General features: G+C 33.7%; 3 protein-coding genes across 4 annotated transcripts; 1 reads left to right on the top strand and 2 right to left on the bottom strand.

Annotated features, from left to right (window-relative positions):
• Positions 1-4,191: 4,191 nt before the first annotated feature.
• Positions 4,192-5,519, bottom strand: LOC125056230 (transcription factor sox-3-like). The gene has a single exon (XM_047659262.1). It carries the CDS (start codon positions 5,427-5,429, stop codon positions 4,698-4,700), a length of 732 nt encoding a protein of 243 aa, XP_047515218.1. The 5' UTR covers positions 5,430-5,519; the 3' UTR covers positions 4,192-4,697.
• A 25,283-nt stretch (positions 5,520-30,802) lies between these two features.
• Positions 30,803-31,627, bottom strand: LOC125056283 (transcription factor sox-2-like). The gene has a single exon (XM_047659311.1). The coding sequence runs from the start codon at positions 31,528-31,530 to the stop codon at positions 30,919-30,921; it is 612 nt and encodes a 203-aa protein (XP_047515267.1). The 5' UTR covers positions 31,531-31,627; the 3' UTR covers positions 30,803-30,918.
• A 12,854-nt stretch (positions 31,628-44,481) lies between these two features.
• On the top strand, positions 44,482-56,894 carry LOC125056023 (transcription factor SOX-14-like). 2 transcript variants are annotated; one of them, XM_047658835.1, is made up of 3 exons: positions 44,482-44,795; positions 55,107-55,392; positions 56,238-56,894. In XM_047658835.1, exons 1-3 carry the CDS (start codon positions 44,587-44,589, stop codon positions 56,415-56,417), a joined length of 675 nt encoding a protein of 224 aa, XP_047514791.1. In that variant the 5' UTR covers positions 44,482-44,586; the 3' UTR covers positions 56,418-56,894. The 2 variants fall into 2 exon arrangements, with proteins under 2 accessions (XP_047514791.1, XP_047514792.1); XM_047658836.1 differs by having other exon boundaries at positions 56,253-56,894.
• The last annotated feature ends 15,195 nt before the right edge of the window (positions 56,895-72,089 follow it).

The following is a 72,089-nucleotide window of genomic DNA, read 5'->3' on the forward strand; positions in this document are numbered from 1 at the left end:
TCATGTCAACTGTATTAAATAGTAACTGTAGTACATGCAGCGAAATTTTGATAAATAAATAAATATATTTGTTTTATCGTCTTTAGTCTACCAACTTTTGCTAACTAGCTAGCTAGGGTAGCATTTACTAGCTAGGGTAGAAAGTCGATATTATAATTTCTTTTTCCATTACAAAATATGTACAAAATACTGTGATATCAATAGAGGAATCGTACAAATTGTTTACCGTCTATGGTTATTTAGAGTTATATTTATAAGACCTAAAGAACATGTATCTATTTTACACACATACACATCAATTATATTAGAACATAAAAATTTCAACTAGCAAGGAAATAATTCGGAATAACTACACAGCAAACCAAAACTAAATAGAAACTTAAACCTCATTACGCGTAACATATAATTACTGTAAGTAGAAGATTATTGTAACATTATCATTAATGTTAATTAAGTTGTAAGAGCGAGATAGCGTTTTATCTATTGGACAATTTAGAAAAAAAAACTTTTTAAGAACATTTTTAGAAAATAAGATTTTATAATTACAGGAAGAATAATTTACTGGCACGCTACAAGAAGAGAGAATTTTTAACATATAACTCAACACACAACGCATAATACCTAAATACATGTAGTTTGCGACGAATATATAAGAATATTCTTTAATATCGATTAATTGGTGACTTGTGCTTTACCACTAATAGTTTAACAAAGCCAGTGCTGGAATTTTTTATTAAATAAAATCTTAAAAAGTTTATCTAAAAATTTTGTATCCAAAGCTATCCCCAACATCCGATCCAGTCAGGGTTGTCGATTAGTTGATAATGGCGTCGCCAGCGGGGGCGTCTCAACATGGGATTCAATTTAATAATTACGCACCCCTTGTTCCGGTGGGGATCACCTTTGTTTTATTTTATTTCACCGCCGGGCCACTAAAATGTCTTCATTTATCTATTATTTATCACTTTTTTAAAGGACTTTTTAACGTCGACGTTTCAATTAAACGAGAAACGGCTAGTTAATATTATTATGTAGTCGGCTCGAATTAATTAAAAATTATTTAAATTTACATTTTAATAACTTATCTTTTAGTAATAGACAAAGGGATAAAACACCCTATTACCGAATCAAGGTAGAACATATATACATAGTTTTATTATTTTACTTTTATTTGATTATTGTATGTTAGCAGTATGTACAAACGTCAATATCTCAAGGTTGTATTGTTGTTTTACGAGGATACACAACGCGATTTTCTACAACACGGTCCGCGTTATATATATTGCTCGCCCGAAAGTCATAAAGCACTACTACGACTGTTTGAATGTTTTCTCATATTTGTCTTCTTTGGGTGATTTACTATAACTGTAAGATTTTCAAAACATTTTATAATTAAAACCACGACAAAATCTTTATTTTACGAAAATTATTTTGTGCACAATGGTAGTAATACTCGTTTACCTAATTTTACTTTCCTGAAATTGATAGCAACAACATAAAGATAGTTTTAGTTTAGATTGTGATTCTACCTAATATTATATTCTAGGGGTAATATATCTCTGTTCCACCAAGGTCATAATATTTCCGCGAAAGGAGTGGTAATACGTTATTACGTACTGTACATTCGTCAAAATTACCGTCGTAATGTGTGGTTAATGTGTCGTTTGTATTTAAGTTTAAACAGAGAAACAGTCGTAAAACGCTTTTGTTCTTAAGTTTGATTAGATAAATTACTGTAATGTACATTTAGTTATATTTTTAATACATAAAAAACAATGTTCAAACGTCGAATAAGAAATTAGCTTTCATTTGATATCTCTATCTATCTTCTTTTATTATTCCTGATAAAAATTGATTTGTTCTTACGACTTGGTACAAGCGATGTATACCGCGGATATACTTTCGTGGCTCTACAGGAGATTCAACTTTTGCATTATTAATCATTAGTTCGTTAGGTCATTGTTTGAAATTGTTTGAAAGGATTTCGGCGATTTCTTCAATTCGCCAAGTGGATTTGTCTGTTTGAGAGTAATCTATTCATGACGTCTTTGTTTTAACTTCGCAGGGAATTAAGAAACTTTTCACTGAAATACCAATAATTTATTTAAGGCATAATTTATACAATTTTGTAGCTTTAAGCATTACTAAACAGATCATTGTCGTTACATTGACAGAGACATAAACAGTCCTGGGTTCGGATTTCGGATAAATACGGAAATCAGATTGATAGAGCTGTTTGCTTACTACTCAGAAAAGTGATCAATAATTTCATGCTAAAATGTGTGACATGTTATTTAAAAAATACGAAACCACCCAATTTGGTGAGGTAATAGATTGCTGCTAGTAGGTAACCTAGATTTTGTTTCTTTAAGGCCGGCAACGCACTCGCGACCAATCCTATAATCTCTAGGGTACAATTATTATTCTAAAAAGAATACCTAAAACATAAAAACTAGTATAATAAAAATATAAACATAGATACATATACAAATCTCTGGTTGATAATTAGTCTAAATGTATATTTGTTCAATAAATGTTATTTAAACATTAAAGTTAGTGTAATCAAGAAGGGGTAGAAGATAGAAAGAAGATATAGTTAGCAGGAAGCGAATGGAAAAATAAAGCCGTGGACAGAGCGGTTCCGATCAATAGTTATGAAAGAAGTTAGGTTAGATTAAATTTAAACTGTAAAGATAATTAAAAATTAATAAAAATAAAATTTAAAACAATTTAAAAGTTTGGTCCCTGTGGCAGCCCCGTTGGTCAGCATTTCCTCGCTGTATTGTCCTGTATACTGTATAGCTCTGGTACTATCTACCAGGTGCCAATTTCAATCTTTAATCAGCGCCTGTGCACTTGAACCTCACGGCCCAAGTCTCTACTCCAAATGGAAATCTCTCTCCTTCTTAATTTAATATTTCTTGAAATATATTTCTAGTGTTTTATATTTTTGTCTATAACAGCGTGCTTTAAGTTAAATTGTACCTCGGTGTTATATTGTTAAATAAATACCTAATTAAACGAATATTGACTTTAAATTTTCCAAACATTTAAAATGATGAATGATCACCCAGAAGACGTCAAGATTAATTAATAGCTAAGTGTAAATGGAATCAAAACCTTCGATTTCTATCGCTCTTTAACCTTACTAAGTCCATTGTATGATATTGTACATCTGATGAGTGCATTCTTTGAATTCGTTGAAAGAAGTTTTCGTAATAAACAAATAGTTTATATCTTACTATAAGAAATCACACCGCACAATACTTTCATTCAACAATGCTAATTGCGAACATAGTACGTTAACATTTCAACCAAAATGCTAACACTGCCGATATATTTCTTAAAATCATTCCACAATATATAACTACTTATCTATGTATTCTTAAAACTGAAATTTAGTAACTCAAAACACAGTTAATCTCATTATAAATAATAGTCACTCTAAAGTACAATTTTAATAATTTCTGGCAAGAGCCAAAAGCACGTTCCATTTCCTGAATCATAACTTCGCGTGCTGCCATCTAGTGGTGAAGTTTGTAACCTGTATTTGCCTTCTTGAAAAATGAAACTGTACCTATACATATTATAATATTATGTATATATGTAGTTGAATCTATTAATAAATGTTTTCTTTGCACAATAAACAATTCAAACTCTGTGTGATAGAAAAATATAGTCAAGTCTTTCTTTAACTGACTAAGCGGTTTTAAAAATTTACTAATCTTGATAATTTATATATAATTTAATTATTTTCAATTGCATTTAGTTATTTAGTTATGTATGTAGTTATTACTTACGTGGACTTCAAAATAGGAAATAGTCATATCTTTAATTATAAATTTATTCTCTATTTTATCAGTTTTTTTAAACAGATAAAGTCAGCATCAATTTATCAAGATATTATAAACTAACATTGAAGCGCTAAGTGATTTCTTTAATGGTTTTAGAATTAATTGTTTTCCTAGTTTTTTCTTAAATTCAGTCAGGCAAAAATATCTAGTTTATTTAAAATTACTAATTTATTAATTAGATAAATATCTAGTTTATTAATTAGAGAAGACGAAAAGTCTTGTCTCTTAAGTTTTAAGATATAAATAAGAAAAATAGAATGTTTAGCCATCGTTTAGTAAACGTGGAATATTTATCTATTTTTCTATTAGTTTGATAAAGGAAAGAAAACGAAATATATAAAATAAAAACAATTTTGTTTATTTATGGCGTTAACAAAGTTCTTTACTCTATAATACATCGTTGGTAATGACATCGATTCAGATTTAACACTAGTATTTACAAAGAAACATGCTAACCTTACAGTACGATCAACTATTTTACAAATAAATTCTTCACAATAACTGGTCGTAATAAATAATTTACAACTTACAGACAAACTTCGCGGTCTAAACGATAAAACTTAACAAAGGGAAGCTAGTGACAAGAAGTATCTCGACAGTCTTACTCCTATCTACAAGATAATCTCTTTTTGGTACAAATCTCACTTTGCTGACGGCGGCTAGTCTACAGAATGCGTCGAAACAAAATCACAGTTAACTTAAACCGCTCACTAACTACTCCAACATATTTACAGAACACTTGATATGACGCACTTTAAGCTTTAATCTAAAACAATAAATAATCACGTCTTAATTGTCTATAACACTCCACTGATGTTCACTTCAGGGAAGAGACAGCGGTCTTCAATAGATTACGGAGACCGGCCGCCTTAGCTGGTCATCATGCGGGCTGTGTTGTGTCGGAGGAGACACGGGGGACGATGGAGCAACTCCGTACTGGTGGAACAGAGGTGATGAAAACGGCTTAGGTGGTCCCGTCGGAGTGGTATACAGAGACGAATAGAACGATGAAACGACCGCCGCCGCTGATGATGCCGTCGGCAACTTTTCCGCCGTTGGAGCCATTAGTTTTGAAAACTGCAGATGGTCCAATTGATGAGGGAAGTAAGGTGACACTGCTGGGTATGATAACGGGTCAAATTGTCCAACATTTGGGGCCGGGCCAGCGAAATAGGGCAGCGGGAAGCTTGGAAAACCGCCAGCGCCGGGCGCGCTGCCGGGTGTCGAGGGCTTGGGCTTCCTGCGCGGCCTGTATTTGTAGTCTGGGTGCTCCTTCATATGCAATGCACGGAGCCTCTTCGCTTCATCAATAAACGGTCTCTTCTGCATTTCAGACAGCAACTTCCACTCAGCTCCGAGTCGCTTTGATATCTCTGAATTGTGCATCTTCGGGTTGTCCTTAGCAATTTGTCGTCGTTGTAGTCTGGACCACACCATGAATGCGTTCATGGGTCTTTTGATGTGTCCTTCTGACTGAGGCGAAGAAGCCGGCAAGGGCTGTGGAGCGCTCGGGTATTCCGGGAGCATACCGGGATGCATGGAAAACGCGTACGGGTGATGACTAAGTGTCGACATTGTCGAAGACAATTATAGCATTAGCTGTATGGCACAAAGGTAAATGGGCACTGAGAAGGCGATTGTTTCGCTTCGAAGTCGGGCGATAGACTGAGGAGCCTGTGTGGTGCTCGCGTGGGTATCGGGTCGGCGCGGGACGGGAAAGGGGCGGGGTGGGACCCGCCAATGGGGGCCGTTCAGTTCGGCCCACCTTGCGCTTATCGCTCTCTCTGTCTGTCGTGTGACGGGCCGTATATCCGGCTCCCTCGCAACAATACCCCATGCTGTACAAGCGAGGCATATCGCCTCAACACGACTTCATGCATGATATAACCGCTGGAATAGAAGCGAGCTTTGCTTCACACTTCTATTTCGAAGTTTCTTTAGTGCTTCAATCAAAGACCTTTTTATTGCTACTTATTGAAGTTTATGAAATATGCAATTGATGTTTTTAATGTTATACTTTTTGATATGAGTTCTGTGAGTTTGAATCGTGACAATCTGACTTTAATATTTATTTAACGAATTATGCCACTTATGCGTTCAAGACGTTTTTCCTAAAAAATCTGCTTTTAAGTAAATTCAGAGTGGATATTCAAATATGAGAGGTGCTCAGTTCTGTATATTGGGACCTAGTGTAAACATTATCGTGAATTTGTATGGATAGACGTTTTATTTGTATTAGGATTAATCTTTTGATACCCCGACTTCGGTATCTGCTCGAACATTATTTATATAAATACTTTTTAGAAGACCAGTACTTTTATTACATATAATATTAAAGATACACACGCGTGACGAACGCGTAATTTGATTTCAGATTTTATCAGTTCTATCTTTTTACAGTCCAGTTAATTGTTTAATTAAATGTTGCGTAAAATTAGTTATTTATTTCCAACACACAAATATACAGTATTTAACATATTCCTCACCCATATACTATAATAATAAATAATGAAAATTAATAAATAGAAGAATAAAACAAATTTAAAAAGTTTGGTCCCTGTGGCAGTGTACCTTTAACGCTGGCAGTATTTCCTCGTTGTATTGCGATACTTATTCGTTGAGCGAGGAAAGCACCAGCTCTGGGGTGCAACCAGGCGCCAACTTAAGTCTTTATTCAAGTAACTTTATAATAATATAACTTTTTCTATATATGCAGGTATGATTAAATATGTAGCGTTTCTAATAAGACGCAATACCTACCGGAATACAAAATCATATAAGAAGGTGTGACCAATATCTATATAATATGATATCGCATATCTGTTTAAACTGTCATTTATAGACAAAAGATGAGCAGCCTTTTGTTCCTGACACACTCTCGAATATTGGGTGTATCTCACAATGATTTTCCGAGCCCATGTTAATTGAGCAGGTGGAAAAATCACGCCGGAGTTCAAACACCGAACTCAGGTTGAATAGTTTAACACATTTATTAATGAGTTTAATTTTACTATTGTTAATTTCATGTTTAACATAAAAATTATAAGACAATTAAAAAAATACAAATGTTCAAAACATTTTTTTTATGTAGGTATTAACTAGAACAATGACGCATAGTATATTGTGATTATCGATTAAATAAATGCTAATAATAACATTTAAAAAATAGAGTTTTTATTTGAATTTCGATTTATAATACACACAATATTTTTTTAACAGTAGTCTTGGGTTCGATGTAAAGCAATTGTTTACAATTCAAAGTAATTTATAGTAAATACTGCTTTTTGATAAGTATAAAAGTAAAATTCTATGATTACTCCATAATCTTAAATCTCTCTTAGATCTTAGATCTTAAAAGTATAAGCGCCGAAGCATCAAATGAATAGCAAAAAATACATAACTTGTTCTGTTTCAAACAATTAATCTCATTTAGTAAACTTATATATTTTATTTAAGCATAAGGGACTCGTATCTCTTAATATTATGGTTGAATTTACATTGCAGTATTTTTCAACAGCCTAGAGTATTGCCGTTTTTAGAATTGTTAGTGCAATAAAATAATTATAGATTTTTTGTTTTAAAATAATTATAGCGTTTTCAAAAATATTATTTTTACTACAAATACTTATGGTTCGTATTATTAGATATGTACTTATTTATTGTAAATATTATTACCTTCCTTAGGAACGGCAGGATCATACCTAATTTAATGAAACAAATAGGTACTTCTAGATACTTCTGTTGAACCAGTGACGTTTCCTAGATTAACATAACTAGATATGTTTTTGTAACCATTTAGATTTGTGCGGCATGGTTGTAAAGCCTGTATGCTAATTTATGTATCTAATTACAAACAATTGTTCATGATCCATATAGAAATATACAAAATATGTTGCTAAGCGCCAAACTCGAAGACAGCTGGACCAATTCAAGTGTTTTTTTATCTATCCTGGAGGAACGTTTTTATGGAGAGAGAAACAGGAAATATATAAAAATATAGTTTTATTTAGTACTTAGGGGTAGCATAGCAAAATGTTCCATATGTATGCAGCTACTAAAAAGGTAGGCTTACAAATGATTTTAAGCGACACGAAGTTCGCAGGGGCATTCTTTAATAAAATCTACGAATTGTTGCTATAACGACTGGCACCGAAAATACCTCGGGCTTGATACACTTAACCACGAACGTCGCGGTCAGCATTTCACTAATATAGGTTTCTTAAATAATTATTAATTATTTAAACTAGGGGAAAAGCCGGATAGTTGCCCCACTTTTCGAAAAAGCTTTATATTTTTTAAATATGAACTTGCTGAAAATTATTTAGTATGTATCTCGCTACATTGGTCTTTTATCTTCTATAAAAGCCTATTTTTGTATACATAATTAACAATGGTTTTGAATAAATACTGTTTTATTTCACCTCTCAGAAAAGGGATAGTTGCCTACTATGGCGGATAGTAGCCTAGCGTAGAAAATGCTTCGGGGGATACTTGCCTCGTGCGTTTTTATTTTGGATAGAAATAAATTTATATCAATTAGAGTAATCTTTATTGTTTATTTAACAGTCTTTATAATTTACTGAGATATTTTATTAAGTATAATTTGAAATATTAAGAAACAACAGTAATTTTTCTCCTTTTTCACCGGAAGTAACTGATTTAACTGCTTTAGCACCTTTCTTAGCTAATACTTTACCAATTTTATTATTGAGTTGGACACCGCTTTCATCCATGTTAAATATTTTATCTGGCTTATCCAGAAAATTATTCTCAGTTAAAATAGTTGTCAAGAGTTTGAAAAAAATTTGCAACTTCTGTTCTGTTGAGACCCTTCGCTCTTTCAATTGATAAACCCTCAGCTTGTCTCAAAGTTATATCAGGATTTTAGCCATTGAGGTCCAGCCATTTTACTCTCATTAATAAAGTTGTGCTTTAATCCCAACTTTGTCTCAATTTTTCGAAGGCAAGTGTTAAGCTATCTTCTGTCCAGTTGATGTTGATGAGGCATTTTACTTATCTATAATAAATATATAAAACTGTGAAGTAGATATATATTTAATTTACAACAAGTTAGAGACAAAGTAAATTCGAATAAACACCAAAAAAACAGCAAAAAAATAAAATCCGTCTTTGCTTGTTAAGAAATGTTTAGTCACTCTAGGGGCAACTATCCGCGACAGTAAGCAGGGCGACTATCCTTTTTGATGCGGATACTTGCCCTTTTTATTTGCGTAATTAATAAAAATTATTTAGCAATAAAACATGATAAACAGTGTAATTTAAACTCTAATGCATGCAAAGAAACAAAAAGTTGACTGAAACCACGATCAGTAATAAAAATATTCAATAGAAATTACTTACCAATATAAATATAACGCCCGTCAAAGTTTCGGCGCGGAAGATTTTTGCTTACACGTACAAAACACTTGGGCCTATTCCGATGGCTTATGTGGCATTTAGGCCTGAAGGGCAGTCACTACTTATTGTAGTAAAGCGCCAATACAAATTATAATCTTAACATAGTTTTTTAAACACCGGGGCATGTATCCCACCGAGGCAACTATCCGGCTTTTACCCTATTCACTGTTAGTATTTATAATAGTTTAGGTTATATTATTAGGGTTTGTTAAATTTAATTGACATACATCCAAATTTTTAAAAATTCAAGTACATAAACAAATTATGTAAGTTTAGTATTCTAAGACCAGTGGCGCCATCTAGGTGACGTAAAGTAAAACTGAATGTTACACTTACATGACATGCCTCTCAGACGAATAAACGGTTAAAGTTTGTAACAGTGAAATTAACGATTGATTTAACTTGACAAAGACAGTATATGGAATAAAATAAATACCAAAACCTTTTAGGGTTGGACCTCAGAATTATGTATCTGTTCCGTAATAATTTCTTATAGACAAGTAGGTGATCAATCTTACTGTGGCTGACACACACCGTAATTTTTTTGGGTCTAAGGCATGCCGGTTTCCTCAGGTTGTGTTAAATGCATTCTTAGGAGTCCATTGGTGCAAAGCCGGGGTTCGAACCAACGACCCCAGAGATGACAGTCGCACGTTAAAACTATTAGGTGTTATGGAACTATTATAAACTATGAATATATTGGGAGTCCACAGACTGTCATAGGTACCGCCTTTGTTGGTTGATACAATGAAAGCTTTTTATTAAACAAATTAATAACAAACATTAAAATGTAATTATTAACATTTCATAGAATTTGGGTAATTTTTTGCATATAATTAAAATGAATGTTCAAATCTTAAAAAAAGGTAAAAAGCGCGTGCCGCTTTAGTATTTAGACTTCATTTTTATTATAATTACTTAATAGATCTATTGTTCAAAATGTTCGCGTGTCCTTTTTAAGTTTTTATGGCAGATTATAAAATTGTTTTTGTATTTTTTACCGGCATTGAACCGGGTTTTTGCTCTGTAACAGGCCAAAAGAGAATCAAGAGAGCGGCGTTTAGTTTGAGGAAAAGCTGTTTACCAACTTCTCCTTCTAAACTATGAGACTAAACTATCTCCTAGAACAATTTTTTTCATCAAAAATGTATAGAATAATGTTCTAGAACTATAATGCATATTATGTCATAAGACGAACTCCATAACCTGTACCCCAGGGGCATGGGGTGAGGGGTAGGTGGGGTCAGCCTGTGTATGGAGTACGAAAGTTATTTCCTTTCAAGAATTGGTACGCTCTTTTCTTGAAGGACCCTAAGTCGAATTGGTTCGGAAATACTTCAGTGGGCAGCTGGTTCCACATACCTAGTGGTGGTGCGCGGCAAAAACTGCCTTAGAAAACGTTCAGTAAAATAATTATTTTAATATATTATTCCTGTAATAAAATCACATGTTTCTCTGTCATACGAAACTTCAACCGGTTTTATGGAAAAAATATTTTTCTGGAACATCGTTTTATACGTAACCACGCTCTCCTTATTAATTAAAAATTTAATTTGCAATTTTTGAAAATTCCCTTAGTTGCATTAAGTTAATTGGATAATATAAAAAATGTATAGACAATACGTACATTATTGAGATTGCCCTCCGCGAGACGACCTGTATTATCATTTAGCCGTTAACCGGGTGCATTCTTGCTGAAAAATAATAGCCCTGCGTAGACGTAGAGATGGTTGCACTGACAGGTTAAACGGGATGTCAAAAGTGACATTTGACATATGCGATCTTTTTTATGCAAAATTTCACGATTTTATAGTCTGTGGCTCTCGCAAAAACTAAACATAACTGATTAAGTTAGATAATAGATAGATTGATTTGTGTTTTTAGGTTTTTTATATCGTAGCTCACACCAATAAGGCCACTTAAAAATTGAATTTAAAATTATTTATTTATAAGTAACATTACAGCTTATAATAGAAAAAAAAATAAACAAAGCCAAAACAGATCACATTATTAAACAAATATACGAATCAGAAAACATAAGTAGATAAATAGACAAAATAAACTGAAATTAAACATACTACAACTTAATGTTTTAAAGAAAAAAGAAATTGTTACTACTGCTAAATAAAGATAAATTCTTAACGGTTAGTTATAATCTAACTCCAATAAAATATAATTTTCCAGTTAATACATGATACAAGCCTCAGTTAAAAGCCTCCATCAGCTGTCAAGTTAACCCCAAGTTAACATAACCACAACCCTCCTGCCTGCGGCTCAAAAAACTATAATGATATGTCGAGTGAGGTGTCAAGGGAAATTTGAGTAAATTAAAATAGGAAGATATAGCGAATAACGCTGCAACTCGCATTGTTCCCGACGCGAACTGAGCGAAAAACTAACTAGCTTTTCATTCCACCTCTCGCTCTGTTTACATGCATTTTGTGAGGGACAGAAATATATAATTGTGGCTTATAGACGCCCTCTCGCATTGTGGTGGAGTAAGTAATTAGGTGTGGTGCTCATTTATATGAGATATAATGTTATTTTATGCTACGTAATGCTCTTACTATATTACTTGGGGGACATTGTTTTGTGCGGCGTGAAAAAACATTGGCTGATAATTAATATCTAAATGGAAATGTCTGATTTTAAGATAAAAACTAAGCCTGTATGGTCACGTCATAGCATAAAGTACACATTTAGATTTTAAACCCAACACCCTACTTTATATATTTAAACAGATAAATATGTAGGAATACAAATATGTAATTATATTAAGTTGTTGTATTTATATCTGTCGAGAACAAAGTATTACAACAATGATTATAAAAGATATATGTTATATGATATAATATCGTTTATTATAACCTAAACATATACTGTTCAAATATAAATTAGTCTTTGCTCCAACTTCGATTTTGTTCCCTTTGGAGTATAGACTCTTGGGCCGTGAGGTTCAAGTGCACAGGCGCTAATTACTTATTTAAGTTGGCGTCTGGTAAATAGTACCGGTGTCCTCAGAGCTGGTGCGTTTCTTGTACAACGAATAAGTACCGCAATACAGCGAGGAAATGCTCCCATTAATGGCAGCCGTGGCTACAGGGACCAAACTTTGTAAATTTGTTTTAATTGTCTATTTATCAATTTCTAATTATTACTATTACTATGTTAAGAATATTGTAAATACTGCATATTTGTGTTGGAAACATTTATTATAGGTAAAAAATATTTATTTATTAAAGCATGTATTAATAAATAACCTTGTCACATAAGTCTAACGCCACAAACTTTCGTATAAAACCAAGAATCGGTTTCGGATAAAAATACAATGGTATTCTTTCTTGGCTATCGATACGATATAATCGTTCTCCTATCGAAAAAGTTGGACATTAAAAGATGCAACTGGCACCAAAACGATATTAGGTACGTATCAATAGGTTTTATTTGTAGTCTCTATATATCTAGCCATCGAGGAATATGCTTTAAAGGAGTATTAAGAATATCCATAGCGCTAAAACCCTACATCATAAGCACACCCCACATATACACTTTGACACCATCACACAACACAGCCGAATTTATTACTTAGTACATATTTAATAATTGTTGAATCCATTTTTGGCTATATCTTTATTATAACTGCTTTTCGGTATATATAATTTATGATAGCTTACTTATTACGAAATAAATAAATATGTGATCCTATTACTATAATAAGTAAACTCCCATAGGTACCTACTGGGACATACACTCTCTACTTGATATTACAGTAAACTCGAAACAATTATAGTTACGCTGTGAAAACACCTCAGCACTGCCTTAACAGTAACCACTAAACAGCGGGGGTGTAAGTAATTCCTTAGGAGATAAATCGTAAATTGTAACTAAGTAGAAACACTTGTTAGCTACGGCAAAATTGTACCTCAATAAAACTATTGTTTAAAACAAATACTTCTATAAAGAGACAAACGAAATGTAGCTTTTGAGAAATCTTGTACACAATGGTAAGCTTACAACCGCAATAAAAATAACGGTCGTTTAACGATAGTTTCAAAAACAATTGCTTATTACGACTATAATGTCCGAATATTGTTTGAAAATAATATTTTTATAGATATTATTGTTCTTGTTCTTTGAGCAGAAGCCGAGCCTAAAATGGTATTAACTATATAAAAAAAGCCTTGGCACAATCCACAGTTTTCTCGTTCTTAGAGTAACGTTATGTTAACAAATTATGCCCAGGTATTGTAAATTCCCTTTATTAAATGCGTAAAACAATGCGGTACAGTTAAAAGATCTTCCTTGTAAAACACGTGAAACCTAGACGCGATTAAATCTACAGTTAAAATTAACTTTTAACCTTTGCTTAAAAGTTATGCCCTCAATTCTATTCACTCATGTATTTCTTGTAATACATATAACGATTATAAAACTCAATACTTTAACAATCGCCAGATGACTTTCCAAACTTCTCTTTTGCCTATTACACATCATTCAAGTGCAAAATCGCATACATAACAGCGGAGTCCAGTGCCAGAAGATTTATATTATTAATCTTATTAAATTACTAGCAGACCGGCCAAGCGTTGCTGTGGCTAAGGTTTTAGTTATACTACATACCACCATGCTTTTTGGTGGTAATGCCATTAAATTGTAGCTTATGTAAAAACGTCGGTACTTTCAACACAGCGCCATCTGTTAGAATTGTGACTATCAAATAATAAACAAATATTTTGCAATAAAATAATATTGCGGGTATAAATTGAGATGTAAGCTATCCTATCTTTTAAGTTAGATCAAACTGCACACGGTGTGCAAATTTGATTGAAATCGGTTCGGTAGTTTAGGAGTCCATAGCAGACAAACAACGTGACACATAATTTATATATATTAAGATGTAATACTCATCAAATGCAACTCTGCAAAACCCAGAGACTGAGATCTTGATGAGATGAGAGGCAAGCCACTTGAAGCAAATGCCGGAGACGAAGTCACGAAATACCAAGACTCAGAAGAGAAAGTTTACTAACTAGAAGGAGGTTGCTAAGAGTAGAGAACGGAGCAGGATTTGTAGAAGACAGGACCCATAAAGGGGAGAGTCACTGGATGTATTACCAATGTAGGTTAAGGCTACAACAGATAGCAGTCTATTAATTCAAAAAAGTTTCCTCATTTCTAGTTTTAAATAGACATTTGCAAAGACGAAACCAACAGTGCTCATTACCAATTATAAAAACTTACCAACATTACACTAACTTTCTAATTAACTCGACTTAACAAAAGTGCATATGAGGGTGGCAAGAATTGCTACTTTAACAATTATATGTGTAAACAAAATTGGACTTTAAAACTCACCAGTTACAACCCTAATTTCGAACGAGAACTTCATGTAGACCATAACGAGTAGATGTTTTAAAGAAAAATTAACTTTGTTCGGTGGTTTTAAGGTCAATTTTAGAGTTCGGGTATAAGATAGGGTTGTCTCAAACAAGTTCATTATGCACTTAGACAATTAGTGTACGCCCGCGGCCAGTGCAGTCATTGTCAGCCCTGAGCCCTTCCGTTTCGCGCCTTCCTTCTTTGATTATGCTCATTAGACGGTAAGATTTTGTATACTTTCAAGTTCCTAGTTGACGATACATTTCAGCGCATTGAATTTTCTCGCTATTATTTCGAATTATTTAAATGAAAATTACATTTAACTAGAGCGAGGGACTAAAGATTTTCAATGGCCTGACAATATAACATTCAGTAGTATCTCTATCTTCTATTCTATCTTTAAAGGAGAAGAAGACGTGTGTTATAGACATACTCGTATTTGATGGTTCACAAACGAAATTTTTTATCGACATTGAAAATAATTCGTCTCAATCTTTTTTTTACGTCACAGGAGGCAGTCTTGATTCGGAAATACTTCAGTGGGTAGCTAGTTCCACATAGTGGTAGTGGAACAACGGACATCGGTAATCATCATCATCTTAAAACTTCTAAACATTTATTTCATTCCGTGTTACAGTTTAATCTTAGCTCCGAGTTATATTAATTAGTTCAAAAATAATGAACGAATGCAGGCATATCTTATAATATATCTAAAAATGTGCCTGAAAAAATTGCAAAGCAAAACATGTTTTGTCTCTAAAATAATAATCTATTAATTACTAACATTTAACACTAATTCGGCTTCTAAATTGAACGTAATTATATAAAAAAGAGTATACTCCTTCCTCAAAGGCCGGTAACACATCCACTAAAATGGGCGTCCTGGCTCGTTTGCCTGTATTATTATTATATTTAAAAAAATGAAGTTAAGATAAGAAATAATGCTTGAACATACAAAACAAGTTATTTATTTAACGAAATACATACGGACTGAGAAAACACAACATACAAGAAACACATGATGTATAAAAACACGAAATCATTATATATAAAAGAAAAGATGAATCAAAATGACAATAAACTAGATTAATAAATACAAATATTAAATCAAATATGCAATTTAAAAATTTAATAAATTTCTTTTTTGTAATTGTTATCAGTTGAGAACAGTGTCGTTAGAAGCTTCAGCCTTCTAGCTCCCTCCTTATCAGAATGCCAAATCGTAAAATCACTGCTTCACGACTGATTTGAGCGCGACCGCCGCTGCGAAAACCGCTGTGAGAGTTCGAAAAGTGAATTACAGAATCGCAAGGCAGTTCTCATCCGTGAGGACGTAGGTTCGATCCCCTTCTGTGCACCAACGGACTTTCTATGTGCGCATTTAACATTCACTCGGGGACGAAAAACGTGAGCAAACCGGCTTGCCTTGACCTAAAAAGTCGACGGCGTGTCAGGCACAGGAGGCTGATCACTTGCCTACTAGATTGACAAACGATTATGAAACAGATACAGAAATCTGAGGCCCAAACTTAAAAAGGTTGTAGCGCCACTGATTTATTTTTAATTGTTATTAATAACGGAACCATGGCTGCAGCATCTTACGCCTGAAGACATGTAAAATAGATCAGCCTTGCATGTCCTCTAAGAGTTGTTAACAATAAGAGGACAATTATTTATAAAACCGAAGACACATAATACAAATGAGTATTAAACACCATTAATATATACAAAACATTGTGGTTAAACCAAAAACTGTTTTCGACATAATAGCTGTTAAAACCAGTAATTATGGAGTGATGTGTGTTGCTAAACATCGTCACACCCACCGCGCTAATCAGCCTCATTATACGCGCAAATCGATTACACCCATCGAAATTGGATGTTTTCACACGGACTGATTACACGTTGTGTCGGTCCTGTTATATGGAGTTTTATCATATTTTCCGGGGAAAATATAACCATGTTTAAAATTGGTATTTCGTATTCTGTCTTGACGTCCGATGAAGAACCCTTTAAAGCATATTCATAAATACATATAAAAAACTTATCTATGGAGTTTTAGTAAACAATTTTGTTATTACGGCAACATAAAATATTATTTTCTTTTTTACTGACTAAAGAACTTGTACCTATCTATGGCCATGTAATAAATTAAAAAAGAAATTTCTTGATCTTTATGTATGTACTCTTAAATTTGTTTGTCTATGTCTTTAGCCATCTAAAATACCTATCACACAAAAATCTATAGGAAAACAATGTCAGTTTATTACAAAACTTTATTAACTACGTTTTTTCAACAGAGAGAATAGAAACGTAGCTGCTTTGTAGATATAATTACGAGTTTTCCTTACGCCATTATTGGTTTGGAATCTATATCATCATATATATGTTTGGTATGAAAAATTTCAAGTCGATATTTTGTCTTCACCAAATACGTTCGAAATATATTTCGAATTTCTCATACGAATCGCCAACCGCAAATCGTATCCGCGGCGTTGATCCGTTAACCGGATTTGCCCGGCTCTGCCCGGTTTTGACTCGCATCGCCGGATATACCGCGGTCACATGCACTAGCCGTGAATTTCGCTGGCTAAATCTAATTCTAGAATATCGCTTATTCTTCCAGAACTAGAAATAGAATTAGAATGTCAGTTCATTTTCATGAAATTCATATAAATATATTAATTATTTGTGTCACCTTACCCAAATTTCAAATATCCTTTTAAGGGTTTAACGTCACAATGTTAGTCACAATTAGTCACCCGCAGTCCACGAAAACTTAGGTATATGGTATTGGTTCGAAAAAAATTCAGTGGGCAGCTGGATGGCAGCAAATAGTGGTGGTGCGTGGCAAAAAGTGCCTTAAGAATCGTTCAGTTGTGGAACGATGGACGTTGAGGTGATACGAGTGGTATTTTGTATTCTGCCTTAACGTCCGATGATAAAACTCAGCTGCAGGTCCGAACAATTCCCTAAACACTCTCCGTGGTAAATGCGGTAGAAGATGCAGAGAGACCCCACATGTCTACGCAACGCCAAGGGTTCAAGCCGCTCGGAAAGTGACTGGTCGTCGACGATCCGAATTGCTCTTCGTTGAATACGGTCAAGCGGTGAGAACTCAGAGGTGAGATATTTTATGTAAGCTAAACAACATTAAAGGTTCTACCAAATTTGATAGCCTAATCATTAATTAATAATAGGCTATATATATAGTATAAAAGTCTCAATATATGATAATTATAACAAACAAAACAAATTTCGCTTAATCACATTAGGTAAACGACGCTTTGAGTGCTTATCAGAAATTGTGATCTTAATGTAATACATTAAAAAAGGGTAAGTTTTTATTAAATAGAATCTTGGTAAATAGCAAAATGCCAAAAGAGAGAATCTGAAATTCAATACACAATTCCCTACTACCTATTACCATCCAAAACGTAACGTCTGTGTAAGTCGTATAGTTTTTATAAATTTAATTTAACAGTCAAACTTCAAAGGAATAATCTTGAAATCAGATCTCAATTTACCACAGCGTATAAATGTTATCACGAAATACACAATAGGTGTTAAACAATACCCCGCCGAGAACTCTTGACTCGAGTGAGCTCGAATAATCGTGTAATCGATATTTATTATTTTCGATTATGACGTTTCACTACGAACTTGTAGCGGGTCTACGGCGTAGCATATGCGTAATCTGAAACAAAAGAAAAATGGCCAAACTCTATATATATTTTAAGAACGGTGCTACGAAAGTTAACATTAATGCGTAACAAACTAATGGTGAAGCATAGGTATTTATTTGTTTATTTCGTAATCCTACAGCTAACATAAATTATTTATAAACAATTATACTAAAGATGTAGCCGAAGATGGAATACATAATATTTGTACAAAGATCCAAGACTTACAAAAGGAAACTATAAAAATTATTCAATATGTATAGTTAACTGAGTAAAACCAAACTTTTTAAACATGTTATAACTTTCTATTTTTTTAATTTTTAATTATTTTTATTATTACTATGTACATATGTAGGTTAAGGAAATTATAAATACTGTATTAATATTTGGTTGTTATGATTACTAATAAACATTATTTTTTATATAAGCGACTTTATTATTGAATAAAAGATTTACTTAAGACGTTTGCAGCTACGATCGTTCTAGGTTCAATTCCTGCTAAAACATTTCTGGTTGGTAGGTGAGAAAAAATTCTACAAAATAAACAACATACCTATCCTACATGGGATCAAACGACAAACGCGCTGTTCAGCAGTAACACGCGAAACGGAATAATACAATATTGTGTAAAATATTTAAAATTAAAGCTATTGCCTTGGAGACAATGGAAATAAATGGAATACCTAATCTTACACCTACTTAGCTCACATTAAGTGGTCAGTTCGCACCAGATCGAAGGGCACAAATCGAATTATTTCGCGTAATTGAGTGCTAATCCTTAGGGCAGCCGGCGCCCGTGGGAGCCAACGCCACGGGCTGCAGTATACTCGTAGGGTGACAAGCTTTTGTGTATAATATTAACATGGTAAAGGCGAGGTTATAATTCACGCACGCTATAGTATAGACTATGTAACGTACCTCAGAGCCATTAATGTGGTAGGTTTATATATAAAAACAAAAACGCTTTCAGTTCACTCCGATGATTTAATCAGATACGATAAAAATCAGTGGCGCTACAACCTTTTTAGGTCTGGGTCTCAGATTTATGTATGTGTTTAATGATCATTTTTGGCAAGTAAGGTAAGGTGATCAGCCTAATGTGCTTGACACACGCCGTTGACTTCCTCGCGATGTTTTGGTTGTTGTTAAATGCGCACATAGAAAGAAAGTGTTGCTGCATAGCTGGGGATCGAAGATACGACCTCAGGAATGAGAGCACGCTGAAGCCACTAGGCCAACTATGCTCTTTTCTTTCTTTATTTATAGATTTACACACAATAAAATCTCGCCATATTGCGGAAAACTTATTAAATAAAATATTATTTAAAAAAACTTAATCTAAATAATTTTATTGAATTAACCTTTAAATAAACCTTATAATGAACCTAAATTGAATAACAAATTAATAAACTGAAATGAATGTATTCAGTTATATATCATATCTTTTCAGTCTAAGAACACATTATTGTATCTAGCCATCACTATAGAACAAGTATTTTATATCAAAATAAATTTGAAAAATTCCATAAAAAGGGTCACCCCACACCCAGGCTCCCTTTAGCGTTGCGACCAAAACAACGCCCCATGAGAAACCACGGCCACTCCACACTTCAAGATGTAATCGCACCTTTTTTGTTTTCTCCATACAAATTTCATTTCCAATTGTTTCTATACAAGTTTGCCCTGTTAGGGTCGTCAAGTGTTTTTGTGCAATTGAGACACTTGAAAATGTAATGAAACTCATTATTAACGCGACTTTAGAGTCGTGTGAGTTCCTTCGGCTCTCGACGATTTAATTCTTAGAAAGTTTATATATTATACCCACTTATGCTACCGATATTAATAACGAGTATTAAAGTTATTGAATGAATTCTTAAAGAATACTTTTAAAACTTTTGTTTATCCCTACATACCATAACATACCTATATACTGTTATATAGTCACATAAGTTATATCTAGACATTTTTATGTAGGAGGCCGTGTTAAGGACACTCACATTGCCAGAATTCTCGCAAGTGCGTTGCCGGCCTTTTGAGAATTGTTACGCTCTTTTCTTGAAGGACCCTAAGTCGAATTCGTTCTGAAATACTTCAGTAGGCAGCTGGTTCTACATAGCGGTGTTGCGCGGCAAAAACTTAAAAACGCTCAGTTGTGGAATCGAAGTGATACGGATGGTATTTTGTATTCTATGCAGACTGTGCTTGGGTGATGGGTCTTTGTTGATTCTTTAAATTTTACTATTTTAAAAATATATATAGATGGTCCAAGATTTCCAGAATGTGTTACGAGGTGGCAGACAGCTGTATATTTCACTGTCTATAAAACAGTGAACCGGCTGCTGTGAAATAATAGCGCCTTACATATTTCATCGAGCAATTTCTTTAAAATGTAATTTTGACCAGAATGAATGAGTATATTGAAACTATTTAGTCCACTTTGTTATAAGTTTTATAGTTCTAACTATTAGTTATCTATATTGTGTAAACCTAAGCTAATAGTTGTTTTGGAGCCAACAGGCATTGCAAGAGACGATGGCAAGCGGCCAGATGGGATGTCGTTGATCCCTTGGAAGATGGGACAGGCATTATGGGATGCTACTTGTGTGGACACGTTTGTCCCGTCTTACCTCCCTTGGGAAAGCAAAAAGTTGGGGCGGAGCAGCGGGAAGCTCTGCGGGCAGAGCAGCTCGGGCCGTGGGGTTCAAGAGCAAGGCGCTAATTAAAGATTTAAGTTGGCGCCTGGTATATAGTACCGGTTACCCCAGATCTGGCGCTTTCTTCGCTCAACGAATAAGTATCGCAATACAGCGAAGAAATGCCAGCTGCCAGCGTTAAAAGTACACTGCCACAGGGACCCAACTTTTTAGATTTGTTTTTATTAACTTTTAAACATTTTTATTATTAGGTACTATGTAAGTTAAGAAAATTGTAAATATTTGATTGTTATATTATTATTATAACATAAATTTACTAACTTAAAGGCACGCAATCTAGGACACTTTTAACTATAAGTACTTTCATAGAATGAGAAATACATATATTATGTGATATTGACTTTTCCTTAACAAAGAACACGGGTATCCACATTTTAGCAACAAAACTTAAAAAGCTTTATCCCATTCATCCATTATCGTCGACAATATTAATTTGCTGTCTTTTTGTCAATTGTCACTCGTATTCCATACTATTAGGGGCTTTAAGAAATGTTTTGACATTAGCCATATTCAGTAACGGATGCAGGTTTTTTGACAAATGACCAGCTATGATTTGTCTCGCGAAGGGCGGATTTGGCAAAGAATAAAATGTTAGATATTTATTATATCATAGCTCTCTAAATATACTAAACTAAACTCTCTCGTATGAGAGATAAGATATTTTTTTATTTTTAGTATAGAACTTATGTTATGCGGATAGAATTATAGTTATTATGAACAGACTATATCTTATATTAGACTCTTTTAAGATGAACAAAATGGTTTTAAAATTAAATGTAAATGGAAATTGATATGAAATGCGGATTATAATGTAACTGTATAAAGTACCCTTATTTATAGAAACTAATCAGAATAAATTCAACGTTTTTAGTAAACACGATTTAACAGAATGACACGAAACATCGTGTTGATTGTTTATGTATTCAATATTTATCTGATGTATCCAATGCTTAAATATTTTGAGTTCGCGCAATCATAATTCATAATTAATATAATTTAATTCAAAAAATCCACGAACAGTATACATAAAGATACTTTGCGCATCTTAGTACCTAGTATTAGTGTTAATTCTTAAGAGATACATAAATTTTACTTACATTAAATGTAATGTAAACTAAATTTGTTGACTACCAAAGTTAATATAAGACTAAAGGTATATCCCCAATATTAATAAAAACTAAATCAGTTCTTCTGTCAAATAATGTTTACGCTGTGATCAAAAGTGACAGATGTTACTTTACTTAAGTTAAAACGGTGTAATTATACTACTTAAGTTGTTATACTAGAGATAATATTTAATTAAGACATAATTTTAAAGATATATCCAAATAAACTCGTTTATACATTGATAAATAGCATTTAAATGTTGAATGTTACACAAATAATTACGCCACGATCGTTGGCACAGATAACGAATTTGTTACTCTATGGCAGGGGTGGGCTAGCGTGGTCATAAAGGATGTTATGATATTATGTCATTTTTCCCGCCACAATGCCACGCGTACCATTTCCTGTCTCTAATGCCTTGCTCCTTCCATTACTTTCATTGCCATTATTTTTCTACCGTTTTTCACTGGCCTTGTGTTACTTTAATATGTTGTGATGACTAGTGTCAAATAAAGATGTGATTTATTGTATCAAGAATGTGTATCTATGACTTGATTATTCGTAATATATCTTATGTCCATAGACAACACATGGATGTAGACGTATAGTGCTTTTCATGAAAGAAGTCCCGCGGTGATTTTTGGAACTAAATTTGACAGGTCGGCAATGTTGTCATTAGTCGATGTTATCGAGTTCGTTTGTTGTGGTAGATTTTTGTGAATTTTTAACTAGCTTAGTGCATTTTGAAGATTGATTACAATGCCAAAAGTTGTAAAAAGTTCGCCTCGAGAAATTATATTAAAGGTGAAAGAGTTCTGTGAAGCTTAACATAAGAATCAAGATGTTTTAATACCAATAAACAATGTTCGGAAGAGAGTTGCCTCCATAACAGGTGCTTTTTAGAGTTGCCATTTAATTTTTTTTGCTGTATTGATGGGACTTTTATGATATAAATTCGTTTTTGCGACAAAATTGAACAAATACATATCGTGATGAAACTAGGTAACTGAAATTAAAACATATATTACATAAGCATTATAAACTTAAAGTTACTATTATTTTTAAATGTTCATAATTTAATTGCAGGTGTGTCAGAGAAAACTGTAACAAGAATTACAAACGAATACAGCGGCGTGTATTTCGAAAAAAATTGTAACCCAACAATTATTAAAAACAAAAAAAAACAAAAAATTTCTTTATTAAGTAAATAGTCTTAAATCTATATTTTAGTACATCCCTTTTAAGTTCAAGAACCTGTGTTAGGGATGAACGCTCTTTCCTATATGTTAATACTTAATCTACTTAACAAATAAAACAGTAAAGGTACTTAAATAGTTAATTAATTATATTACATAATTATGCATTAAAACTCTGAATAAAAAATTGTATTGTTTTTCTTTACCCTATTTTCTCATCTTTTCCCTGTAAGTAGGTAGAACACCGCTAAAATAAGTAAATAAAAACATACTTTTTACATAACAGAAATATTGTTTCATCGAAGTATGCAGAAAATAGTATTATTTGATAAATTACATCAGCTAAATGTAAATAAAATAGGTAAATTTTTTACTCATAAATGGCAACATTACGTAATGCGATTGCAGCGCCGCGTCTGGGGGACTTCTTTCATGAAAAGGACTATAAAATAAAAACTGCTAAACGTCATAGAGAATAATTAGTTTGGTAGATTAGTCTCACTATCATATACAGAATATGGGATTTGAGAACTGAAATAAAAAAATAAAAATGGGTAAAGCCTTTATATTTTTTTAATAATATGTACTTCTTTGATTGAAATAAACGCGCATCGATCACATTACTTACAGAACGGTGTTAATATAGCAATAACTCACTAGAGACTAGACTAATCGTAAGATTCAGAAACAAAACCTATGACTCTCGTCAAAATACAATAAACCTTTGACGTATGGGAATATCAAATATACAACTGTCAACTTGACAGTGTACTCTGCTGACCTTGGTGAATCGCGCTCGAAACGTCAGTTATTTAAATATAATTAATTTGCGTACTTATAATAAGCAGTGCTCGTACTCGACAATATTATGGGTGATGTATTTTGACTATTAAATACGATTGAACCAAGTTATAAAGATCTATTCAACATCCATACAATATGTGTAATGGGACTTCATGCTTACAAATTTATTTAAAACGTCGCAAAATGTTTTATTTTCAAACTGAATGTAAACTGAACGAACATAGGAAATAATGATATGTTTTTGCCGTTATTTTAAAATATGAGCGATGATATGAAATATGAATGATATTTCATTTTATATGTTTTATCATTCCAAGCGTTTATAACATTCCGTTTCACGTCTGGTTGTTTTACTTTATTGATATTGTTTTTGGTGTTTTAAAATCTTATATATTTATAAATATATTATAATACTAACTAGCGGGTTAGCATGTTTCATCGCAGCACCACTGATTGGTGGTTTATTAAATTAAACTGAGAACTGAGATGGTACTGTAACTAGGATAGGCAAGTAATGAAACGTCATCGATCCAAGTAATTTGCCTAGCTGTTTGATGAACTGGCTGAATATCTTTCAGGCCGCTAGTTAAACGGCGCTGTTTAGTTAAAAGGCTAGGCTGTTAATTGAAGGGCTTATTAAGCTAGTTGGCTGCGACATATCCACCTTCTAAATTGTCTTCCTCTTTTGCGTTTATTGTACCTTCACGTAATTTCTAAACGAATCATAAACATTAGACAGTAAACATCACGATAAATCGTAGTAAACAGCGCGTGAAGTTAATGTCAATAAGGGCCCTTACCCCATTGTCCCGTTTTGGGACCACCCCGGCCCGGGACGATGGCAAACATACGTTCCGTACCATTTGACACGTCAGCTAGTGTTGCTAATATGTTTCCGGCTATAGTCCAAGAGATAGAGTATACTTTAAGCTCGAAATATAAATCTATGTATATTGTATAGTTTATAATATGACTCCATCATTAATTCGTCTCTATCTGTTTAAGTGTGTTTACGCTGTGATGAAAAAAGATGCTATAGAATTAGTTTCCCATGTGTTTTTATTCCTTTTTTTATAGAAAAGAGGGCAGTCATCGCAGCCCATAGACACCTATTTCGTGGGTGCGTTGCCGGCTTTTGTAGGATGAGTAGGCTCTTTTTTTAAACAATTGAAGGTCGTATCTCCGCTATAAACAATTAACTTTGGAACTCTTCTATACCTAATATACAGAAGAGTATTTCTTGATTAGCGTGCTTTCTACTGATTGTTTTATACAAAGCCGTGCCGAGGCTACATTGAAGAAAACAAAGAAACATTAAACTTAACTGTGCACAAAACAAGATGTCCCATGTATTGCACTTCTTACCCACTGAAGTATTTCCGAATCAACTCGACGTTGGGTCATTTAAGAAAAGAACGTACCTACCTACATTTTTCTTCGCAATCGCGAGCACTCTGGCATTGAGAGTCCATAGGCGGTGGTATCACTTACCATCAGGTGAACCCGTTTGCCTCCTGTTACATAAAAAAGTATTTAATTGGAATTTTCGCTCTAACACTACACGACCGTTTCGCGAGAGAGACCATTGTATAATCCATTTGCTTTTATTTAGGGGATATTTAGAAGATATCCGAAAACTTTATTCCGCCATTATGTCAGACAAATTGTCCTTGATGAGTCTATTATGGTAATATCTTAATGGATACGCGATATTGTAACAAATTTACCTAAATTGATATTTATTTATTTTACGAAAAATAACAATAATATTTTATGGCAATACTTAGAGATACTTTTTATAGACTAACTTTTATCTATGGATACAAATATATCAGTGGCGCTTCAACCTTTTAAGGGATGGGCCTCAGTTTTATGCATCTGTTTTATGATCATTTTTCAGTCTAATAGGCAAATAGGTTTTTATGATCATTTTTCAGTCTAATTTCGTCACGATGTTTTCCATCACAGTTCGAGCGAATGTTAAATGCGCACATAGAAAGAAAATCCATCGGCGCACATCCGGGGATCGAAACTACGACCTCAAGGATGAGAGTCGCACGCTGAAGTGACTAGGCTAGATTTACAAGCAATAAAATTAAAATCTAGACATATTGCGAAAAACTATTAATTTAATATTTTTTCTGGTATAATTTTTAATTCTTGTATGTGCAATATAAAACCTACAAATACATTCGTAAATACAAATATTTCAGCCAAACGAACCTTACACTAAAACTGTATTTATATTCGTATAAAAATGAAACCTGTACATTGAATATTTTTACAAAGCACACCATTTTCACCCTTTTAGACACAAGATCACAATCGAATTCATTTTTCAAGCCTGGAAACGTTTCATACAGAAATGCACACGATTCATCCATCATTCATCCTATGTGGAAGACGCTTGACGTGTCCGCGAATGTATATAAAGCAGTTTATATATACCTTAATACGATAACATAAGGTTCATATTCCTATACACAAGCGCAAAACAGGCAAATTTAAGCATACCTTCACTTGATTGCATACAACCCACTATGTACAGATTTGAATTAGGAAAAATGAACCTTCGCTCATTACGACAAGGCATACAAAGGTGTCTGTAAATAAAGCACATATGCTCTTTTAGAATACACAACTGTAACTAAGCCATAAACAATGGGAAGCATTTGATAAAACACTGTAATGAATTTTTGGCCTCTATACCCAGGGAATACGGTTCATATCTGCGTGCAGCGACGGCTTTTGTTTAAATCTGAATGCGAGATGATAACGATATAAGCTGACGCTGACGTGTCGTGACGTGTAAACTTAGATATACGTCACTTTGCATACCAGGAATCCAGGAATTCATTGGAGACAGAGGCTGTAACTATTCTGTTACGCACTGAATATATTACAGCTTATTATTTATTTTAAATAAATATTTTTCGGTGTGGGCCTCAGATTTCTGTATCTGCTTCATGATCATTTGTCAATCAAATAGGCAAGTAGGTGACCAGCCTCCTGTGCATGACACACATCGACTTTTTGGGTCTAAGGCAAGCCGGTTTCCTCACGATGTTTTGCTTCACTGTACCTAGCAGTGGTGGCCTAGTAGCTTCAGCGTAAGACTCTGAGGTCGTAGGTTCGATCCCTGTCTGTCACCAATGGACTTTCTGTTTATGTGCGTATTTAACATTCGCTCGAACGGTGACATAAAACATCGTGAGAAAATTTTCTTGCCTTAGACACAAAAAATCCACGGCATGTGTCAGGCACAGGAGGCTGATCACCAACTTGCCTATTATATTGACAAATGATTATTAAACAAATACATATATAGAGTTCTAGCTGAAGCTCTGATTTTTTTTAAATCAATATTTATTTAACCATTACACATAGAAGGTTAGTTGCCTAAAAAATATGGCTGAAACAATGCAATGCCTAACGCTGCGTTAACTTTTTTTTATGTTACAGGAGGCAGACGGGCAGGAGGCTCACCTGATGTTAAGTAATACCGCCGCCCATGGACACTCGCACTGCCAGAAGGCTCGCAAGCGCGCTGCTGGCTTTTTAAGAAATGGTACGCTCTTTTCTTGAAGGACTCTAAGTCGAATTGGTTCGGAAATACTTCAGTGGGCAGCTGGTTCCACATAGTGATGGTGCGCGGCAGAAATTGCCTTAAGAAGCGTACAGTTGTGGAACGACGGACGTCAAGGTGATACAGATGATATTTTGTATTGTGCCTTGTATTGTGCCATCCGATGATGAAACTCAGCTGCAAGTATTAGTCTGAACAACTCCTCTGAACACTCTCCATGGTAAATGCTGTAGAAGATGCAGAGAGATCCCACATCTCATGACTTACTTTACTTAATGTCCTAAAACCCCTGGATGGGGCAGAGGGCGTCCACAGTGTGTCTCCATCGCGTTCGATCTTGAGCCTCGTATTTTACCTCGCTCCTAGTCTTTCCGGCTCTCTTTGTCTCTCTCTCCTCGCCTGCGACTGTACTGCGCCCCATCTCATAACTATTACCTATATATTGTTTGCATTAATTATATAAACATACAAAACAGCCACTCCTTAACCCCATATAAAATAGAAATTCTCAAATTTAGTCACAACAATGTGAACAACTTCAAACAGTGAAGGGTTAGATTGCTTAATAAATAGCAATTTGCAAGAAACGCAGTGAGGTTTCTTTAATTAGTGAAACAAAGTTTGAAAAGGGACATCTACAGAGCTGTTTACGTATAGGAAAGCTTTTAAAATCAACGCAAATACAGAGTACCGACAGTGGTACCTCGACATGCGAGTGCCCTATACGAGTGTATTGAGAAAAGAGCAGCCGAGATATATTTTACTTTGGATTGAGAGCAAAGTTTGAGATACGAGGAATCGCACACTACAAACAACTCTAACAGTTTTTCCCACCTCAGTTTTTGAAGCATTTTTTGCTTTTTGTACATGTTCACATTTATATTTATAAATGTGTTGATCGCTTCAAGTTCAGGAGTTTTCCTTTGATATTATTAATACTTAGTACTAATCAACTCTCTATAGATATCTGTAATTATTTATATAAAAACATCGTAAGGGACTAATAACGAACTTAATTAAAGCAGCCTTTTCGATTAAGCCAATAGTTACGAAGGGATTGACATTTAATTACAAATTTACAGTCCAATATGCATTTCTGTGATTTCTTGTTACATAATATAGAGTGGAACTCCTTGCCCCTTCCACCTTCCCTAGACAGTTTAATTAATCAATAAAGCTTTTTTATAAATTTGACGAATATTTAAATGATCCTAATCTTTGCGATTGATTTGCTCCAGTTCAAAGAATTTTGTATGACTCAAAATTCTTGCCAGTTATTCTTGCCCGCTCTACGCCCTCGACTTGCGAGTTGCGACTTGGTAGTAAATGTAAATTTAGAATTGATTAAACTACTTTTGTCACGTTCATAAGTGTACTCGTTGAATATGAATAAAGTTATTTTGACTTTGAATTGGGTTCATTCATGGCGGTTAAACTAGCATCTCCTGGATAAGCGTGCTCTCCAATAGGCCATATCTCACTTAACATCAGGTGTTCAGTTCTATATGAAAAAAGTAAATCTAAATTGAATCATGATAACGCAGTACAGTTTGTGAAAACGAAAACCCGTAGTAAACATTCAATCAATTACATCTGTCTATCAATCTGTCTGGATCCCTTCGTCATGGCGAACACATTATTTCCCAACGTTTCAGATCATCGGGGAAATGACAGTGTTTAATGTTTTCATCTTTTACCGGATGTAACATTTTTTTCTTATAATGAGTTGCTGTTTTTTAAGTGATTTCTAATCTCTATGTAAAAAATAAGTTTAAATAAAATGGTATATTTAAAAAAATCTGTGGCGCTACAATCTTTTCAGATTTTTGTTTGTCAATCTAATAGGCAAGTAGGTGATCAGCCTCCTGTGCCTGACACACGCCGTGGACTCTTTGAGTCTAGGCAAGCCGGTTTCCGAAATTTTCCTTCAACGTTCAAGCGAATGTTAAATACGCACATAGAAAAAAAGTCCATTGGTGAACGGCTGGGGATAAAACCTAAAACCTTAGGGATGACAGTCGCACGCTGAAAGCACTAGACCAACACTGCTCTAAAATAGTATGGCGTTACAAAAGAACATAAGTATTAAGCTTTTTGTTTAGGTGAAGCTTATTTTAAAGCCTTAATTGAAATATGAATAACAAAAAATGTGTTATAATTTAATTAATTATTGATTTTTTATTAAAGCTATCCCAAGTTACCTAACTGTTTAAAATAATATAAGAATTTTATTGGCTTCCATGTGTACCTTGTATGATAACAAGTTCATAGCATAGCAGTTTCGCAATATCGATCGTGTAGGTACATATTATATGTATTTTGGAACACTACCAATTTTTAGTTAAGTATTTATTTTGTCACGAGAATATTACTGATTACACTACTTTTATTCTTTTTGCACAAAATCGGTATTTGAAAAATTTTAATATGGCAAAAAGTCACGGGTGTGCTGTGTGAGTTGTAATTCATTATTGAATACTGTTATTTCTTATACAAAGGATTTACAGAAATGTTTTGTTTCCCCCTTCCAGGTGGTACTAAATCTTCCATTCTCTAAGCGTTACATTATCCTGGTCTTACGACTTACCATCATTAACATTGTAATCGTATTATTATTAACTTTTAAATTTTATGTGTACTGCACTCGAAAACATTTCGATAACACGATTCGATCTATCGAATGTTCGATTAAATTATAAATTCGATTTGAGTCGATGATTGGTCTCAGTGTTACTGTACTTAATATTTGTCTTAATTTTGTTGTATATTGTCTAATGTTTACTTGTTATAAGTAAAAGTATGCGCTACAATTGTTAGATTGTAGTACCTACTGACACATTAACTGTTGGATAATTTTGATTCATAAAAACCAAATTGCGATAATATTACAGCCCTGGTACGACAGCTGTCTTCTAGTTGTGAACACTGACCCGAGGTGGAAATACGCAGCTACTACCCGAAAGCAGCTGTAGAAATTGGACTCGACTCGTACCAGAATCTCTTTTTTTAGAGACTGGATGAACAATATCGACCGAGAAAGAATTTAGAAGAGAAAAGAAATAACTTTACAAAATTATATTTCCTAAAACTACAAATAACATGTTTAAAATATGAAAATGAACAACATTTATAACTAATTAAATTAAAATGAGTATTGCGCTCTGACTACCACTGACTCTACTGAACACTAAATGGGTAATAAGATATCCTAGCCACATCTTCTGGCACATAGTGTAAATTCTGGTACGCTTTCACCATCATCTGCTGGTTGACGACGAAAGGTCGCGGAGAGATGCTCTCGATAGATGGTAGTGGCCTGATATCCAAGGGTATTTCATCTTTTCTTATTGGCACAAAGGAAGGTTGAGTTATCGGCGTATATATCATGTTGTTGTACATGTATTGGGTGTCAGGGTAACTGATTGGTGGGTAAGGTTCTGGACGAGGTTCCATTTCAACAAAATCCCTGGTGTACATGGGCGTTCCGTATGGCGCATCTAATCTGTTCTTTCTTCTGGGCCTGTATTTGTAGTCTGGATAATCGTGCATGTGTTTCAACCTTAGCCTCTTGGCCTCGTCTATGTAGGGACGTTTCTCTGCTTCACCCAGACTCTTCCACTCCAAGCCCAGGCGCTTAGAGATTTCAGAATTGTGGAGCTTCGGGTTCATCATTGATATCTTCTTCCTTTGCAGTCTCGACCAGACCATGAAGGCGTTCATCGGACGCTTTATGTGGTATGGGTTGTTTTTAATCTTCTGAACTGGTTTTATTTGATCAACGTATTCCATAGTTTTACCGTGGTAGCAGCATGTCGACCGTTAAACTGATCACTGAGGCGCACCAATGTGAACTGATGCTGCCAGCAACATAATCCGAGCGATCATTAAAGTAACAAAAGCCGACACACAATAGCAATGACAATTTTCATGTATTATCTGGATCGGAATAAAGAGCGGCGACAATGCAGTGATTGCCCGCGAATTGTCAAATGATACTTGTATGTTTTGTTAGGCGCGCCTGCGCATTGATCTATTAAACAGTGAGCTTTAACAGATGATTGAAAGGAAGTCTTCGATATTGACTACCTCAAAGTATACAGTTGCTCTGTTTTACCAGGTTACACAGCACAAGTTTTTGAAATGTACACGATGGAGTGGTGATTTAAAACATAACAAAACATTTATTACTAACGAAACACACACACAGAAACACACAAAATAATAATAATAAAAATCAAAAAAGAAAAATAACAAAAAATTATGGAAAGAAAAAAAGGAATAACGTACATTTTAAGTGTGTAATGTGTGTGTGTTGTGGTAGTAACTGGCCCTGGCTCAGCATTATACTGTGGAGCAGACGTGTTGCTCAGTACTGGTCATTCTACAAGAGACCAAAAGTTAACTGTGGTCTGTGTGGGGAAACTTGTTCATGTCAAGTCACATACAATATCAAGTATATTACTTTTACAGAGCTCATATATTAACAAGTGTAGTAGGGTGCATAATTTTGATATATTCGGTTAATATATATTAAGTTACAGCTGTATAATAAAAATACGAAGACCTCACGCTAGCTTACAAATTCTGGATATAGAACCTTTTTTTTACTGAGGTGGAAAAACAATTGCGCATTACACAAACCCCTGCAACTTTTGGGGCCCCCCTGCTGGTATGTGGGACTCCCACACCAGAAGATCTGCTGTTCAGAGACTAAGCCGCGTTACAGAGGCTCCGGGGTTGCTCTTGCATTCTACCGGGACCAACTGGATATAGAACCTAACCATGACGAATGAGATCGAACACAGTATCAGATTATGTTCATTTTTTTAACCAAATAATGACTGCGATCTCACACAGCTACCTAAGCTGTGTGAGATCTTAAAATATAATATAAATAGTTTTATTTATTCAATACAGAAATACATCTCCTTCATCCTTACAGACTATGCCAATACGATAATGTCGAGAAAAATAAAATAAAATATAATGAAGTAGGTATATAATATTAAACACATAACATCGCTACTGTGAATTCACTCTGTGAACATATAAATATTTCGCTCGTAGTGTCGGAGACGGCATTCAGTAGGCGCAACGTCTTTTATAACGGGGATCTGTGCAACAGACTGGTTCTTGCTCTTGGTATCGCAAATAATAAAGCCTTTGCCGACGCACATATCCCATAGGTACAAAGAAACCCAGTTCTTTGAGTACTTGGGTTGCACACTACACCCCTCAAGACACAAGATAATTCAATCGGAGTCATTGCACCGTTTCAACTAAAGTACTTATGTCTCTTTTCAGCACAGCGTCATCGTAATTTGTTAGAAAGAAATGTTGAGTGCTTTACATATTAAAATAGTTTGACTAATTTAATTATATTTACTGCCAGTTCATGGGCGTTCAACGGACAAGAAGAACTGGCAATCAACTCTCCGCCACTATTTTTTGTTTTACAAAATGTATGTAAGGAGCTGCAACCATTACACCATGTTATACATTGTCTCTTTACTAAGACATCATAGAACATTACGATCTAGCCTAACTTAAGACTAATAAGTAATTTAAGTCTAACCTAATTTACTAAAGGATATTTAACAATAAGAAAGTGTCCAATGACACTTACAGTCTCTATTAACGGAAAGACACTTTTCTTCTCTTCTATTTTTACTTACCACTGTTTAGTTTAGTTTTGTCCTATCCAATTTTTGCAGTAGGCCCGTGGTGTCAAGTTGAATAGCCTCGACATTCACATGATAGTGGAGCCTTTGTTTCTCCAGCAATCTGTTTATTACTCTGGCGACTTTCTACTAAAAAAAGAAAAATCTCACCTGAATGAAATTGCGTCGGTAGCTACGGATACGAGACATTGGCGCGTAAGTGCACAGGTAGTATCTGCTCAAATCAATATCGGGCCAGACTTTCTATAGACTCACGTGATTTAGATATTATTGTGGTAGGACTTGAGGTGTGGCGTAATCTATGACTCCATAATGGGTGTATTCATAGAATTGATCGGGACTAATGTTGCCATTGCTGATGTTTTGATACAATGATTTGAATGGATTTGATATGTGTGTTTGATAAGAATTTATTGTTGCTTAGCATGCTATTCAGTATTACTGTAGTACTACTATTTAATAATAAAATTGTTTGAATCTCTTTGAATGTTATTTTGATATTTAAAAAGTTTTTACGTAGTATTTGCTGTAAAATGGTGTATAGGTCACCGGATGATAATAAAATCCGCAAGATTATTACAAACTTTTGTAAGTTCCAAACGAGAGATTGTTTTATTTTACGCCCACATTTTCGCAAATTCATAAACTTAGCGAACTCACGCGTAAAATAATAAGTAAATAGTACCTAGGAAATTTACAAACTTGCGGATTTTGTTATATTCCGAAATATAATTATATTATATTGGACATTTTTCATTTGTTTTTCTTAAGATAACGGTAATAACGTGTCTAATAATATTTTATTAAATAATTATCGATTACGAAAATCAACAACATGTATTGATATTTTTTTTAATTTAAAAATATAAAAACAATAAAACAAAATATTGAGGTTAATAACAATATATGTTGTTGATCCCTTGAAAGATAGCACGGGCTTTGGTATGGGATGCTATCTTTGTAAACGCCATCTATGTCATACAACAAATACTAACTTCCATACAGAGTAAGTTTATTCGCCTTCGCTTTTGGAACTTGTTGTACTTTAAATATATTTCAATAGATGGCGCTGTGAAAAATAAATAGTTGTGCGTAACCAATACAGATGGTAGCTCTGCGTTCTCCCGAATTCACGCGTTTAAAGCCAAGTTATTGTTACATTACTGTAATTAATTTTAATTGAAATATAATTAATATATTGATAACCTTAGAAAATAATTACAATCCTATTTTACTATGTATGTAATAATAAATATGTTTACTAATGGAATGTTTTGAGAAATTAAATTAATGTTTATTGTAAAATGGAAACATCCGTCTGATCATCATGTATGTGACTTGTCTCTATGTTTAACCGACTTAAAAAAAACCTATTGACTCCTCTTACGTGAACTTATTATTTGTAAATAAATAAAGTCTTTATAAGACCTTTCAATTCACTACACTACATAAGTCAAAACACAATAAAAATCTACTCAATTCAAGCGCGGAAAGTGGCTAAAAACCACAAAATTTATGCGTACAATCGTAAACTCTCGGAGGCTGGCAACACTTTGTAAATCACGGCGGACATAAAGGGGGTATTTAAACCGCTATATTTATGAAAATAAGATCCTATAAAGCTATAATGTGAGATACAAAAACCTCCCTTCCCTCGTGTCGTCGCGCGGTGGAGGACCTTCACGAGCTACGACACGACTCCTACGATTATAATAATTTCAGATAGTCGGCTATAATAACGTATAATATAGATCAATGGAGATTGGCAATAGCCAGTTAAGCAGCACTACACTGATAAATTTATGCCACATTTCACTTCAACGATTCCAAAACAAAGTGCTCAGGGGAATAGTCAATGCATTCGCAATAAAACACTTTCTTATGTTAAATATCCTTTTAAGTAAATTTGCTTAGACTTAAATTACTTTAAAGTGGCGCAGAATTTCTTGCCCGCTCTACGGCCTTGACTTGCGAACTGGTAGTAAATGTAAAGTTAGAATCAATTTAACATCTTTTTTGTTGACGTTAATTATTAGTATACTTGTTTACCTATATGAATACAGTTATTTTGCGTTTGGTATTTTGACGAATGTATAGAACGTTATAATTGATTACCACTCTATTCGCGAAAATATAATGACCTTGGTGAAACAGTATATTATTACCACTCTTTATTTGTTTTTAAACTGTCGCGTTAACTTTTGTCTATTTGTAACGAAATCTATGGTTATGTATTTTGCTATCTATTTCAGGAAATTAAAAATAGTTAAACGAGTATTACTAATTGTGCATAAATTAATTTCCATAGAATAAAGAATATATCCTCGTGTTTTTTCATAGTAAAACGTTCTGTCTAAATACAGTTATACCTAGTACATCTTCAAAGGAAGTCAAAAATAAGAAAACATTAATACAGTCGTAATAGTGCTTTACGACTTTGATTCCCGAGCCAAACGATGTTTAAGAATGAAAATGGAATAAATCATACGACACAAAACAGTCTAAAAATCGTATCAAGTAAAAGCGACATAAGCCGTAACTTATTGTTATTGCGAATTTTAAGCCTGAGTTTTATGTTTCAAATCGCACTGACTCACAGACTCCGGCGTCTATGTTTACGACTTTATACTTCTGAAATACCAATTTTCAAAGCTATTCACATTAATTGACATTTAATAACTGGAAATTAAAGCTACACAAATACAAAATAGACAAACATGTGTGACATATGTTAAAAACATAGACTGCAGACTCTCACCGGAGAAAAACACTCTCTTGGTCCCTTCATTTTCCCGTTAATTAAAGGTTTTTCGTGAGTTTTCCGGGAAATTTGTCAAGGATGCATAGAATGCAAAGTTAAAAATAATTAAATGTTTTTTAATAATAAAGAGTTAATAATACATAATAATAACTAGCAATAGAAATTATTAAACATATTAATTCATGATTTTTAATTATACAAATGATTAAAATTATCTTTTATGTATTCAATTATTAAATAATACATTAAAACCTAAGTGAATGAATCACTTAAACCTTCCTACAGAATTACACTATCTATTAGTGAAACCGTACCAAAATCCGTTCGGTAGTTTTTGAGTTATCAGCTCATACGTACGTTCATATGAGTCTAATAAGATGCATGATATCGTATGCAGAGAAAAAAATAGATATACAAAAATATATGTAATAAGACCTAACGATTTTAGGACTATGTTTGTGACAGCTGTCTCTTATGATTTCTATTTCTTAAATCATAATTGTTATTATGGAACCTAAATGAAAATGTTAACTGTCAATACAAATTTATATAATAAAAAAAAACAAAAAGAAGAAAAGCCACAAAATTAACTTTTCTTTTTTAACATAATGGTCTACGTTTGTTTATTCTAAACCAAATTTTAAAAAAATACTTGTAAAAGTCGGTTTATGACATAATTTATAAAACCAAAGACTTAAGTGTGTCGTATTTATTCACAAACAAATAAGGCTATCATAGAGTATCGGTATGAATAGAATAAATGTCCCGCCTCGTATAATAAAACCTCCTTGTGTTGCCACCCGGCGTACGAGTGTACACGCACGGGTTTATAAATAAAATATCTGAAGATGTATTATTTTCTAGATATATAAGAGACTTAAATATAAAGAAAATAAAATAAAAAGTCTTTATTGTTGTTAACAAGTTTTACACAGAGTAGTTTCGTGTGCCTAAAATTAATTTACTTATGACTACTATCTAAATAACACATTTTGACTATTAACTAGAGTTTTACTAATATACTAACAATTTTAATCGGCAAACGATAGTTCGGTTACACCTTGTCTTCCGACAAAGGCCTCCTCTAAAGCTCTCCAATCTTTTTTCTTTTTTGCAGTGCGAGTCCATGTTGAACCCGCTATTTTCTTAACGTCATCCTCCCATCTCTTAGCCTGTCTTCCTCTATGTCTCTTTCCGTCTAAAGGGTACCATTCTGTGGTAAGTTTTGTCCATTTTTCTTGCTTTTCTCTCATCATCTCAGAGACTTATATACAGTATATATAAATACTAAACGGGACTGAAATGTGTCAGCCTTTGATGTTGACGTTAATTTGAGAGAGCAGTGTTGGCTTGAGCTTACGACTCCCATCCCTGAGGTCAAGGTTCGATCCCCGGCTGTGCACCAATGGACATTCTTTCTATGTGCGCATTTAACATTTGCTCGAACGGTGAAGGAAAACATCGTGAGGAAATTTAGTTGGACCCAAAAAGTCGACGGCGTGTGTCAGGCACAGGAGGCTGATCAGCTACTTGCCTATTAGATTGACAAATGATCATGCAACAGATACAGGAATCTGATTCATGATTGATTTTACATTTGTTTGTCGTAATTAAGCGTACTAAAAGTATGAAGAGTACAAAAACAGAAGTGGCAATGGGCAGGGCATATAGCAAGATGCACAGATCGAAGATGGACTTTACAGATAACTACATATATGAAAAGGACCAAAAGGAAGAAGGAGAAGAGAACAAAAAAAAGGTGGATAGAAGCGTTAGCAGGAGGCGAATGGAGAAAGAAACCCGTGGATAGAGAAATTTTAGAACAGCTGGAATTATTATTATGATGTCGTAACCCGCCTAAACATTGATGATTTAGATCAAGCAAGAATTGGCACTATCCTCACACATTCACACAGGTGTATAAGTAGTCCATTTTTGACTCTTGTTAGTACCAATGGCCCCAGAGCTGGTGCTTTTCTCGCTCAACGCAATCGCAATTTTTTTTTTGAGTTTATGGCCCAGGCCATAAACCTAAAAGGTCTTACCAGTATCTAGACCTTTAGGCCAATACGCAATCGCAATACAGCGAGGAAATGTTGCCAGCATTAAAGGTTAAAGGTACAAGGCCACAGGGTCCAAACATTTTTAATTTGTTTTAATTTTCTATTTTTAATTACTAAAATTCAAAAATTCGAAAATCATTTAATCATATAACATTTAACACTTATTTGTACACTTATGACATGTCAGTAAAGAAATACATATTAATACTTCTAATTTTACATTTAGTGCCCGTTATTTTATTACTACTATATTATTATTACTATGTAGGTTAAGAAAATTGTAAATACAGTATATTTGTGTGTTGGAAATAAATATTAGTGTTCTATACAAACATTATCGTGGCAAATATACTGAAATACCGATTCCTACCGTTTCTTACTACGATACACACTTTTTAACCAGACTATCTTAAGATGTATTGTATGTTAAACGAGCATGTGTGGTAATCGTATTGATACAGGACTTTTATTTCCACCCGTTCAATACAGCCATTCAGCTCTGCGCTTTGTCAAAACTCACTTAAGAAAGGCTGCTTTGGTTTATATTATTATGCATCCAAAATAATCACGGAACAATTTAGCACGCTAATAGTAATAATCGATTTATATACCTTTACTGTATACCTATATAACCGATCGATACAATTATGTTTCTTATTTTTTCGTAGCAGGAAGTCTGATGTTAAGTGATACGGCCGCCCATGGACAATCACGTTTCCAGAAGGCTCACATGCGTTGCCGGTCTTTTAAGAATTGGTACGCTTTTTTCAAGAAGGAGCCTAAGTCGAATTGGTTTGGAAATACTTGAGAGGGCAGCTGGTTCCACATAGTGGTGGTGCGCGGATAAACAGCCTTAAAAAGCGCTCAGTTGTGGAACGACGGACGTCGGAATACGGGTGATATTTAACTCAATTTCAGGTCTCTCACAACTCCTCACACTCATGGTAAATACGGTAGAAGATGCAGAGGGACCACTACGCAACGCCAAGGGATCAAGCCGCCCAGAAACTGACTGTGGCTTATTCATTAATAATAATGATAATGTCATGATATAGGTCAAGGTAGGTAGATACGGTCATTGCAACGAGTCGGAGACTAATGCTATTCTTTTGACCCAGTCTAATATTAGAGGGGAAAAATCAATTACGTGGACCTCCTTACAATACTAACAAAGAGTGACAGCGGCGCCGGAAGGCAGAAAACAAGCGCCCAATAAGGGATATTTGACACGTCATGTCACGTAGGACTTCGAGGCTCGATTGTACACGCCTAAATTCAATAACCTAGTTCAGAGTTCGATTTTCAAATTATTGTTTTAGAATCCACAAATGTTTCAACGGGCCATGAAAGTATGGAACTCGATCCATTTTTGAAATTTTGACGTTTGAGACAATTTATTACGGGCTATAAAAACTATAAAAAAAAACAAAACATAGTCAATGCGTAGACTCTCGTTAACAACGCATAATAATGTCCCGTTAATTAGTATTGTTCCTAACCTAAAATAAGAACAAAAAAAAAGAATTATGTCGATTTTGTAAACAGTTTAAATGGAAATGTAAATTGGATAATAGTAAATATACACAGTTATTTCTTCAAGTTTAACAATCAAGAATAGATTTTAACTAAGACGTAACGTAAATAATCATTTATTTACGCCTTTTCCACGAAGGGGTAGACAGAGACCACGGATCTACATTCACTCATGAAATACCTCTCTCGCTTCATCCACTTTCATGACATTCATTCCTTCCTTCCTAGAACTTATATTCATATTAAGATATGTAAACTAGCCAATTGTTGTATGGATTCATTAATAAAGCTTTAATAACTTTTTTTTACTTTACGTTACTATTATTAATTTTCGCCTATTATTATTATAACATCCTTTTTTATTAGTCTGAGGCGCAAACTAACTGTTGTGGTCTCTGGCAGAATGACCAGCGCTGTTACACAGCATAATGCTGAGCCAGGGCCAGTTACCACAGCACGTACACACACATAAAATGTACCTTTTTTCCTTTTCATATTTTTTTCTTATTTTTCTTTTTTGATTATTATTTGGAGTGTTTTTGTGTGTGTGTTACGTTAGTTATAAATGTTATCAAACCGTCTGTTAAATATCCTAAATTACATGTTAAAATTAATTTTAAATTTCGTAAACCTTACTTAAATTTAAAATTGGAAACCTAATAACGCGAAAATCCCTAGGTAAATATATAATACAATCAAAAACACATCAACAAGACTAATAGAGCATTTTACATAACCAATATAAAGGCCGTATACAATGTAGATACACCACACAAGTGTAAAAAACGTATTAATTCCACACCTTGGCATTGCAAAATCAATCTTATATATATGAAATACGGTATACTTTTCTAGCTTTATCTGTATGGATGTCGTATGATGTTATTGAGGTGTCAGAAATCGCCCGCGGTGCCGCACTGAAGCGCGAAAACGCTTCGTAATGTGATATTGTCGACGCGTTGTAGCGACGTTGTTTCATGTACGGACAGGTAAACTGTATTATAACATACTGTATGTGTTTATTTGTGTATATATTAGTATATTATTGAATACTGAAGATATTTGGTTGATACTATTAACAGAAAAAAAATCATAAGCATTAAATTAACGAGCCCACAATCGACGCGTAGTTTGTCAATTAGAAGATGGTCATATCTGTATCACACATATATTTATCAGTCATACTGAAAGTGACTTAGGTCACTCTGCATCTACTACCGAATTTACCATGGAGAGTGTTCAGAGGAGTTGTTCCGATTAATAACCTTCATAATCGGACGTCGTGGCACAATACGAAAAAAAAAATCGTGAGCCCTCTATCATTGAGAGTGTCCATGGGCGGTGGTACCACTTAACATCAGGTGAGCCCATTTGCTCCATTTTTTATAAAAATATTTCACATCCTGGTGGCAAGAGAAAGACTAGTAGACCGAGGTTGCGTTGGTTGGATGGAGTTGTCAAAGACCTCGAAACAATAGCTGTTTGAAGTTGGACCCAAGAAGCACGAGATAGATTGCGATGGTGAAAGATACTAGCGGAGCCTATGAAGAGTTCAGCTATTGATGATGATGATTGGGTCTCTATTCTTGTATTAGAGGAATGGGTATAGAAAGTATTTTCAAATTTAATAAAGTTTTCTAATCTGACGAATTAAGTAGGTGTTTCTATAGACATTTAATTAATATTTTATAAAACGATCTCCCGGCCGCATCTTCGAGTATGTGTATAATAGCGATATACAACTCAAAAACTATTGAACAGTTTGATTGAAGTTACATTAAAATTGATTCAGTAGTTTGAGATATAAATTGTTTTACCAATTGTTTGTTTGTTACCACTGGTCAGAGAAGGCTTCGTTTATTTTATTATTATGTTTTTAAAATGTTTAATGTTCAAAAAACTTTTTTCTCGTTACTAAATACAAATTTTAGTCTTCTGGGCTAAATTTTAAACTTTTTAACGCATATGCGTCCGTTTTCGGTTAAAAAGTCAAAAGAAAAGTTTGTTTTTAACTACTTTTATAATTCAATCATAATAATGACGAGTGGCGCTACAATGTAGGATTTGAGGTAAGATTTCTGCCCTGCGATTCTGTAACTCACTTTTCGAACTCACACAGCGGTTTTCGCATCGGCGGTCGCTCTCAGTCATTTTATGATTTGACATTCTGAAAAGGTGGAAGCTTGTAGTTTATTGTTCATTAAGCATTCTGATGCTTCGCGACTGATTTGAGAGCGACCGCCGAAAACCGCTGTGTGAGTTCGAAAAGTGAGTTACAGAATCGCAGGGCTGTTTAGTGATAGTTTTATTCTGACATGACATACACCGTCGCCGCCGTAATTTTATATCTAAATCAAGACGGTCTCCTCACGATATTTTTCTTCATAGTAGCAAGTGTTACATATATAAAAAGTTGCAGAGCGATTCGAACACAGGACCTCAGTGTTGGGAGGTGCACGCCTTGGCCAATACTGCTAATGTCATAAAACTTTTTCATGAAAAATAAATATTGACATATTAACAGATGTATTATAAGAGAACTAACGTGGAAATAAATAAATCGTGTATAGCCAAAGAAAGTGGTACATTCAGATTGATTATGTATACAAAAACCGCACAATCAGCCATATATAGTGGAAATCCTTACAAGTAATTAATCTGTATGGAGAATATTTGCATAAGACCGCAAACTCCCTTAATAGCGAGTACTAATGCCTTAATAAAACCTTTCTAATTGGCCTTATACGTTCACTTTGTTTATACAATTGGCTAGTTTCGCTCTGCGTTTGTACATTGTTCAATACTCCTAAATACCCCTCTAGTGGTGTAATTTTAAATCATTCCATACCTCTAATAATAAATGCTTTTGGATTAATTTATCTATTAGTAAATACTATCCAGATATGAAATGGCTTAAAAATAAAAAAAGCTTTATTATTATTATAGTAAATGTTTATTTTTGAGTCATGATAATTTTTAGTTTCTTAAAAGCAGATAATTTTTTTTTTAGAATTTCTGGTAGAAGCAGCAAAAAAAAGAGTAGTCTAAAGGAGTCAAGTTTTAAGATTATTCCGTGAGTTTCGCAATGCAGTCCTAAACCTCTCGAAATTCCACCCGTTTTAAGGCAAGCTTTTTGCCGCGCACCTCTGTTATGTGGAACCAGCTGCCCACTGAAGTATTTCCGAACCAATGCAACTTAGGGTCTTTCAAGAAAAGATGGTACTATTTCTTAAAAGGCCGGCAACGCACTCTCAGCCGTATCACTTAACATCAGGTGAGCCTGACTTGAGATTCTGTAACTAACTTTTCGAACTCGCACAGCGGTTTTCACAGCGGCGGTCGCGCTCAAATCAGTCGTAAAGCAGTCATTTTACGATTTGGCATTCTGATAAACAATAAACTACAAGCTTCCTCCTTATCAGAATGTCTACAGAATCGCAAGGCTGTTCTAAAAAAAAGATTATTATATCAAAAATATGTTGCAGACAAATTATAAATGCGGTTACAATATCAATAAACACAAAATTTTCTTCGATAAATTTCTCGAAAAATAGTGCGTTCAATTGTGTGTAATTACGAATTTTCCGACAATAATTAATATAACTAATTTATAAAATACAGCATCAGCATCAAAACAATAGTGTAGATCTTGCTAGTATCTAAAAAAATATCTGATGGAAAATTCTGATTAATATTATGTTTAGATACCATTGATTTACCGAAAATTATCTTTATTTAATTATAATTTTCAGTTAAAATATAGGAAATTGAAGATTTTTTTTTAATTGGTTTGAATATATTAGTTGAGAAGAATTTTAATAACAATTGTTCATTTACATTTTTTTAGTAAAGTGTTTTGCTTTTACACCATGGATTCGTTCGGAACACAACAAAATAGGAAAGTGCATACTTAACAATGAAAACGATGGCAAAACTCCATGAGTTGGGTTTCAAATTGCTATCGCATCCACCATATTCACCAAATTTAGCTCCCAGCTACTTTTTCCTGTTCTATTATTAAAAATTCTATAAAAGATTTTTCTACGTACGAACTTCTCAGCCCACCTAATATTCTTAAAGGTTCTTGAATTAATAAATTCTACATAACACTTTATATAATGACAGGTCTAGAAAATGTTGCTAATGATTGTAAGTGTAAAGTAGGAATTGTCGATTAAAATAACAATAACTTACTAAATAGTCTTGGGTAAAATCGTTAGTAATACACACATACACAACGCTACTTTTCAAATAGTTACATTAATGTTTGCCTGTACATCGAATATAACATGTTACAATAAAATCATACGAGGCTACGTACCTACGTAATATGCAAATTAATGTCCTAAAGTCCTATTACGGTTTAGAGTTAAAAACAATAACGTCCGTTTGCTCTTCATAATAAATCTACGAAAGTTGGTATGATCCTAAACATCTCAGTAATTAAACAACAAACGCCACTTACGCCATAATTACGGCTTTGTGAAAAATCGATTCGGCCAAGATTTAAAAAGAAACCAACTAATAAACATGCTAACAAGCACGTCACCTGTTGCAAGTTTGAGAAGGACAGCACCTCAGCCAATCAGACACCAGCGTCCGCCCACGTCGCCCCCCAATTGGCCGGCGGGCGCGGGGCAAAGGGGCGCCTCACAATCAGCCCGTTAAACACGACAGAACGAAGAAAAGCGCCGCATTGAGCTTTTGGAAGCTTTTCGCGCGGGAACAGAAACATTCAAACATTTAATTCGAAATTCAAATATCGTGTAATATGGACTTTGTGCGTTTAATTTAAATAAAAATTAAAATGAATATGTCGCTGGGGAAACAACCTACGGACCATATTAAAAGGCCCATGAACGCCTTCATGGTCTGGTCCAGGGGTCAGAGGCGGAAAATGGCACAAGATAACCCGAAAATGCATAATTCTGAAATTTCTAAGCGGCTGGGTGCTGAGTGGAAGTTGCTTTCTGAAATGGAAAAACGGCCTTTTATCGACGAAGCGAAACGATTGAGGTAAGTTTTTAAAAGAAGAGGCTTTTAAATGCTAAATTCCTGACAAATATTTATGTTAGGTATACATAGATACTTCTGCTACTTTCGTGAATATTAAAATGCAGACAAAACTTTATTGCGGCCCATAAGAGGCAATACTTAATTGACTAAATACATTTAGCATTAACAGCTGTTGTCTGTGCTATTTTCAAAGAAGCATTTCAAAACCGTATTTTTTTTTAATGTTCCAAAATAACAGGCTATCCCCTAGATTTTTAAAATATATCTATAACTCTTATTCGTGTAATACTGCCGTATATCAATCCAAAAAAATATTTAGTTGTAATGGGCGTATTTCAAAGCCAATTAAAAAGAAACTTATTATGTAAAACGTTCATGCTGTAAATTATGTTTTAAATAACAATCTTAACCTAAGCTAACATTAAAAACATACTTTATTAAATTTAAAATAGGTATTTGATAATTTTTAAGCCAATTTTTATAAAAACCAAAAGATTCTTTTTATTTTTTGGTATCTTTATTTCCAACTGTGTTTAGGTCTGATAAAAATAGATAGAAAAGTACTTTAGTAAACGGTCGTTTCGTCTAAATACATAGACTCATTTTATAAGGGATAACTCTCTTATTTACTTTCTAAAATGTATATTTACTGACATATATATTATATGTTATAGTTGAATTATAACATTTCTAAGGAGCTTATTGTTAAATAAATCTTTAAGTTATTTAAGTTACAGAATATTCTGACATGACTCATACTAATCCAGTGGAGACATTTTATGTAGAATTATTAACTTTATGTGTGCGTGGTATAGTTTTGTAACATATTTTTCGAATTATTTATTGCTGCATGGGCAGCATACTATTTAAGATATGCGTGTTCTTTATGAACACATTCAGGATATCATTGGTGCTATGCCAACGATGCGTCAAGAATATCCTTTTCCGAATGATAGCATTAAAACGATCAGTTCGGGTCTAATCAAACATACCTAAACAGGCCACGAGTAAAATAAATGACAATACACCTGGAAAATAATAACATCAACTTCTGTTGAGCTTCGTGAAAACCTCCGGGCCGTTAATCCATCCTTTATCAAACACTGACAAACAAGCTGGGAGTTCTTATATTAATAATTATTTACACAAACAAAGGCTCTCTCAAACACAAAATATCACCCGTTTATTATTTAATTAGACGCTATCTGGGTACAAATAGAGAAACAAACATCATTATCGTAAGACAGTTTGATAAGCCCCTTGTTCTTGGCTTTTATAAAGGATCACATTGTAGATTATAAAAAACTTAAAATAGTGCTAGAAAGATGAATCCAAGGATTTTATTTAATTTAAATTTTATTAAACCATAATATAACTAAATAGACCAAAGACAGTAAATTTATTTGTTCTTTAAAACGGTGTCTTTGTTGGAAGTTATTGCACATCAGAGGTTCTGGGTTCATTCCCGGTGAAGTAAGTAGTAGGCACCGCAAACTCAGCTAGAACTGGGTTGGAACTTAATTAAATATTTATGGGTTCATTTGTTTCATGATACACAAAAATGAACACAAAACTGTTTATATACAGATTTATTTGATATGTACTAAAATTTGAAAAAAAAAGGTTTCATCAAAAGACTGCCAGAACTGAACTTAAACAAAGATAAAGTATTTATTATTTTCCTAATCTACATAGTAATAATTAAACATTATTAAATAGAAAATTGAAACAAACCTTTAAAGCTGGCAGCATTTCCTGCTGCTATACTTATTCGTTGAGCAAGGAACGCTCTTGGGTCACTACTACTACTATCTACCAGGCGCCAACTTAAATCTTTAATAAACGCCTGTGCACTTGAACCCCACGGCCCAAGAGTCTCAAGGGAACAAAGTCGAAGATTATAAATGAAATTTAAAAATATGTATTTACTATTTTATTTAAAAATAAATCATAAACTTCAATCAAATCGAATCTATAAAAAAACACTTATATGATCTATACCTAATCTATGATAAGTAGCTGGATTGAGTTTGATGACATTTTTGATTATTGATAATAAAATGTAATTTCACGTTGGTATAACTTTATTAGTGAAGGTCATGGGTTCGAATTTCGTTAATAATGATGTAGATTAATAGAAAAATCTGTCGTGTTGTTGTATCTTACTATAAATATCGATAGAGATTTAATATCTCTGTATCATTATTATAATAGTCAAAATAATACCGAAAGATTTTGTTTATAAGGTTATAAAAATATTTAATACCTATATATTTAAAAACATTATGAACCACTTTTAGAAAGGTTTTATTAATAAATCACGCAACTTATTCTAATCATTCGAATAAGAGATTGGCACAACTTTCAATAGGGATTATGAGTCCGACGTATGAAATTTCGATGTAGCCCTCTTAATGTCCGTAGCGCTAACACCACCTTTGGTTCGCGCCTTGCAATTATTATTTTTATGCTGTATTTACTAACAAGAATTGATCTTTAAAAGTATATAAAGTATTATTATGTATTTCTAGTTATTATCGGGTCATTACGTAGGTATACAGGTCCAACACGCAGAGGCCGTTTCGAGACTCACAGTTTTTTTATGAGCACGCCTGATGGATGATGTTTGCAATAATATAGGTCTATCGGAATGGTTTGGTGAACTGAATTATTATTATTAAAAAATCATCAATGAATAGAATTGTCTATGTATTGTGTATAAACGTAATCAAATTTAAAGTCACCTTAAGAATACAGTATTATCTTGTACAGTGGATAAAAACGCCGGCCGGATGTGTATATTTCTTATCCTATTTTTATTATTTGAATTAGGTTTTGATTGTCAGCTTTTTTATTTGCAATACTATCGTGTTTATTTACGACACTTATGGGTTTGGTTTTTAACTACAAATAACTATATACAACACAATACTAGGTACTCTGCAGAGGAGGAAATTTTTAGTTCTACGTGAAACATAGAGTATGTGTTCTGATTACGTAAATATTTTTTATAGATCCAAATGACTGGTTTGCGGTACTTTAATACTTATTTTTTAATTACCATTAGCTATGAAATAGACGAGTCTACTTCCTAAAGTAAAAGGGTGTAACATATCATTTTACTGTAGTACCTAATCTTTAGATTATAAGTATAACTGAAATTTATTACTATTATTATTTTACTTAAATTAAATAAAACGTCTTCAACATCTTCGTACTTGCGTAAACCAAAGACTAATGATTTACATAAAATGTAAATAGTGAGATATATTTAGAAAGAAATATAATACCTGATTATTGACTGTGATTTTAAGAAGGGTTTATTAGTATTTGTGATTCAATGCGGATTGGTTTAATGTGCAAATAAAAGACTAAAAATTCATCTTTAACTTTTATATTTGTATATAAAATAATAATGCTTTGAATAAATAATAATAATAATATTGTTTTATTAAAAGATAATTAAGACAAATCGAATAGCTAATCTACTAGTTGTGAGATAATGCTAACATGTCAGCTCTTAATAATGGTTTTCTATTAAGTTTGGGATCTACTCTTGCTCACATCTTGAACGTATAAGAATTACGACAGTGCTACAGCATCCAAAGTGATGTAAATTTATAGATATAAAAGCAAGTACTTAATCAGGTGGATTGGTACAAATAAAATCATTTTCATCCAGGCTAACTGGTAAAAAGAAAACAATAAACAAACTAAATTAGTTGAAGAACACTTAGGCAGTAACTTATGATACAATATTTATTTCACGAAAGAATTCAGATGTGAGAGCTCTCCTTGCTGACACCATACTAGAGGCGAACAGGTCATTATCAATAGTCTAATAGTCAAATTATTTTAAATATATTTTTACATAGACTAAACTTGCCTTAGACAGATAACATGGAGAGTTCCTGAAACACATGTTCATGAACAATATTGTGTGCTATTTCATTTGTTGTTCGGCGCAGAAGTTAAAAGCTTACCACTACCGTATATCGCCTCCGTGGTATCAGTTTCTCAGTCCAATGTACGCGTCAACATACCCGGAAGATACTATGAGATTCAATGACATAGATTTTTTTTTAAAGACAGTTCACACCAATTGACCTAGTCCCATGCCAAGCTGGTGAAGCTTGTGTTATGAGTACTAGGCAACGGATAAACGTACATATTATAGATAGATAGACATATAAATACATATTTAAACACCCAAGACCTAAGCACAACACCTAAGCTCATCACATCGATGTTCGTCTCAGCCGGGGAACGAACCCGGGTCCCATGGATTCGCAGTCAGGGGTACTAACAACTAGACCAATGAGTCGTCAAGAGAAACATATTTGCTTCCGTCTCTAGGAATCTTTACAAACGAGATCCAAAAATTATTAACCAATATTTAAAAGTGTTAATACGTTTGCATTTCATTTGATAATTGGCTCGTCGTTTATTATAATCTAAAGCAAATCAATTGTACAAAAAGCACCCCAGAAGACAATTATCTAGCATTGAGGCTATAATATCTGGCATTGTTGGGGGCGGGACGTTATCGCCCGCCAGCAGGGCTATAAAAACAAGCTTATGCTCGTCTGCAGTGGTAGGGTTACGCCTTTGTTTTTCTCGTACATCTTTGCTTTTTATTCTTACAATCTCTGTAAGGGATAAGTACTAAGCGCATTACAATTACATCATTTGTATTCGATTTTAGTTTGATTAGAATATTAATTAAATTTTTTGTTAAATTTTTATTTAAAGTAGTATATGATTTAAAAAAACAGTCTAAAAGTTTACTCCCTTCAGTAAGTTACTACTGTTTCGCCCCTCTCAGTCAGATTGTGTTTTCACCTTAATGCAAAAGAGATAGATTTTAGTTAAAAGTGAATTGGCTTTTTTAATTTCTATAAATAAGGGGTTAATGTTTTTATGCAATTAATACTTTACAATTATTTATGTAATTTATTACCTAAACAAGTATTAAATTAGGATCACACTTTTATTATGATTTGTAACTTCAATCAAACAAATCGAAAATTATAACTTTTTTATTAAAAATCTAATAAAGTTTGGCCAAATTAAGAATACTTTTTGTTTGTTCATACACTATCCTTATTATTAAGGATACATCCAATACGATAATGTCGATTAAAATAAAGTATATAATTTTAAATTCATAGGATAATATCGCTACTGTAAACTCGCTCCGCGAACATATAAAGATCTCTGTTGTGTCTGAGAGACCATTTAGTAGAATATAACCACTCAAACCATTCATTCCCAATAAGTGGTCCCAGTATGACCCACGTGTTTCCCTATCGGTCACACAATGGTCAAAAAGCCGCTCCCCTATTTACTTATTTTTATCAGTTATGTTTGATCAAACACAATTCCAATGCGATACAAATAACAATGTCTTAGTTTTTTATGGAATCTGTCGAGTATTTGATAATTGTTATCGCCCTATTTTGTTTCCTTGTGAGACGTAGAATAAAATATTTTTGTAATAAGTTATTGTAATAATGTGTCAAAATTCAAAATCATTTCTTCATATAGGTAACACAATGTACACTTATGAACGTCAATAAAGAAATACATATTAAATGCTTCTAATTTTACATTTACTGCCAGTTCTCAAATCAAGGGCGTAGAACGGAAGAGAATAACTGGCAATAAACTCTTCGCCACTCTTTTTTGTGTATTTTTGTTATTAAAATAGTAAACTATAAAATTATAATAATCTTTTAACAGTTAAATATTTGGCGACACTTCGTGGTAACTTAAAATCATAAACTTGCTAGACCCGTTACTACGACTTAGTCATTAATTGAATTATATCAATGCGTTATAATTCATTCTACGCATATTTTTTTTAAAATAGCTCAACTGTATCTAGAGAATATGTAATAGCCATCGCCGATAATTAATTAACTAAAAATGCATAGACAAATAATTTAAATGTATAATAATTGCTAATTGTGCTACGGCGTAGCACGGCGCTACGCCGAGCGAAAATTACACTAATTGTATGTTGTTTTATTAAATAACATACTGCACATCCAATAATAAAAGTGATAAAAGCCTGCCACTGTATCCAAAAATCGTGGGTCAGTGACCGACGCTATCAATTCGCTCATTACTTTGTTTGCGGAACAAACACGATATCCTCAAGAAAAACACACGAATATCGATAGAAAAAGATAAGGCAAGTGCGACTTCGGTATGTCTATTTTGGGTTCAGTATATTTACTAATTCTAGTAAAATTATTAGCGTCTTTTATTTTGTATTTAAATACTAATAGCTTATATGCTAAGGAAAATAAGAAGCTTTAGCTTTAAAATATAAAATAAATGCGAATATTTAAAAATAGTAGATTTTGGCTCTTGAACAAACCGCTCCCTTTTTTATGTCTGGGCCTCAGATTTCTGTATCTGTTTCACGATCATTTATCAACCTAATAGGCAAGTAGGTGATCAGCCTGTGCCTGACACACGCCGTCGATTCGCCATGATGCGTTCACCGTTCAAGCGCACGTTGAAATTCCATTGGCGTAACGATCGAACCTCTGCACTGGGATGAGAGTCTCTCTGCTCTATCTTTACCTACTTAAAAATTAATCATTAGTATTTATTTAATGGACATGAGGTGTGTTTTTTGTATACTTATTGGATTATCAACTGTCAATATTTGCGTTTATAAAGAAGCAACTTAAAATACTGTTTAATTCTCTTACGGTACCCAAAAAGACGATATTATTTATCGTACAGTTTTTTGGCGGAGTTTAATCGAATTGTGTAAACATTGATACGATTCTCGATATGAAAGGCGATTTCTTTCCCTATGTCGAAATGTTGGTATAAGAGGTTGTTGAGGGCAGTGGAGGTCATACATGTTTACTTCGAAGCACTCACACTTGACTGGAGTTAATTAAATAATAAGTATCCATTGACAATTATCGTATTTAATAATTTTTGACAATGCAGAAAATAAATTAATGGGAAAAATAAATGTTATTATAAGACAGTTAAGTAATTTATAAAAGAGTTTAACAATATTATTAAGCTTAGTAATAACAATCATAGCTAAATACATACTTCTATTCTTGAGATTTTTTAAAAGTAATTTTATGTTCCGTAAATTAAATGTAATTTTTTTACGGAACTTTTTAACACACAAATATACAATATTTACAATTTTTTATCCCAAATAGTATAGTAACGATAATAAAAAAAATTCAAAATAGAAAATTCAAACAAAGTCAAAAATTTTGTACCTATGTGATTCGAGTTAGGGTCCTACAAGAAAAGAGCGCTCGCAAGCCCTCTGGCATTGAGAGTGTCCATGGGCGCTATTACTTAACATCAAATAGGCTGCCCGTTTGCCCAATGTTTCATAAAAAAAAACTTTAATGCTGGCAGCATTTCCTCGCTGTATTGCTATATTTATTCGTTGAGCGAGGAAAGCACCAGCTCTGGGGTCACCGGTATTATCTATCAGGCGCCAACTTAAATCTTTAAGCGTCTCTGCATTTGAACCCCACGACCAAGGATAATAATAGTAATTGAAAATGGAAAAATAGTAATTTACTTGTTTCTTACATAAATTGGATACGCAAAAGATAAATCAAATTTGTTTTTCAGAAATACGTTGAAGAATTAATTTGCGTTTCGTTTTACATAGATTTTTTTTTAAATTGTTGTAATTTTATCTAAATGGTTATTTTTTTACTATTGTAATGTACTTATAAGCGTAATATTGCTAGTATTATATTTTATGAAAGTTAATTTCTTCATGGTCAAAAATATTCATGTCATTAAATGATTCCAACAAAATTATTGCTTCAGAGTTATTATTGAAAGTTAATTAATTTTAACGTTCTTAATGAGAAATAAATATCTTTAACCGTAATTTATCACAGCTTTAAATAATGTTAGATTTAATTAATTGATTATTACATATAAATAAATAAGTAGGAAAAAAATAAAAATAAAAACTAATACGAAACACATTTGAATATATGTACAATTTTTAAGCTATATATTTGATACCTGAGATCGTATGAGCACTATTATCCATAATTAAAATATAAGAATTGAAATTAGTTTTAATAAAAAAGAACAAGTAACCAAAGCATTCGATAACCTCAACTATCAACCCTCAGTTCCATTCGAATAATTACAATCGACTCGCTGACAATCGCGATTCTATCACAAAGCTTGCATAATCGGACACTCCGTCGACAATCCGCCCACCACTTAAAGTCACAACCACCAGCCGCATCTAACAAATCGTATCTTTATCCCGCATAAATAGGGTTGCAATTCGAACGGCCCGTCACTCGGACATAGTGATGGGCGCTGAACAACATCGATTCTGACAGGACAATGCAATAATCCACGTATTGTTCGATTGACATTGTTGTTTTAAGGGCGGCGGGTGACAATTGTACGCTTTATTGCATAAATAATAATGTTATTCGGGCCGGTGCCGTTTCATTGTGCCGTTTTGTCGACTTATGTATAAGTTATAAAGTTAAAACTCGATCGAATTGAATTACATCGCTGAATCGTACAAATTGGGTGCGCTGCGTGTATCCGCATTCTAAAAGAGCTTTTGCCATTTTATATTCAAACTAGCGTTGGTAGTTTTTTGTTTATGCATATAACTGTTATATTGATTTGTATTTGCTATATTATAATGAATTTCATTTATTATTAACAACCACTATGTGGAACCCGCTGCCCTAGGGCCTTTAGAATAAAGATACCAATTCTTAAAAGGCAACGCACTTGCGAGCCTTCTGGCAATGTGCCCATGAGCGGCGGTATTAATTAACATCAGATGAACCTCCTGCCTGTTTGTTACTAATAAAAAAATATTATTACTCTGAAATTAATATTTATATAAAAAACTAACATCTACTTAACAAAGTCAATAAAGACAATAAAATAATTAATTAAATAAAAGCTTTTTTCTATTTGAATTACGGAAAGATTTATTACATATATTATAGCACATAGAACTTTTTCGTTTTTAATCTGGATTTATTAGAAGAATTGAGATAATTAAATTTAAAAATGGAAAACATTTCAGCGTCATTAAATGTTTATATGTACCTATATTACTGAAATTGGATTTTTAACATAGCTCAAGAAACAAAATATATATTTATTTCTCACGATAAACATACTGATCTACACTGCGTAATATCGACCATGAATAAATGATTTGACACATTTTAATTACTAAATATTGTTTTAACTAAAACGTCTTACATTTTTATCAAAGGTTACATAAAATTATATACTTACATAATATCAAGTATTAACACATTATAATAAGGTTGCATAAGCATTTTTTTTTTCATTTAAGTTAAATTTTACCACATATGACTTAAAGAGTAAAGTTGGCATCTGGTAGAAGGACAATCATAGAGCCAGGACAAAATCAAATTGGTTGCTGATTTTTTGCTTTAACATATTTTTGTTGTTATTATTATTTTTTTAAATTTATAATGCTACAAATGTCATTATTTTTTTTTTTTGTATCTCACACACTGTTTTGTTGTGTTTTTTTAATATTTTTATTACTCTTTAATGTTAATATTCTACGGTTTCGATATTTGTAAATATGTGAGGAACATGTATACTAACTTTTTTAGTATAGTAGTTTATTCTAAGAGTACATTGTCTTCACATATAATTATTTAACAAATGTAACAAAATATTGTAAACCTATTTTAAAAGAGTAAGTGTGGAGTTTCTTGCCCATTCTTCTCCACACGAAACTACCTTTTGGAAGAGGCAACTAGAATCTTCTTTATATATTTTTTTTGACGTTCAAAAGTGCTATTTTAGATGGTCTAATTGAAATAAATGATTTGACTTTGATGGTATCGGTGACCCCAGAGTTGGTGCTTTGATCAACAAATAAGTATCACAATACAGCGAGTAAATGCCGGCGTTAAAGGTACACTGGCCACAGGGACAAAACATTTTAATTATCTATTATAAACTTATTTATATTTTAATTATATATAATAAAAATATATTTACTTATATTTTTATTATAATTAGTACCTACATAAGGTTAACAATATTGTAAATATGTACTGTAAAATTGTATAAGTTTACTAAATTATACGTTCAAAAAAAATATAACTATGAAAAACCTAAATATTATACAATGAGTAATACTTATTACAAATTACTTCTTTAAAATAATTACGTTAAAACATTTTGCGTATGGCATTTTATATTTGATAATTAAAATTTCCAATTGTATATAAACTTCCGACTTAAAATTAAATAAATTTCCAGAGCCCTGCACATGAAAGAACACCCAGATTACAAATACAGACCTCGCCGGAAACCAAAGGCTCTTGTGAAGAAAGAACCCAAATTCGGTTTCAATATCTCCGGTCTAATGGCACCAGTCCCTCGTCTGGTCACTCCGCTCCCACAGCCAGTGCCACAATTGCCCGTTCCACATCACTTTGACAAGCCGGACCTTGGAAGACTGTTCCCACCACTGCCTTATCCGTTTTATCCCTTTGCGAAGTTACCGGATGACGGGAAATTGGCTGCAGAACTCGCACACTTACAGGTATGTGTTTCCGCTTATAAATCTATATAAATTACCAAATAATATATTAGCCTAACCATAAACCGCTATAGATGGGATATCAACCCATCTGACCCTCCTTTCAAAAGAACTCGTTTTGGCCAAAACTTACCGATATCCAGATTGATATATCTCATTGATTGCATTCTGATAAAGGAGCTAGTTCTAGATATACATAGTTCACTCTTTGTAATCAATTTTCCTCTAGTTTATATAATTTATTTTTTGGTTTAATATTTTTTATTACTTGGTTATGTTTGCCTATAACTGCTTGTCACATTAAAAACTGTATCTTATTTTTGTTGTGCCAATGTATCAGCGATGTCAAGCTTATATTAATAACTAACCGCTTATAAAGGTTGACTAAAACCTGCACAGCGTACAGGTGTATCGTCAGTGCCCCTTAAGAAAATGGCAGGCCCCATTTATAATTGTAGTCTATGTATTGGCCGTGTTCTGTAGTGTAGTGGTTCAATGTAATCTGTCTGTGTACCCTGATCTTCCTAAATATAATCTTTATTATTATGCATATCTCATAATTTTAATTAATAATAGTAATGATGAACTGGCGATACAACCTCTTTTAACCCATGACCTCAGACATTACGGGTTCCTCTCTATGTTCCTTTAATGATGAGCAAGTATGCGCACATTGAAAGATCAATCCAAGTACACAGCTAAGATTAGAACTCTCAATTTCAGGATCTCATATTTAACCAAAGGGCTAACATTTGCGCAACCCTTTCGCTCTTTTTAGATTCACCAATTAACCTCTGTTTTAATAGTGATTATGATTGATATTTAAACATAGGACTCGGACATAACAGTCCAATTATTTCCAGGCCCTTTACGGCGGTGCGTTATACAGCAGTGCACTATACAATAGTGCATTATCGCCTTGCGGATGTCCGCCACGAAGGACGCCGTCACCACCACCCGATGTGAAGCGTCCGGTAGCTTACATCCTCATGAAGAGTGATGAGGAACCTCCTCAGCATGTTATATGAAGGCCGGTTGCCCTCCCAGCGCGACCTTACCAGCACTGGGAGAGGCCGTCCACTTCGACAGAGAGAGATAGCAGCACTCCCGACAGTGTTTAAAGTGTCTCTTTCGCTCTTGAACAGTTTTCGTTTTAGTAACCTGCGTGGCCGGTGTAGTCGTTAATAAATTAATGTATAAATAAAACTAGTCTCTAAGCTTTTATCCTGTATAAAATCATATGTAATAAGTTGGTCTTTTACACGCAAAATTATTGCTGTAGATAGTTATTTAGACGCTTTATGAACTGAAGTAAGAAAAACAAGAAAATTTAAATATTAGTATTGAAAGCACTGGCAGACGAATAATATGGCATATAAATATATTATATAATTATTGTTAGTTACGCTAAAATTATCTTAAAGAAGCTCTCGATTTAAGAAAGACTGATAAATTTATTTTTACTGTAACGCGTTGCAAACAACCACTGTTGTGCAAAATTTTAATTTTGTTGCGTAAATTCAATATTATCTTGTGAGTTTAAGTTAACATATAGTAAACTAGTACTTTTTAGGATTAGATAACCATACTCTGAGTCATTCATTAATAGTAAACGGTTATTTAAGCTACATATAAAATAATGTATCTAACATATTAAATAATATGATGAGATATTTTAATGGACGACTCGGAGTAGAGAAATATATACCGCGGCGATGGCTAAACATTATTTTTATTATAAGCCAAAAATTTATATATTGTCTTCCTTATTTAGAATTGATTGTAAATAAATAGTAATTAACTATGTAGATTTGATGCAATATTATCGAGATATAGACTAAACTTTAAGAACTAAATCCTATTTAGTTAATTTAACTTTTCTGTTAAATTGTGTTTAAATGGAAATTATTCTTCAAAAAAGTTAAGATCAATAATAATTGTTAGGTTTAGTTTAGTGAGAGCATTATATGACATTATGTAAATATCTTAGGTAAAATAAGTAAGTATTTTTAAATTGTTTTTGTGAATACTGTTAATGTTTCTTATCGTTAAATATTAAGTAGTTATATTCAATTATTAATTGATATTTCTTTAATTCGTTTCTGGCTTTGGTTTAGAATTAAGAAACTGTAAGAGAATTCATACAGTCGCTTATTTTGTTTCTTTGTTTTAAATATTATAAAGAATAAACCATATCCAATAAAATTGTTTAAAATCTTCTATTTAAAATTTTAAGCCTCTTTTGTTAGCAATATGAATTGTAAAATACTATTGTTATTATGAATTATTACGTTTAATTTTTATACTTTTGTATCTATGTTTTAGTTATTAATAAAATGGAAATACTAAATTTTGTTATTATTTCTCGTTACGTTTGCATAAATAACAAAAATATCACTAGCATATTTTCAATCGATAAACAAGACGCACTCTGATGCCAAGAGACACCACCGCCTATGCACTCAACATAAATAAAATATGACACAAATTCAGTAAAATCTTTTCTTGAAATGGTGGAAGAAAAACACACTTACAGAGAGGTGTTCGACAGGTGCGACTAGCCTTAGTGGCTTTAGATTAGAAGTTGTATATATCCTTTCTATATGATTTGATCCAAACAACATATATATATAGGTATATATATCTCGCATAAGAAGATAAAAGAAAAGTAGGCTTGACCTCGTAGCCCATCCCTAGATCTCTATAGTATGTAAGTATGTATATTGTATACACATATACATATGTGTATACAATATACATACTTACATATTTGAGCATTGTTAATAACCTTGAATTAAAGCTTTTTATCGGAGATCTAAACTGGTGTATAGGGGTAGTATTCTCGTGAAATTAAAAGTAATAGAAATCGACATGTGTGCGAGTCTCGAGCCACTTGAACGTTACTTCAGGGAAGGGTTGCCAACACAGAGAATCCAAAAATATTTTCCATAAATAAAATAATATCATTCTATTTTTTTAAAGAACACCACATTATATATAAGACTTTACTTAATAGTATACAATTATTACAATCTATCTATCTCGTGCATGAAATTTACAGAAAATATTACACTCAAATCTCATATGAATTTAGTTTTATTTATTATATATGAAACGAGGTATGTTAATAAAAATGTTTAAGCAGCTACAGATCTTTATCTGACTTTAAAGATTATGTTAAAAATAATATTAAACATTTTAATCTATACTGTAATAATAATAAAAATAAATTTAAAATGTTAGGTCCCCGTGGCAGTGCACATGATGACAGCATTAAATTATAAATCATTTTTTAATTATCATTATTACAGATACCGGCAAACTTCTTGAGCATTAAACAAGGGAGTGGGGGAAAGTTTGCGCATCGTACACATACGAGCAAAAAAAGTGTCTAACTATTTTATTTAACTGTAGAATACTTTTTACGTAGATAACTTTTAAAAATAGTTAGTTTTAATTTTTGTAGACTGTTAGTGTATATCAGATATTATTGTGAGTTGTTAAATATAATTTTTACTACCTTCTAAAATATGATGACGAGAAATGAAAACCGGCCAGGTGCGATTCAAGCCATACAAGGAAAAAAAATGAAAGAATATATTTATTTATGTATTTATAAATACCCAAATACATCCCAGCCTATAAATGTCACACAGTGTACTTAGGAGGCAAAGGAACGTGGAAAGAAACGTCAACTGATTTACCAATCACGCAATCGACACGTCACTCTCCAACAGTGATACCTAAAATTCGCTTCAGCGCAGGCAAGGACATTTGTTCAAGTTGTTTGCCGGTATCTGTACTATGTAGTTTAAGAAAATTGTAAATACTGTATATTTGTGTGTTGGAAATAAATAATATATACTGTTTCTTAAAATCATTTTGCTCACAATTTTATAACGCAAATTTCCTATAGATCATCAATTCATAGAAAACACAAGACTTGACAATTTAACGTTTTAGCGGCAAGGTTTGACATTTTACAATTTTGAGATAATACTGTATCCGTACTGACAATTCTGCAGTCAAATTGCTTGTAAATAATTATTATTCTACGTTTCTCGGCGACAACCCTAGGAGTAGGACACTCGAAAGTCACTCGTCTGAAAACAACAGGGGAGACACTAATCCGATCCTCAATTATAACCGAATAAATACTGAACAATGAACACCATGTGTCTGTGAGGGCTTGTATCTTTATTCACTACAATCATGACCCTATATTTATGTTTGACGTTGTTTGCTTACAAAGAATTCACTTTCGCACGCTGAAGCCAGTAGTTAACTTCTATTCTCGGTCAGGCAAAGAATTGAGATATGAACTTACCGACTTACTTACACACATTACACACATTACACACACTACACACATTACACACATTACACACATTACACACACTACACACATTACACACATTACACACATTACATACATCTTCTGGGTATGATGCATGACAGCTTTCCAATTAATTTGAAACATATTGCCTAATGTTTGAAATTTCAACTTATTTTTATTTAAACCTTTACCATAGCTGACATTAAGGTAGTTTTTTCAAAGGTATAGAATAATTTTGACATTTACTGACAAGTTTATATTTTTTTAGTAAAAAAAAGTTTCTTGATAATTTCTAGGGTACCGTATTGGTGGAAATTATGCAAATGTTTGAGTCATGTTACCTTAAGTTAAGCGACCTTAACTCTCTTACTTCCTGCTATGAACACTTGCTTGTACGGTGAAGGAAAACATCGTGAGGAAATCGGCTTGTCTTAGACCCGAAAAATCGCCTAAGTTGCCTATCTAATAAGATTGGCAAATGATCATGAAACAGAAACAAAGATCTCAATCCACACCTAAAAATATTGTAGCACCACTGATTTTCTTTAATTACGTTCGCGTTAAATTTAAAAAAATATATTTAGAAATAGAACCGCTAGTTCAATACCACAATACCATGAATTAAAAAGAATCACGATGACCCTCATACCAAATCGATTTGTTGCGAGAGTGCCGCGCACCCACTGCGGTTTCCAAAGACAATTTTATTATCTCACAATAAAAAAACAATAATGCGAGTTTATGTACGAAATCGGTTAAGCGATTAGAGCAGGGGATGCCTCGGGCACTTCACACCCCGAGTGGGGTGACCATTAATAACGTGCAATAGAGAATGTAAGTAACTCGTGATCCACATGCTCATGAATTCGTTTTCAATACGTCCGGAGCCTGGCATAGGTGCCGTGGAAAAGGTAAACAGACACTTTTTTTAAATTAAAAATGGGTTATTTTTTATTGTGATGGCAAAAAAAACGGTACTATGCGTAGTCCACGTCTTAAGATAAGGTTGATTATAAAGTCAAAAAGTCAAATCATTTATTTCAATTATTAGACCATCTAAAATGGCACTTTTGAACGTCAAAAAAAAATACAAAGAAGTAGTTGCCCCTTCCAAAAGGTAGTTTCGTGTGGAAAGTATAATAAAAATATCCCAAAAACTGTAGACATATAACGAAATCATCTTGGCTTTTATATGACATAATATATGTCTGAGTAATTGCGCTACTGACAGCTGCCATTGCTGACGTTGCTGTCAGTTATTACAGAAATTTTTTTTCATACATAACACACCTGATGTTAAGTGATACCGCCGCCCACAGACACTGCCAGAGGGCTCGCGAGTTTGTTGCCGACCTTTTAATTGGTACGCCCCTGAAATACCCTAATTCGAATTGGTTCGGAAGTACTTTAGTAAGCAGCTGGTTCCACATAGTGGTGGTGCGCGGCAAAAACTGCCTTGAAAAACCCTCAGTTGTGGAACGACGGAGGTATTAATCCGAACAACTCTAAACACTCTCCGTGGGAAAATGCGGTAGTAGATGCAGAGAGATCAAATCTCTACGTATTGTCACGAGAACTATTAAAATCATGGTCATGCTAGGGTGGTCCCTCTAAATAAACACCCTTTAGCTACTAATTGTGGAGGCGGCAACCGATCGGCGTTTATTGTGCACCATAACTCCACGGATTTCGTGATCTTTATTGGGAAGCCTAAAAATCAGTACTTCGCACCTCGAAACACATTAAAAATTTTACTGACTTGCAATTAAGTATTTCAGTACTTTTTTATTACGTCAAAACGTACTATAATAATTTGTTGCCATGGTTACGACGGAATGAAAATGATTTTGTCATCTATTCATATTTATTTGAATTAGTGCAAATTAGTCTTATGTGCTAAACAATGTTAAGTGAAAAAATTGAACACAAGAACAGAGTTTTCCCTTTAATAGAGACTGTAAGTGACATTCGACACTTTCTTATGTTAAATATCCTTATTAGTAAATTAAGTTAGACGTAATTTACTTATTAGTACATATTAAGTTAGGCTAGATCGTTTTGTTCCAGTCTCATTAAAGACACATACATACATATTTTATTATATTTAAAAAAATATTGGATCAAATAGCAAGCGCCTGACAGTCTTGACATGAGAAAAATGATGGAGATTGAGCAGTGATCACTCAAGCTAGCCAGCTTTAGGTTTGAACCCAGGGTTTACATCAATGTACTTTTATTTCTGTACTCATTCGTACGGTGAGGAAAACCAAGAAAAAGTCTATGGTACGTGGCAGGCATAGAAGGTTGATTACCTTCTTGCCGATTAGAAAATAATGATCACGAACTAGTTACAGGAATCTGAGGCTAACACCACAGACCCTTTTTTCTAGTCTTAAATTACTAATGAAAAACATTTTTGTTAAACTTATTTTATTTGTACGCACCAATGTTTGTTTGTAAACAAATTTAATAAAACAGAATACTAATTTAAAATTAATACCGTTTTATTTATATATTACTTTCACCGTAATGACAGATACATATACAGGCATTTTGATTAAAAACCTCTTAAAAATAATGACGTTCCAAAGCTGAGTAAGCCGTTGGATGAAATAGAAATAAAAAGATCGTTTGGCCTGCAACGTCCCTCTAATTGAAATTTGCTTGCGGTCACAGACAGATTGAAATTTACACCAAAGCTAAACAGGTTTTTTAAATTATTCCCTGATTGTATGAAATATAAATTATATTCATCCAAATATTATGACTAAATTCCACGAGGTTTCGGTTGATACTATAATATTAGAAAGAGTGACGTAGAGGTTATTGCCTGAAAAGGTGGGAGCTTGTAGTTTATTGTTTATCAGAATGCAAAATCATAAAATGACTGCTTCACGACTGATTTGAGAGCGACCGCCGATGCGAAAACCGCTGTGTGAGTTCGAAAAGTGAGTTACAGAATCGCAGGGCAGTTCTTCTCATCCGTTCTGCGCCCTTGATTTGAGAACTGGCAGAAAATGTAAATTCAGAAACATTGAATTTATTACTGCAGAGAAGTTTCAGCTTCCGAGTGCGACTCTCATCTCTGAGGTTGAAGGATCATTCCCGGCTGTGCACTAATGGAGTTTTTGTCTATGTGCTAATTTAACATTCGCTCGGACGATGAAGGAAAATTCGCGAGGAAACCTTACCTTAGACCCAAAAAGTCAACGGCGTATGTCAGGCACAGGAGAATGATCACCTACTTGCCTATTAGGTTGATAAATGATCATAACAGATACAGAAATCTGAGGCGCAGACCTAAATAGGTTGTAGCGCCATTAATTTATTTTATATCCTTTCTTTATACATATTTTTATAATCTTATTATTCTCCTTTAAACGTGTGATGTTTGAGAGCAAAAATAAAATATCAGATAATTAACAAACTAAAAGAATTATTATTTCTTTACATATAATTATACTTGATCCTAATAACAAAGGTAAAGGTGACCCGCAGTTGATAGCACAAATAATAATGGTGATAATATTACGTGTTAATATACAATAGTATATGTAGCGTAAATTTCTGCAATAGGCCACTGAATAAAATGACGGACGTTCAATTTCATGTAAATCCCTGAAGACATACGTATCGTGCAATTTCTCGGTTCGATCAGTGTAATTTTGTGCCAACCATTGTCCGGCTGAGATTATGGAGTCGACTGCATATCGGGAATCCTCTAGTAAAATACCTTCGGAAATCTTTTCAACAATTCAGATTTTATAGAAAATGTAAATAGTTTATAGTACAGTGCCTTATCAAGTGTTTCATGTTTTGTTTTATAGAACAGGGGGCAAACGGGCAAGAGGCTCATCTGATGTTAAGTGAAACACTCCCATGGACAGCCGGTTCATATACATATACATATCACATAGTGGTGGTGCGCGGTGAAAAAGTGCCTTAAAAAACGTTCAGTTGTGGAACGAGAGACGTCGCGATGAAGGGATTGCTTGTCAACGATTCGAACCGCTCTTCGTTCGTATGCCGACCCTCGCTGTTTAAGAAGAGTGTTTTCAAAAAGAGGAGTACACTCACTTTTATGTCTTCTTAAAATTAAATAGGACTAAATTTAGACGACCCCAGTCTGAGACTCCACAAATGTAACCATGGTAACAAACACGGCAGTATTTACTATGGCCAGAAGTATATAATAAACAATTGTCTTGTTTACATTTCAAAAATTTTAAAATAATGGAAAAAAATCCGTAGTAATATTTTAAAAATTAAAAAAAAGCACACATTTTACGAAGTCTTAATCGTAAAAAGATAACTACACAATATAGAATATTGGCCAGTAATTCTGGGTCGCACATACCCTGGGGCCAACAAATATCGCACCAAATAGAATCTCTGTGATTGACTGATTCGAAACCTATAAGTGCTAATAAAGCCATAGATTTTCTAATTAATATCGGTCTGCGAAATTATTTTATACACTTAGCTGTAATTTGAAAGCTTTAGAATATAATTTGTTTAAAGTATAGCGGTTAACCGAAATTATTAAAATACAGTATAGGGTAGGGTAGTAGTATTACTTGCCTTAGTATTACCTTTCTGGGCCTAAGGCAAGTTTTCCTCACGATGAATGCAAGAAAGTATGAACAGCCGGGGATTGAATGGGATGAGAGTCGCACGCTGTAGCCAACAGGCCAACACTGCTCTCGTAGTAAGTATTAATAGTATATATTACGTATAGTAATAAAAATTAAATGTCTGTGACTTCGTTTTTAAATTACAGATACCTTCGCGACCTGACCGAACCAAACCGTTTCTCGAATAATGCGCAATTAACATTTGCTAATTCAGTGAAGGAACACCTCTAGCCCAAAAATCGACGTGTGTCAGTCACAGACGCTATGACAAACCTGTAGAAATTTATATCATAGTTACATATATATAATTTTTACTCAATTATAATAATAATAAATCGTTTATTTGCAAAGAAATTGGTACATTCAGATTGATTATAAAAATCGCACAATCAGCCATATAAAAATAGGCTTGCAAATGTTATGACATTTAATAATCATGATGTCATAATAATAATAACAGTTATTATCAAAATTCATGGTCTAAATACTCTTCCACGCCATAAAGGCACTTTGCCTTTAAAAATTTCACCACCTTCCCCTTAAACTCACACGGCAGTGAATAGTTATATTTAAAAACACCGTTCTAATTCCTCTATTCCTAAGTCTGTCCATTGAATACGCATGAGAGTTTATTCTTTATGCTCTTTGACAATCAGCAAAACCTTTCAAATATTCAGGATTGTATCCATCGCTTGCCATCAAAGTCTATAATAAGGCTGATAGTGTATGCAGATCACGTGTCTCGCACAAAGGCGTCAAATTTGGCCGACGCGGCGTTTATACGACATCTCACATTCATGCGATGTATATGAAAAATTGCCGTTATTCTACACTATGACACCTATACGATGAGTTTTGTTATAACGTTTGATGTAAAGAATAAATAAATACCTTAATTATGAAAGATTTTCAAAAGAAAAAAGCCCACAGGAGCTGCTACGCAAGAGAAATAAGTACTCTCCAACCCAGATGCCTACTGAAGTATTTCCGAACCAATACGACTTACGCCCGAACCCAATAATCAATCCACAATCTCATATTAAAAACAATCTGAGATCAGACCGTGACAGTCGATCGATCTCCTATCTGCATCTCAATAACCAAACCCTACGAAGAAAAACCATTTTAGGCGACGTATAAAATGCTCTTCGTCGTTCCATTTTACCGAGTTTCCACTCATAATTAATAATCAATGTAAACCAAATAAAGTAAATAAAACCGTACAAATAACATTAAAATATACATGTGTATGTTTAAAACATAACAAATAGTTTTTTAATAATTAAAAAAAACTGGTTTAGGTTAAAATCTGTTTAAATAATTAACTGTTAAAATCGAGCTTTCGTCAACTGTCATTTTCATACAAAGGTCTATCCACAGATACCGATAGGACCTCCCATGGATAGCTTGTATCGACAGATGGCTATTACAATCCGTCGATTGGTTATTGGCACACTTGTTACAACATTTCGATTAATATTACTATCTCAGATGGTGTATTATGAATTGAGATAGGTTATTGGGTTCGGGCGTTAGTGTCCTGGCGAGCAATCGCTTCTATTATGTGATCTTAAATATAATTGAACGTAGCAGGTGTCATTCGTAAAATTTTCATTCATCATTTACTAGCATTTCATGAGAAACATAAAATGTTCCTGTTAGGCACCTGTTCCTCAACAGATGATGTACCCAACAACTCTTATTTCTTCCTTGTCTTCGAACGTATAACAATATCGCTAAAAGTTGTTGGCGATTAAAGGCAGGACTCATTGTGAATCGTAAAACCGAGGAATTTTAATAAAGCCTCACGTCCGTTGCGACGGGTTGACTAATTTTTACTGGTCGATTATTGTCGGATAAAGTGGAGAAGCATAATACGGCCTGCCGATATATTTCTTAGGACTGATTCCGGTTTCCTACGCCGGACCGGAGAAGTGGAGAAAAGGCCTTAGGGTCCTTCAAGAAAAGAGCGTACCAAAACTTAAAAAAGCCGGCAATGCACTCGCGACCCCTCTGGAATTGAGAGTGCCCATGGGCTCTATATCAATCACTAAATATCGGACTAGTGTTCTGCCCGTTTGCCTCCAGTTTGTGTTAAAAATAAAAAAGCCCTAATGCACACCTAACTACGGATAATCATTTGTTGAACTTAATTTGTGTCGCAGAGTTTGTCAATGCTGAAATGACTGCACATTCAGTAGGTATTCTTGGTTTTATTATTAAAAAAACTTTGTCAAATTGTCGTTTTGTGCATTCGTCTAGGTGATGGTGGTTAATAATTATTATTAAGAATTAATTCAGGCATAGGTAATGAATAAAATTGGAGGCAATGGTACTATCTACCAGACAACTTATTTCAATTATGATCCCATTTTTATATATGATATCAATTTTTTTAATATTTTAATTAAATCTTATACTTGAAAAATAAACCTATTTATCACGATGGGAAATTTACACTGTTAACTCAGTGACTATAATAATAAAAACTTAACAAATTCTTGGGTGAACGAGCCAAGAGTTGAAAGCCGTTTTTTTCTCTCTCCAATTTTACATTAACTTAACACTATTACACTAATACAATAGATAATTATAATAATTATAATATCTTGCGACACATGCTGCAGCTCTCCCACAGTCAACTCCATTGGCAGCCATAACTCTTCTGGTTTCTCACCTGTTTTCAAGTAATTGTTCTGAAGATGGTAGCGATTATGGCGCAAAGTTTCTAGTTATAGATATAATATTAAATCTAAATCACTGTCAGTGTCAGTGAGGTCAAAAAATAGGTTTTATTTGTAGTATAATCTGTAGAAAGGAAACCCTCCACGATCCGATACGATAGTGTCACAAAGGAGCTTATTTCCGCCCGACCCCGCCATAAAAGACATTATATTTTCTTCACAAACAAAATCAATACAAAACCCGACCTTATGAGCTTCGTAAAAAGGCCAAATTGGTTATTTATCAACGAAATAAAAACTACAAATGTTGATAAGGTTTTGTAAGGGCGCGTGGTGTCATTGGATATGCATTTAATTATAATTCATAAATACTAAACTTTGGTGAGCCTCAGAGAGGCGTAATGACATTACTAAACAATAGTATTATGTTGAAACAACTTTTATAATTCAACAAATGCATGGTGTAACTACAGTATATTAAAGAACTCTAAGGCAGTTTTGCATAAAAACATTTAATGAAGTGGTTTAGTAGTTTCACATGTTTGATAACAATCCGACGTGATGTTAAGTAAGATACGGCCTATTTCAGAGTCTTTAGGCCGGCTACACGCTTACAAGCCCTCTGTCATTGACAGTGTCTATGGGCGGCGGTATCACTTAACATCAGCAGAACCTCCACCCCGTTTGCACCTATTAAAATATGGCACGCCTGTCCAGAAGATGCCTGTTTAAGCGGCCATATTAAACTGTATAGGAAAGATGGATGGGGTTCCATTCCTTTGCTGGTTTTACAAGAGTGTCAGTAGTGTAAATACAGACAAAAATCTGTACACTCTAATCTAAATTAAAGATACGTCATTGTATCTAATTTTAAATTAACTTTGCACACTTTTGCACATCTACATTAATAATCTTTGCAGAACGGAAGAGTGCAAGCAAAAAGCGAGGTAGGGTGATAACAACAGACAATGGCAGCTAGTGTAGTTAACAATGGTTCGTTTGTGACAATTCTTCGCATAATATCGGGGCGCAAAACGTTGTAATTCGATAAAAGACGCCTTTATGAGTTGTGGGCGTGACTTACTTACTGATTACAACTTCTGTTTGTTGAGTTATCAATGACGTACATCTTTTGTTTTTTGTTTGAATCTATGGTTAATTTAGTTTTAATTTTCATCAGCTCATAATGGGAAAGTTGTTTTTTTTTTATAAATCATTTAAAGTTCACGCCATCTATGGCTTTAACCCTTTTTTAGGTCTGGGCCTCAGATTTCTGTTCATGATCATTTGTCAATCTAATAGGCAAGTAGGTGATCAGCCTTCTGTGCTTAAGGCAAGTTTTCCTCACGAAGTTTTCCTTGACAGCCGGAGCACGAACTCCAGTGATGAGAGTCGCATGCTGAAACCACTAGGCCAACCTTGCTCTTAGGTATACCTCGAATATATTATAGTCCGAAAATATTAGTATTCCAATGAATACTTGGACCTTCAATCGAAATATTGTTGAGTTTCAAAAATTTCACGTCGTTAATATTGTCATTTCTACATTGAGAGCCAACCAGCAGGCCAAAACATTTTTAAAACAGGGCTGTGCTTGATTAAGTGGACAAAAGGCGGTAAACTCCGCTCTTACTTTAAAGCGGGATTTGCACCTCTTCGACAGAAGATATGTGTCATTTTATGTAAGAATTTGAATACAATGAAAACATCTTTTTAAAGTCGCTTAATATAAAATCGATACAGTGGGAGTGATTCGCGCACAATGCCGCTGCAACAAACCCTCAAAGAGCTTATAAGCTAGCGTCCTAATCGGATAACGTGTTCGTATAAAAGTCGCGCATACTCTTATACAGATAGCCAATGATATAAAGACATAGATGAATTTCCTTTTATTTCACCGGTGACCCCAGAACTGGCAGGGAGGGAATGCTGCCAGCATTAAAGGTACACAGGGCAAAACTTTTTAAATTTGTTTTAATTTTCTATTTATTAATATTTTTATTACTGTTTAGGTTAAAAAAATTGTAAATACTGTACATTTGTGTTGAAAATAAATACTGAAAATTATCTTTAATGTTTACATGTTTCGCATTTAACTTTTTTGATAAGACAGAGATGAAGATACAAGAGCAGTGTTGGTCTATTTTTTCTTTGTTTAGAACAGAGAGCAAATGGAGCAAATTAAAAAAAAAACGCTCATATATGCCGGATGTCGAGGTGGTATGGGTGGAATCTCGTACTCTGCCTCGACGGAGCTGCACCCATTACACCATGTTCAACATGACATCTTAAGTAACCAATCATAATAAAATAACGACGCCGATCATGAAACAGAGCTGGAGGTTTTAAACCGAACAACTCCTCAGAACACTCACCTTCCTTCAGCTTGTGCCTCTCAACTCTGAGGTCATGCTTTTGAATAATAATAATAATAATAACATGCTGTGCACTTATGGATTTTTCTTATTAAGTGCGCAAGACTAGCTCCTTCGGTGAAGAAAAACATCGCGAGGAATACATCCAGGTGCAAAACACGTGGGTAAAGTGGGAACATAATTAACTATAATTACGAAATAAATAAATAAAATTATCATGAAACCGATGAAGAAGTCTAAGCCCAAGGCCAAAAGCCACTGGATTTTTTACTAACAACAAACATTCTTCTTATAAGGGAAGTCGAGTCGAGTAAAGAGTACCGAGAGTTTTTTACGCCGGCTTTTTCTCTCGGCCACCCTCTGTCTTCTTTGCCAGTGAGTAGGGATGCCTTCAAATTTAATGACGTGGAATAAGTGTATCTAATACATGTATCTTATGTTCCATAATAAACATATTTTATTTTATTTTTTATTTTAGAAGGTGAAATACCACGCCTGTTTAGAAGGAACGATTTTCTTCTATTTTGAGTGCATTTTTTTATAGAACAGGGGACAAACGGGCACACGTGATGTTAAGTGACACCGCCGACTATAGACACCCACGTTGACAGAGAGGTCGCAAGTGCGTTGCCTTTTAAATTATATTTAACATTAAAGTGAAACGCACTACTTAATTATAACAACTAATTCTCTCTAAAACGTAACATTTAGTCCCCCAATAGTCCGTGACTATAGCGTCATTATGCTTATTTAGCCACAAAACCGCTTAAATCACATCACAAACCGCGATTATGCACGCCATTCAGTGCCTACAATGGATACAGTAGACCGTTGACTAGATAATTATCGACAATTGTTAATATTACATAAAATACACTGATTTATACTAAATCATCTAATTTTTTTGAAGTGAAACTTCTTTAGGTATGAGGGTAAATTTTTTACGGAACGTCACGAAGATGTGCAGCGTTTGTGTCGAAGAAAAGGGAGAGAGCGATTGAGACTTGAACACCGATGGTGTTCAATAATTAATTTACGAAGAAGTTTCGCTTCTGACATGTGAGCTTTGTACGCACGCAATTTTTATTTTTATTTATCGGGGAAACGGGCTCTAGGCTGATGTCAAGTGACATGGGCACTTTTAATGCCAGAGGGCTCGAGAGTACGTTGCCGGCCTTTTAAGAAAACGCTCTCAATATTAAATTGGCAATGGATAACTGATGACTTTATAATTATTTCAGTTCTTCGCCACTCATTTGTTTGCCCTTTCATCTACCTATAATAATCATCATCAATAGTCTAAAAAGTTTGTAATGCCACAATTTTTTTAATATAGTATAGAATGACTAGCATAATAAAAGCTTCAAATCATAGGTTTTAATTAATAATTAAGTAAGACAAAGTTAAAAAAATATGATTAGAAATTGGTCTCTTCTAGTGTATCAAGTATCTTCCAGAGTGATTCACAAAGTGACCGACACGGTTAGGTGGATACGAAAGAGTTTATTTGAATAAAGCCAGCTTCCGCCTTTCATGCTCTATATTGTGACGTAATCTAAATCATTTCGAAAATTCCACAAAAACCCTCGAAAGGGTTTATAAGAATGAAAATAATATCTTTCGTCTGTTCTGTTATCTAAAAAATCAAACACATTTTAATTTATAACAAATCTATTTGAATTCAAACTTTAAAAGATCTAGAATTCTAGAGGCTTGCGTGTCAACGTACTGTCAGGTTGCTATACATAATTAAGTTTATTAGAATATCGTTTACTAAAACCTAAACATAACAATTTAATTATTATATAATTGGCATTTTTTTTAGTAAAAAGTTTGGTCTCCGTGGCAGTGTACCTTTAAATCTGGCAGTATTTATTTTCACGCTGATACTTATTCGTTGACCGAGGAAAGCACCAGCTCTAGGGTCACAGGTACCATCCAACTTAATTAAATCTTTAATTAGCGCCTGTGCACATAAACCCACGGCCCAAGAGTCTCTACTCCAAAGGGAACAAAATCGAAGTTGAAGGAAAGACTCTTATATTTTCCGCCTACTCTACGGCCGCCCCAGCTTTCTTGCTTGTTCGAGGGAGGTGAAACGGGGCTAACGGACATACAAATAGCATCCCAAAACATCCAGTCTATTTAAGTTACGGATTTTTTATAATATCTACATAAATAGATCACTATCTATAGTTTTTTATTAAAACGTCAATAATTAACGAAAAACACCATAGACAAAAGGCAACGGGCTACCGTGGAGTGATCTCTCTTAACTTAAAAAAAACGTAGGTACGTCGAATACATATCGTTAGTACATACTGATCTATTTAGATTTTATAAAATAAAATTATACAATTGTTATTCATTCAATTTACGATATAGCTTACACTTTCTTCGTGAAGAATGAGGACCATAAATAATAGCAGTAAATAAGTGTAAAAATATTGAAAACTGTCAGAGCGGGTGAAAAGGCGCGAAACTGAATATCCTCAGGTTTCCGGTCGCGTTCATAACAAAATACTAAAACGGATATTTTGTATAGCAATGCCATTGACAACATAGACAAAAGACAATTTGTTTTTTTTTGCATAAACAGAAGAGATTTTGTGATGTAGATTTAGTTAAACTGATATTTTATTATCGCAATTTTATAAACGCAATAGTGATA

Source organism: Pieris napi, chromosome 14, assembly GCF_905475465.1.
Source record: "Pieris napi chromosome 14, ilPieNapi1.2, whole genome shotgun sequence".
Taxonomy (NCBI): Eukaryota; Metazoa; Arthropoda; class Insecta; order Lepidoptera; family Pieridae; genus Pieris; species Pieris napi.

Excerpts from the sequence above, each read along its gene's own strand:
- LOC125056283 (XM_047659311.1), bottom strand. The coding sequence starts at position 31,530 with ATGGAATACGTTGATCAAATAAAACCAGTTCAGAAGATTAAAAACAAC.
- LOC125056023 (XM_047658835.1), top strand. The coding sequence starts at position 44,587 with ATGAATATGTCGCTGGGGAAACAACCTACGGACCATATTAAAAGGCCC. Across the intron at positions 44,796-55,106 it reads GACGAAGCGAAACGATTGAG|AGCCCTGCACATGAAAGAAC; the intron begins GTAAGTTTTTAA and ends ATAAATTTCCAG. Across the intron at positions 55,393-56,237 it reads CAGAACTCGCACACTTACAG|TCCAATTATTTCCAGGCCCT; the intron begins GTATGTGTTTCC and ends CGGACATAACAG.
- LOC125056230 (XM_047659262.1), bottom strand. The coding sequence starts at position 5,429 with ATGTCGACACTTAGTCATCACCCGTACGCGTTTTCCATGCATCCCGGT.